Source organism: Camellia sinensis, chromosome 1 (assembly GCF_055761805.1).
Source record: "Camellia sinensis isolate YWXY chromosome 1, ASM5576180v1, whole genome shotgun sequence".
In the NCBI taxonomy this organism is placed as follows: Eukaryota; Viridiplantae; Streptophyta; class Magnoliopsida; order Ericales; family Theaceae; genus Camellia; species Camellia sinensis.
In genome coordinates this window covers 160,676,721-160,748,809 of record NC_138961.1, presented here as the reverse complement: position 1 = coordinate 160,748,809, position 72,089 = coordinate 160,676,721, and the positions used below count along the sequence as shown (strand labels likewise).

The following is a 72,089-nucleotide window of genomic DNA, read 5'->3' as shown; positions in this document are numbered from 1 at the left end:
CTTGGGACGACCCTTTTCGCCGACCGGGCGAACACCGTGCCTCTATGTCTGTTGAGCGCACTGGTGGATGTCAGGCGGATACGTTGTTATGACTGGGGTGGCGCAGGCTTGGCCACATTGTATGGTTACATGAGCTCTTCTTCCCGCCTCTGTGGACAGCTTCTTGGCGGCTACTGGCGAGCTTGAGAGGTACATCTTCTTCCCTTTTTATATTTCTGCTTCACATTTTCTGTATTCTGTACACTGCACACACCATGGTCTGCCTCTCACTGACTATATACTGCACACGCGGCACACATATACTCTGCTTTATTTTGACTGTATACTACACACACTATATACTCTGTACAATACACTGCACAACACACGGCTCTGCCATTTCTGCTTTATTCTGTATTTTGCTTTATCTAATAGTCATACTTATATCTGTTCTGCAGTTGTGGGTGTATGCCTACTTTCCCAGGCTTGCCCCAGTACCTGATGTGGAGACCCCACTCGGCGTCCCCTTTTCTCATCGCTTTGATGTGCGATGCGTGCAGAGACCACGGGAGTCTTTTATTTTCTTCCGCCGCTACTTCGACACCATCACCGCCACGGAGGTATGTTCAACTTTAGAATTTGCTTAGGCTTTGCTTAGCACTGTATGTTTGATAACAGATAGATAACAAACTGCATATTTACCCGTAGATCACCTGGCAGCCCTGGGTTCCGTTGCCGGCCGTGGTGAGGGATCACTACGAGGGCGCAGAGGAGACTGCCCGTTGCCGGATTCTGTTGGAGGGCCCGGTCTGTCGGGCTTGGTACCTGGGCGAGCGTTTCTTGCGTCAGACCCTGGGTTTACCGGAGCAGGTAGTTCCGGGTCCGCCTCCTACACATATGAGGCATACAGAGGGGTTCTCTTTTGAGCACATGAGGGACTACACCGTCGGCTGGGGTGCAGAGCGTCACAGAGGCGAGGGCGACTACGCAGAGTACGTCCGGACCTACATTATGCGACCCTTGAGCGGTGGTCGCCGAGCTGAGAGAGGGAGACCTGCGGCGCCAGTAGCTGGAGCAGGAGCTGGGGCAGGGACGTCGAGGATGGCTCGTGTTCGTGGCAAGAGCGGAGCTCAGAGGGGTCGGGGGGTTAGCTGGCCAGCGCTACCCACTGTACTGACATGCCGAGGGCAGGGTGGGGCAACGTACCAGATTCCCTTTGCTCGTCCTCCGGCTGACCATGAGTTGGTCGGGTTCTATCATTTACCTCCAGTATGTACTACTTCATCTTGCATCTTGTATTGTCATTTTATTTCAGTTTATTTTGATATTCCGCCGAATACTGATGCCTTTGATACTTTTGCAGGCGTCCTCCGAGTACACCCGACAGTCCCTGGAGTTGAATGCCTCCATGATGGGGATGCTACAGCGGACCTTTAACCTCCTGGCCCTCTATAGTATTCCGGTATGTTCTTCTGATCACGGCCTCAAACCATACTCATAAGCAGCTTAACATAATCTGGTGCACAACACAACACTTGATAAGCTGCTCACGTCATTCATACACTGTACTCATATACTGCATTCTGCACTGATAAACTGCTTACGGCATTTGCACACTGTACTCATACACTGCATTCTGCACTGATAAACTGCTCACGGCATTTGCACACTGCACTGCATACATTGCATTCTGTATTGATAAACTGCTCACGGCATTCGCACGTTGCATTGCATTCTGCACTGATAAATTGCTCACGGCATACTGATGCGTTTGCCTCTTATACTTTTCAGCCTCCTTTCCAGATTCCCACTGTGGGAGGTGTTCAGCTGGACCTTCTATTCCTACCGGAGGAGATGGCAGAGCATACCCCCGCACCAAGGCGGGGCGCGCTCACGTTGGGAGTAGCTCACGGGCACCCGTCCCTGATGATGATGATGAGGAGTCGGAGGCGGAGGCGGAGGCAGAGTCGTCGTCGGAGGAGACCGGAGATAGCTCGGACTCGGACTTAGATGACAACGCTGATGATGTTCCTGGACCTTCGTCCAGGAAGAGGACGAGGACGGACCCCTAGAGCCACGGCCTTTTGTCATTGATCCAGACTCTTGTTGGTTTTTCTTTTTCTTTTGTACTTTTTGCTGGTAGTTAGAGTACCTTGTACTGCCGTAAGAAGATTTTTATTTCCAAAACTATGTACTTGAAAAAGATGATGAAATGAAACAAACCTTTTGTCTGAAAAAAAAAAGTGTTGTATTTGTACATTCCATATATTGTATCGCATTGCATCATGTTGCACCTCAAACGAAATGAAATTGATCCGTTGTCTGAAAATTGAACACTTGCATTGTAATAATCAGATAACGAACTAGTCAATAGCAAAAACAAACCATACCAACCACTGCACATTTTGAACATTCGGCTGATACTCTACTGGGGATTAATCTACATACAGCTCATAACACAGCGCTTGGCTCATTTTGCACACAGCGGATCCTGAACAAACAGCCCAAATCTGACAAGACGGACCATGAAGGTTGAATCCACTGAAGTTGAAGCACACTCAGATGCGATCTGAAACCCAGAAGCTTCAAGGAGGCCTAGGTTTTCCTGTTCACACTTATCGGGGGTGGACCCTGCAGTTTGTATGAAAGAACCAAATCATGTTTTTGTACAAATGTGGAGAATGACACAGCATTCTGAGCACAAAACGATTAATTTTTGAAATTGAAAAAAAAAGGGTTCTTAACCGGGTATTGAGCCTACAACTGAACACAGCATACTATGACTCAACAAAAGGTACACGACCTAAACACATCGAGTAACACTTGAAAAAGACTCAAAACAAGAGTTGAGGTAAACAAAACAAAAGACACGACACATAGAGGTGTTACAAAGACAAGGGACCTCTCAGTTCGCGAGGAGCCAGTTTCTCCGGGTAGTGTTTCCCACAATTTCTTATTTGTGATCCTCACATCACTCGGCCCTTAGGCTCGTTTTTTTTTTCAAAACCCTTTTCTTACTTTTCTCTCAACTTACACCTCTCTATTCTTTATTCTCTCATTTTTCGTCCCTCCCCAAGGTGATTGATGAATGAATAGGAAGTTGCGGGTTCATGCCCAACGCCGTTAGCTCACAGTTATTTCTTCTGGCGGGTAGAGTGCCCTCCTAGCAAGTATGTTGACGACGGGGGAAAGACAGAACGCCTGACTCAACTGTGTCCCTAGTTCATCATTTTGACCATTTTTTGTTTTGGTTTCTACGAAAACAATTTTGACCAATATGAGAGTTAGATTAACATGCTTGTGTGATTTTTGGTTTGAAAATCATGCAAGTCAGGCTATGAGCACTGAAAATTTTCCTTTTTGGGTCCAAGAAAATGGTCCAGTTTTGGAAAATGAAATAATTTTCGAAAAAATGGTCAACCTTAGTAAAAATTCTCAAAAACTATTTTTGTAAACAGCCGCCGCCCAACGAGCGCGGAACTCATTCTTGAGATGCACAACCTCGGATTGGAGGCAATGAAAAATTGCCCCTTGTTTGAAGGACGCTGCACGGCAACGGAAAGTTGCCCTTGGTTTGAACGGCGACTCATGGCAACGGAAAGTTGCCCTTTGTTTGGATGATGCCGCAGCATATTGTAAACAGTCCTTACCAGTGATGATCACGACTGAACTTCCTCGGATACAGAGAAGACGAAGATGGTCAAAACCAATATATGGACACAGTCACTTTGAAGGTGTTGAGGGCTGGACTTCAGGACGAAGTTGCCTATGTATTTGGTTGTCACAACCGAACTATCGGATTCGGGGAGGGCAAGGATGATCAAAATCATTACATGGACTGAGGCGCTATGAAAGCGTTGGGGGCTGGACTTCAGAATAAAGTTGCCTACGTATCCCAAACATGGGAATCAAGCCTTACGTAGTTCCGGTTAAGGTACACTCGGGTATTTTAACCTTCACCTTTTAGGCTCTAACTTTTGCCAAGGCGCCCGATGCGGGTTTTCGACCTTGCAAGCTTTTCTTTCCTTTTTCTTTCTTCCCTTTCTTTTTTCTCTCTTCTGTATATTATTATTTTTTCTTTTTTGCATTTTTCTCTCTTTTGTATATTTTCTTTTGCTCTAACTTTTGCCTGGGTCGCCCTTCCGGGTTTTCGGCCCAGCGAGCCTCTGAAAGGGTAAAAGTGCAACAAGTCCATGCCAAATGGTTTTGAGATCCCGAAATCATCTGAATCTAGGAGAATGGCTGTTGCGTTGATTTGCAGAAAGATCCATTACGGTTGCTTCACACGCTTCTTCCGGTGAGATCTGATCTTCTTGATCTGATTTTGGTGCCTCTTGTTCGAGGGCTGCTTCTAATCTGGCCACACAGACCTCACAGGGCGGTTGACCGTTGAATTTTCTGAACGGGTTCAAGGTTCGAAAACAAACGGGTTGAATCTTGAGGCTGAGAGCCATCCTAGGCTGCACAATCTCAAGAGCGATTCCACACAAGTCTTCACAAGGCCGCGCAAAACATTTGTTTTTGAAAGTTTTTAAGAAAGCGACAATCGCTCGCGCCAAAGATAGTGTGGAACCAATCTTGATCAAGCCAGGGTCCTTCTCAGTACTCACGCTAACAAGCATGGTTTCATTCATTAAAGGCTTAGCATACCTCTCTTTTTCTCAAATTGATCAAAGTTTTGCAAAACTCGAGGAATTCCTTCCTCTTCGTTTTCACTGCAGTGTTAAAGAGGTTTTGAAAAACATAGGTCAATGCAATGATTTTCAGGGCACAAGAGAGCAGGTGGAATGCACGGCCGTTCGGTTCAAATCCTTTGGCACAACTAGCTCAAAATTAGCAATGAACATGGAAACATGATAGCCGCAGCTGCTCCATTCAAATTCCCTGATTGTAACTGGCTCCACAACAGAGACAGACTCAAAACAAAAAGGTATCTACAAAACCAAAACGGTGTTCAAGGCAACAACCCTAGAATCACCTGACATCCTATACAACGGGACTGACTCGGTACCACAAGACAGACCCAAAAACAAAAAGACTGACTCAAAGCAAAGAAGCAGACTCAAAAACAAAACAGAGAACTGACTCAAAACCCAAGCTAGAAGCTACAAAGCTGCATTTACAAATGCTCAAAAAGTGCGTTCCAGACACCACATCTGAAATACACTGAGCGCCGCCCGTAGGTGGTCCAACCCCTGATCACATACTCGCCGTATCCTCAAAGTCCAACAACTCGGTGGTAACAGACTTCGCTGAGGTAGGTGGAAGAATGACCTCATTATCGATCAGATCCTGCACTTCATGGCGAAGGCAGAAACAGTTGTCGGTGGCGTGACCGGTCTGTTGGTGGTACGCGCAGTACAAAGCAGCATCATGTGTGAGAGGGAGATTCTTCGGGAGAGGCCGAGGTTCAAGGGGTTTGAGGTGCCCCCTTTTGGCAAGAATCGGAAGTGCCTTAGACAGAGGCATGTAAAGTGCATGAAAGATCCTGCGCCCTCGGGGCAGGTACTTTGAAGTTTGAGTATTCTTACTAGACGCACTAGCAAAAGGGTCGGCAGGCACTGCCTTGGTTTTCTAATCTTTCCCAGGTGCAGGGTTCGGAATAGGAGGAACTGTTCTGGCATGACGGGGCCTATCCCGATTTTCTGATTGACTTGAACTACCCTCAGGTGGAGTGGGGAAAGCATCCTCCACAGTTTTTGCCACAACTGCGGATATCTGTTGCTTGTTCATCCTCCCGGCTTTCAAAGCCTCGACTGCCCGCAGCAGTTGTTCAATGGGATCGGCATCTGCCTTCATTTTGTTCTTGTCTCTGGCCTCAGCCTGATCAGGGGTTTGGGTTACTACATCAGAGCGAAGCCCGGTTGTTGCTGACACGTTGTTGCTGTAGCTGGAGGCAACCTCTGGTTGGCTGAGCTCTATCACAATCCACCCCAGTAGCGGGGGCTCCTGTGGTATGAAATTCCCTGCATACAGTGCCGCTGGCAGCGAAGCTGACAATCCATAGGCCAGATCGGCCACGGATCTCTGGAGGTCGCCTATCATTCCCATTAATTCAAATGTGGTGGGCTCACGAGCCTGATATAACTGGGGGGTCTAGACTGGGTGCGCGCCAGGCGACCTGGGTGGATGCGGTTCATCGACATTGGTTTCATCCCGCAGGGTGATCCCTTGATCTAGCGTAGCTGTCATAACCACAATCTCTTCTGGATTCTGCGTCATCATAAGTCTTGCCTCAGCAAGGGGGAACACTAGCTATTCTGTATCAATTCTCTGGACACTCTGAGCTAAAAGGAAAAACAAACAGCATTTTAGCCCAAACAAATCAAACACAGGTGTAGCCGAACAACTGCATTCTACTACTGATCACTGTTCCCCAGAATCACTATTCCCAAAACTGAACTTGATACCCGCAGATAACTGATTCTCATAAACTGACATTGATGCCCTCAGGTCTGATACTCAAACTTGCGAACTGATATGTGTGTTCCCCTGCATAGATACACTCTAAAACACATAGCAAGTAAAGAGAGCCAAAACACCCCTATAGAGGGGAAGGGTTTCCCTGTCCTATTTTGTCAGGAGCTAGGGTTTCACCATGCACGTAGCAGTTTTTAAACAACCTAACATCAGGTAAGCAACCTGTCCTAATTTGGAATGGTCACTATGGATTTCGATATGCACTAGGTCGAATGGTCGAAAAGGGTGCCCCGGTAAAACAAGGGTTTGTGTTCCCATACTGTCAGAGCCCACAACCGGTCAGCCTTATGGTCATGCCTTGACAAGACAGGCCTCCGGCAAACCGTTCAGGAATGGCAGATGGCAAACACGGTGTCCTAGGCGCACCAATGCACATGCAATGCAAAGAAACACATAAGTGAAATCAAAACAGGATATCACGAGTTCGAGTCAAGCTCTCTAACTCCTCAGCGGAGTCGCCAGAAACTGTAGACGTGCCCGCGTGAGGCCTTCGTGCTACAGTTCGGACTCAATTTGTCACGGTCCTTAATCTGAACCAAAGAGTCCAAATCCAGCAAATCATTTTGAGAAAACAGATTTTGAAAACGAAGTGCCAAACATGGACTGCTTTGCCAGATACAGAGTCGCCACCTAAATATTTTGTATGGGGGAATTTAGGAAACCCTGACTCGATGCAAAAGGCCACGTGTCCGTCATCACCAAAGTTGCCTCGGCTCGGGAGCTTGGGTACGATTGGGGAAGGTCAGCTATGAGCACCCCCTCTCGCCCGATTCGAAGATCGGCCTCTACTAACCGTGATATCCGTTTTTGAAAACGTTATGTGTTCTTATTCTGGTTATTAGCCTAGAATTACTATGTCATGCGCACAGCAAACAAGTATAGACCAAATCGCCTAGGTTGGAACGAAACATTGCATATCCGTTTGTTCGGAAAACAATTTGAAATTTGCTACTCGTAAGTAGGCTAAAAAACACGAATTTCAATGAGTTGTTCCAACTCAAACAATCCAACCTTCACCCATAGGCATTCAAGCAGTAATATCATGTAAACATATAGCCGCATGACAAGCATACTGTCATGTTAACATTCACACTCATGCCAGATGCTAAAGCATAAATACTTACATCGTACTCCATGCCAAAACAAAGAACTTGTTAGCAATCAATGCATGATCCAAGTCCATGTTTAAATGCCTAATGCAACGCATACGGAATGTCACTAGAGCAGGCTCGACTAGTCTATGAATGACATGTGAAAATGCACAGTTAGCATGTATTCAAGTTAGATTTGAGATACTAATGATGTTAGCATGATGCGCCGAGCCCGGTTCATGCAATACTGATGAATGATGCACGCATGCATAGCATAAGGTATGCTAAATTAAACATGACCCATTACTAACCATCAAAGCAGGTAAGTAAAAGGGAGAAAGAAGTGGGGGTTGGAAGACATGCACACACTCACCCACACTTATTACAAATTCGCCCTCGCTCGGAGGGACCGAAAGAATAATACAATTTAACTAACTCGCAAGCTAATTAATTATTACAAATTACCTAATTAATTAACAAATTAACTAAGCTAAGAAAAGCAATAAAAAAGGGGCCTCGGGAAGAGGGTCCAATGCATGCATGCTCGGGTCTTGCTCGGAAGTCCAGTGCCATGCACAAGCCGCCTCTGTTTTCCTTGCTCTGCTTCTCTGAAGACTGCCAAAGTCTCAGGATGTGCTCACTGGATGTTGGGGAATGCCACCGACTGGAGGGAATCATCATCGGCTGTGATTTGGTGTCGATCGGCCAAAAATGAGTCCATTGGCCACAGATGGATTGCCGATCGGCACTCTGTGCAGTCGATCGGCAAAAAGTTCCTGCAGAATCTGTTTGACAGCAGCAGAGGACAGAGCTTTGCATGGCAATGCAATTCAAGCAATGTATGCACCAACCATATCCCTTATCATGTTTATGACTCAAAGGGACATAGTCCTTGGTTCTCGGACCATCAATCACGCATTTCAATGCGTGATGGCCCAAGAGACCAAGTTATGCATGTTGATTTCAAATGCAATGCAAACCAACAAACAAAGGCCCAACTCTCATCACTAAATCAAGGAACAAGGCATGCATGCTAGATGGAGTGCAACCTAGGCATGTGAACTAGCATGCAACATGGGCATACAATGCATTTATGCAAGTATGCAAGCAAACATGCAAGGTGAGCATGGAAACAAGCAAAGGATAGACTTAAGCTCGCTTGGGCAGCCCTTAAGGAAGCCCAAAATAGTGGCCATCAACCAAGGAAATGAGGCCAAATGCACATGCAAGCATACATGACAACATGGACCAACATTTAAGCACATAAAGGCAACTTTTAAGCGCACTTTAAAAGAGGCATAGCATGGACAATTAACATGCAAATGAAGCTCTGAAAATCATGCTATAGGAGGTGCCAAACCAACTAAACAAAGCAAGCATATCATGCAACCAAGCCCAACGCCTAAGGCTCACCAAAGAGGCATTGGACTACACTTATCATGACCAAACATGGCATGATTTAAGCAACTAAAATCAGGGTCATGTTGTCCTTGTATGTTGGTTTTGGTACACATGCTTGCTAAGCATAAAAAACAGCCAAGGCATGGTCAACATGAGCCTAAGCTAGGTGCTCCCTCAAGAGGCAAAAAGTGCCATTTTCAAGGACAACAAGGAGAGGGGGTGGCCCTCTCATTCTTAGGACCTCAAGGCACCATCCTCACCTCTGAAATCCTTCAAGATTTCAGTGGTGAGGAGGCCCAAACACTATGGTCCCGGAGCTCACACAAAATGGCACAAAATGGAGCCTTACAAGGCTTAAGAGGGGTCAAACAACCCCAAAGCTTGAAGTAACCTTAACAAACTATTTAGAGGCCTTAAAAACAGAACTTCTACGTATTATATGCAAAGCCAAAAAATAGTTGCAAGATAGGTAAAAGTAGTGTGCAAAATGGGGGGATAAAAGGGAAAAGTGATTACCCTTGTAGACCTTCTTCAACAATGGAGCTCCAGCAGCTTCTTGAGGTTGAAATCAACCTCAAAACTCTAAAAACAACCCTCAAGGGCCTCAGCTCCAAGAAAAGGTGTGGTAGTGTGTGTTTGTGTACAAAACTAAGGCTTAAACACACACAATACAAGAGAAGGAGAGATATAGCTATAGGATAGATATAAAACCCTAAACCTAGAACCAGAGCTTCTCTAACAATTTTTTCTAACCCTAATGCCAAGAGAGGAGACCTCTTCTTATAGGCAACTCCCTCTTGTAAGGCTTCCAAAACAAGCCATCCAAGAGGGAAATCCCTCCATACACGTGTATGGAGGGGAACAGAGTGGGTGCCAGCTATCACAGTTGGCACAAAATATCTACTAAAAGTAGATGAACAGTGATTGGCCATCCAAAATTGCCACTTTGACAAAATAAATGGCCGATCGGCAACAAAGAATGCCGACCGGCAATATATATTGCCGATGACATAAAATCATTAGCCGGTGGCCTCGAGCCATGGCCGGTGATGTGTGGGGATGCCTCACAAGGCATTCCCTGCCCCTTCAAGGCAAAACACAAGTGTTTGGTGCAAAACCAGACACAAAACAGTCGAGTCGAGAGGTCCTGAGGCAAGGCGTGTAGCCGAGACCTCCGGGAACTCAAGACGAACACGAACATGGATAATCACCGAGTGTTCGAACGGTGACGTCGAAGTCTTGAGGACGGTCAAAAGTGAGGTGTCTACATCGTGTTATTATATTTATCCATACAAAGCGCTTAACATCAGCATCTCGAATGTGCGTTAATGCCTCCGCTTCAACCCATTTTGTGAAGTAATCTGTCGCGACGATCAAGTATCGCTTGTTCCTTGGGGCTCTTGGCAATGGTCCTACGATATCAAGTCCCCACTAGGCGAACGACCAGGGACTGGTAATGGAGCTTAACTCTTCAGCAGGCAGATGGGTTAACGGGGAGAACTTCTGGCACTGTTCACATTTCTTCACATAGCATTCGGCATCAGCTCTCATTGTCGGCCAGTAATACCCCTGTGTTATAGCTCGATGGGCCAAAGAGCGCCCGCCAGAATGGGCACCACAATTGTCTTCATGTATTTCAGTCAGAAACTTTTCGACTTTGTCCGGGTGTACACATTCCAGGTATGGACCAGAAAGGGATTTTTTATAAAGCTTTCCTTGCGGATCCAAGTAGTATCGCAGGGCTTTGTTTCGCAGCTTGTGCACTTCTTTTTTGTTCGCTGGGAGTTGTTCGGAAGACAGGAATACAGCAATGGGGTCCATCCAACTCGGTCCTAACTCTATGACATTAACCTGGATTTCCTCCGAAGGGCCAATGCTCGGCTCCGGGATGAAACCTACTTCAATGGTCCATTTAATCTCTAAGTTAATGGCGGAGGCTAGGCAAGCTAGGGCGTCTGCATGTGTGTTCTGATCACGTGTTATCTGATTCAACTCATGATTGTCAAATTTGGCCAGCAAGGCGCTAGCCGATTTCATGTAAGCCGCCATACGGTCATTTTTGGCTGCGTACTCCCCCTTTAGCTGATTGATCACCAATTTTGAATCGCAAAATACCAACAAACGCCGAGCACCCAGAAGGTGTGCATTCCTCAAACCGGCCAGAAGGGCTTCGTATTCGGCCTCGTTATTTGATGCTTCGAAGCCGAGTTTGACAGCCTGCTCAATTATTGCGCCGTCGGGAGCCATGATTTCTACTCTAGCTCCGCTGCCTCGTTGATTAGATGATCCATCACAGTACAACTGCCAAATGTCCCCAACATAAATTCTCCAGTTCGGCTTAGGTCAAACTTCATCAGACTTGAAGTCGGCAAGACCCCCAGTGAATTCGGCCACAAAGTCGGCAAGTACCTGTCCCTTGATTGAGGTTCTAGGTAGAAACTGAATATCGTACTAGCTGAGTTCAAGAGCCCACTTTGAAATGCGTTCTGATGCTTTTGCACTGCGTAGTACTAATCAGAGGGGGTAATCTGTTATCACCCCGATGCTATGCCCCTAGAAGTAATGTATCCGTTTTCTTGCCGCCATGACTAGGGCGAGGATGAGTTTTTCCAGCGAAAGGTAGTGTGTTTTGGCGTCGACCACTGCCTTGCTCACATAATATACTGGCCACTGCTCCCCCAGCTCTTCCTTTATCAGTACAGCGCTGACGGCCTGGTCAAAAACTGCCAGATACAAAATGAGTGGGTCACCTACCGAAGGTGTTGTCAAGAGTGGAACTGATCGCATGTAGGTTTTGAGGCCGTTGAAAGCAGCTTCGCACTCGGCGGACCATTCAAAAGCTTGCGCTGCCGTAGTGTATGAAAGAATTGTCGGCAGCGGTCCGTGGAACGACTGATGAACCTGTTAAGTGCGGCGGCCATCCCCATTAACTTCTGAACCTCCTTGACCGATCGAGGGGAGCCAAGTTCCAGGATTGCTGTGATTTGCCTTGGATTGGCTTCGATTCCTCGGTGGTTGACAATGTAACCCAAGAATTTGCCAGAGCCGATCCCAAACGCACATTTGGAAGCGTTCAGCTTCATTCCATATTTGTGTAGAATGCTGAATGTCTCCTCCAGATCGGCTATATGATTCTGCTCTTCCTTGGATTTGATCACCATGTCGTCAATGTACACCTCCATAGTGTGGCCGAGTTGCTCCTTGAACATGGTGGTGACTAGTCTCTGGTAAGTTGCCCCTGCATTCTTCAGCCCAAAAGGCATAACCTTATAGCAATAGGTTCCTCTTGGGGTGAGGAATGTAGTTTTGTCTTGGTCCTCCGGATGCATAGCAATTTGATGGTTGCCTCTGTAGGCATCGAGGAAGCTCATACGCTGATGACGTGCTGTAGCATCTACCAGTTGGTCTATCCTGGGGAGAGGAAAACAATCTTTGGGACAGGCTTTGTTTAGGTCCGTGAAATCAACGCAGACTTGCCAGGTCCCATTTTTCTTCTTCACAACCACAGTATTAGAGAGCCATGTAGGGTAAGTCACTTCCCTGATTGCCTTGGGGTCAAGCAACCGGTCAACCTCTTCAACAACAGTGGTAGTGTGCTCTGCGGCTGATCGCTGGCTTTTCTGAATGATCGGCTTACGTTTAGGGTCAACATTTAAACGGTGTTGCGAAACAAACGGATCTACACCCGACATCTCATATGGAGTCCACGCAAATATATCAAGGTTACCGAGCAGGAAGGAAATTAGCTGCTGTCTGTCGGCTTGATTGAGGGAGGCGCCGACCATGAAGAACCTGACTGGGTTGCCATTGATTTCAACTCGATCTAGGTCTTCCGTGGCCTTTTTATTTGGTAGCCGCCCAACATCGTCGAGGCTGTCCCAATCTGTTACCTCAATAGAGTTCACTTGCAACTCCTTTGGTGTCTTTTGAGCAAGGAGATAACATGCTTGTGCCGATTTTTGAGAGCCACGGATTTGCTCAATGTTGCGTTATGTCGGGAAGCGTAGCAGCTGATAATAGGTGCGTGGCATGGCCTGCATAACATGCAACCAAGATCGCCCTATGATGAGATTGTACGGCGATGGCAGTCTGATGACCAAGAATTCCACATCCACTATTCGGGAGCCCGCTCGAACGGGTAGTGTGATTTTTCCCAACGGGTACTCTGGATTGGCGTTGAAGCCGAATAGTGGATAAAGGGTCGGAGAGAGATCTGATTCGGAGAAGCCGAGTTTGGTGAATGGCTTGTAGTACATAACCTCCGATGTGCTCCCCGGATCAATGAGTACGCGCTCAACTATGAATTGGTTTATGCGTAACTCAATTACCAAGTGATCGATGCGGGGAAGTGTCACTCCGGCCAAATCTTAATCATCAAAAGCAATGTTCGCAGCTTCATGGGACCATTTAGCTGGTGTGAGTTGATTTTGAGGGTCGGGATTCGACTGAATCGTGTGCACCGCGGATGACATTGGCAGGCTGTATATCATGTGGATCATGCCGATCAGAGGGGAATCCTGCCTTAAGGCTATCGCTTTGGTTGGATTGCCTTTTCGGACGTACTGTTGTAACTGACCATCTTGTACCAATTCCTTCAAGTGATCCTTCAATGCATAACAATTCTCAGTTTCATGGCCATGGTCCTTGTGATACTCACACCGTCTATCCCGTCTTCTCGTGTCAGGAGGTCCCACCATTTTGGACAGCCATTTGAAGAATGGAAGGTGTTGGACTTTGGAGATAACCGCGTTGATCGGCTCTGTCAACTCCATATATTTCTTGTCGGTGCGCCTTGTGCACCTGCTATCAATTTGCAGTTGTTCATTTGCTCGGTGGGAGCATTGGTCGCTTGATCGGCGGGAATCCCGTCTCTTATCTCGTTTAACCCGATGCCGTGGTTTAGGGCTCTGAGGTGGTACAAAATTTATTGCCTGAGCAATTTCAGAAGGGGCCGTCTTGTTGGCCACGTTTCCAACTTTAACCCACAAGGCGTCATCCTCTACTTTGCAGTATTCCTCAACTTTATTCATCAACGACCAGACTGTTTTGGGGGGTCTTCTAGTCAAGGAACTGCAGAGAGCACTGTCAGGATGCAAACCCATTTTGAAGAAGGTGATGGCCATGGAGTCGTTGAAAGCGTCATCAACAAGATTAAAGCACTCCCAATAGCGCGCCGAATACGCTCGTAGTGTTTCTCTTGACTGGATCTGCGTTGCCTAGAGAGAGTCAGCTTGTTTCGGCTAGACCTCGTTGGTGATGAACCTGGCCCTGAAGGATTTCTGTAATTGATGGAAGCTTTTGATCGAAGCTGGCTCCAGTTTATAATACCACCTGACAGCCAACAGTCCCAAACTGTTGGGAAAGATTCAGCACATGAGGGCCTCGTCGTCTGCATGCAATGTCATGGCTTGTTTGTAGTGACGGATGTGATTGATGGGGTCTGATTTTCCATCATAGAGAGTGAATGACGAAGCTTTGAACTTTTTGGGAAGAACCGCGCTTGCAATTCGTCGCACAAAAGGATCATGTTGGTCTTCTTCATCTGAACTGTTTCTTCTGCGCTTATGCCTTATACGTGGACTCTCTTCAGAGGAACTGGAAGTTTTAGATCGTCCCTTCTTCTTGGGCTCCGGGGATAATGAGTCGGAGTCGCTATTAGTGTCTTGTTGTCGGGCTCGAGGTCGTCGACCACCTGTCCTCAGAGGTCGTTCCGGATCTTGGCGTACAGCTTGTTTGGACTTCGCCACTTCCAAGGCCAAATCCTGACGGAGACGTTCGTTCTCAGCGATCATGTTCTCCAACCTCTGTTCGTTTTGCTTTGCTTGTTCCATGATCACTTGCATTGCCTCATGCTCTGAAGTCGAGGGTGAGGTGAAGTTCAAAGCGCGTCTTGAGGGGATAGTCTCCGGTCCAAGCATGTTTGTTGGAGTGAGGTCGTCTCTCTGCATGGTTTCATCAGTGACTATCGGAGGGTCTTCCGTTATGCCCGCTATGGATGTGTTTGAGTATTCCCACAGACGGCGCCAATTGTGGAGAAGTGGTTTGGAAATACTCTTCAGATCCTGGGGGACACTCATGATCCTCAGCTAGCCACCTGAAAAAGAATTAACGCTCCGGTTGGGGGTGTCGAAATTAGCACTCCGACGGACAAGTTAGTCTCTACTCTCTCTGGATTACTTGTATTTTAAGTTAAGCATACTAGTTCTCATATACCTTCCTCTGACTGATGATCCTGTATTTATATTACTCTCTTTCTTGGGCCTCGGGACTGGGCCCACTTTCGATTTGCCGTATAACTATTTATTCGGCTTCGTTTGCAGCAAAGCGCTTCTCACTTGGCCCCTTACTCAATCGGCTATTTGGCCGAATAAGGCGGGATTTAAATTGTGGGAGGGGGTCGAATGAAATATATGTTTTGACCCAAGTCCAACCATTTGGCCTCTTTATGACTCCCAATATTCGGCCCCCACACTTCTTCATTGGCATCAAATTTTTGTGGCCACCACTCGATCTTTGGACCAAATTTCAGCCCGTCGAGTTCATACCCGATATGAAGCAGAAAACCTCATCGACGACTATGATGATTTCAAGGACAAAGACTCTACATATTGGAATGACTTGGACATGGATAAGATAGAACAAGGGTTAAAAGAAACAGAGTTTGAAATAAAGGCCGAAAACTTTTTTATCAAGTAAGAGCATATCAACTTCAGCAGCCTAGCCTGGAGAAAATAGAAGATAGAATAAAAAATGACCAGAAGTTCATTGACCATAGTTGGAACAAATTTCATGACCTGTCATTTACTCCATTCCTTATTTTTATGAACTTGAATATATAGCCAAAAAAGGTTTCTGATGTAATTGCTTTTGTCTTAATGAAGCTAAGATGTTTTCTCTTTATTTGGCATAGTCTGATTTTACTCCATTTGTCAAAAACAAACAAAATTAGGGCTTCGAATTCACCAATTTTGTCCTTCGAAACTTAAGTCGATCATACCCAATGAAATACTGGAAACCCAATTTGAATTTTCCTAATATATGGAGTGTAATTGACAACTTTAGCCTTAGGTCTCCTTTAAGAATCAGAGCTTCGAATTCAACAATTTTGTCTTTCAAAACTTGATTTGATCATATCCAATTCCCCAACATATGGTTAATACACTCAAGTAGTTTCAAATCAACTAATTTTGCTTCGAACAAATAGTCTATATTTTCCAAAATATGGAAACCTCTTTTAAGGACTGCACTGTTTTATTTCAAAAAAGTGATTCCTTCTGTATACCACTAAACCAACTATTGGTTTTAAAGCCTAGAACAAACAAACTCTAACTGTAAGGTATTTCAAATTTTGCTTCGAAAGATTTTACTCTGATCAAGAAACCTAAAAGCAGGTCTTTATTCTTTTTGAAGTAAACAAATACTTGGACATTCCTGCACCCTTAGGTGTGGAATGTGCTTCGAAGTCAACTTCCTGCTTTTGAAGCTGTTTGTCACTTGATTTTGGTGCCAAAACTTGGCTTCGAAGCCAAACATTTGATTTCGAAGCCAACATTAGTATTTGAGATAATTTTCCCTCCCAAATTACCAACATTGAGGGAAAACATTTCGTATCCGTACCTTTAGCACTTCTTCATGAATTCAACCCACTTAAAACAATTGGGTATATTTTTTTAGACTGAAAGGTTTAAAAACCCTTTTGTTTCATGCTTTCAATTCACTCGTTTGCCTAACACACAAACCCTTCATCTCTATTGACCCTCTCTTTCTTGATGCTTCTTACCAATGGAGTTTTTTTCCTTGAAAATACCAGCCGGCGAACGTATAAACCCAACAATGGCTTTGAAAATATGTATTGAGGAAGAAATTGCTAAATTTAAAGCTAGTGGACCGAGTGCCATAGACGGACGCCTTTTTATTCATTGCCACAGTGAAAAACAAGAATATGTCCTAGGTCCTATCTTTCGAGAGGTTCCCGCCCAACTTCCCGCTTCGTACCCTCATTTGGAGGACCATTTTCTTCTCTATGAAGGGGGGCTTGACTGCGGAAATTGGAGGGTGAATCGACCTCATCGTTGCAGGCCAACATTGAGGGTTGAATGGAAGGAGTGGTACGACAAGGTTGTGCCTGCAAGATAATGGGACCTACAAGAGCTCTATATTCTCGATGCCCTTCGTCTTTCCAAGTTTATCATTCTTGAAGACCCTTTTTTGATTCCTGCCGCTCTTTGTTTTTGGAATATGGCCTTTAATTTTTTTCAGTTTCAGTGTGGTATGATGGCCCCCACTATTCTTGATATCTGTCATCTCTCAGGGCTTCCACCACTTGGTACTCCCTTTACACCTAGCTACCCAGACCTTTCGATTGATTTTTCTCTTCCACCTTTGAATTCTTCCTTCAGTGACTTCGTAAAAGTTGAGAATAAAAATGAGGGCCTTGTGAGTGATCGAAAGCTCTTCTCCTTTATTTTATATTGGTTGTGTAAATTTCTTTTTTGTACATCATCTTAACGAATCATGCCTGAGTTTGCCCCATTTGCAAAGGCCCTTGTTTTAAAGAACCGAATAGCCTTGGCCCCTTACCTTTTTTCCCATGTCTATAGAGCCTGCTCCCAATTCTATGAGAAACCTCTTGATATCAACCAAGGAGGTCCCCTCTAGGTGCTTCAACTCTGGCTCTTTGCATACTTCATTGATTTACTTCCCAAGTGCTTGAAGTTCTTAGTTCAAGACCCTAGCACTTATGGAGAAAAGTATGCTAGAATTGCCCTTTATCCTGCTTCTTTTGCCTACTATCTTACTTTTTTTCACCAGCTTCCTGTTTTCCCATCTGCTACCTTCTTTTACCCCTTCGATGCCAATAAAGGACCGACTTGGCTAAGGACATACTTGGTTGATAGACAGTGTTCCAACCCATTGCACAAGGATATGTAGGCCTCTATTTTGTTACCGGGGGAACTTTTTATTAGTACTTTAAACCCTCGAGCTTATAAGTGCATATCTGAGGTATACTGCCCTTCCCAGTTTGCCAGGCAATTTGGGCTTACAAAAGGAATTCCCATTCCACTCTGCAGTCTCTCAAATATCCATCTTATAGCTAGAGACCTGAGAGTACCCAAACCTAAACTAGAGGAGGCAACATTTAAACTGTTGAAAGATTTGAGTGAGTTTAAATTTATCCCTTTCCTCCCCTCTGGCTTAGTTTTAAAAAGATTTCAAAATTGGTGAACAGTCAATATGGAAGTGCATCTAGCAATACATCGTCATGATTTACTAATAGGGCTAGGTGTGCCTTCTAAGGCTCAACCAAAAGAAATTGCGATTATCCCTTCTCCTTCTATAGCTACCAAGACTATTCTTGCAGTCTGACTCCCTCCTTCCAGAGTTATAAGAGTTGCTTCAAAGAAGGGTATGCACTTTTAGGTTTCCTTCCTTTCAGAATTTTTCTGTTTGTTTTCTTCATATTCATACTACATGGTGTAGGGTCTCCACAAGAAGAATCTTCCAAGAGAGTTGAAGCTCTAGCTATTCTCAAAGGCAAACACTAGCAGAGAAAGAAAAGAAGACTACTACTCACTCCTAAGGAGTCTGAGTCTCAGATTGCAGAGAAAGAGATAGAGAAAGAGCAGGAAATATCACTGCAGAAGAAAAAGAAAAAGAAGACAACCTTCTCTCATTTTGACTTGGCCGAAGATCCTACTCATGAGGCAGCTGCCAAAATAATGGAGAAAAAACACTCTAAAGAAATAATTGTTTTTTAGAGGGCTGAAAAAAGGGGTAGCAGTAACTGCTAAGGGATGAAGCTACTACTGTTGATACAACCTAAAGATAAACTGCGAGAAGGCAACACACTGCCGAGCATTATTCCTTTCGTAGTTCTCCCATTATTGCCACCACTTCTGAAACCAGTAATTTCCTTTCATGTCTCCACTTTCTTTTCTCAAATTCTTGATACTGAGGCTTAACATTACTTTGTATTTTTTTTTTTTTGCAGCAACAACTACTCTGCCTTCTCATTCAATAAGGACTCCTTCAGTTTCATCTGAAGTTGAAAGACCTCAAAATGTGGAGCCAATTCAAGCAATACTCCCACTCCCTGGTCCTACATTTTTCATACCTTTTTTGAGGCAAAGCATTCCTGCATCCCTATCTTTCGGCTTAACTCCATACTTTCCTCTTCTATCCTTTAACTCTACTCAATTTGTTCTCCCTTTAAGCCTTGCTGCTCCTTCCCCTCCTGAGGAAATTCCAGCTATTACTTCATCTCCAGTGATAGCTGATTCCTATAGAGAAGACACTGGTTGTTCATCGGTTCCTTGTCCACTAATCTTATCTAGCTCTAGTCCCTCTTCTCTTGACTTACTGGTAGCCAAAACTATGGAGACTGCTAGGGATGCTTCACCTTCTTCTCCTATTTCTATGTAGCTATCTCTTCATTCTACCAGAGTCCTTTCTGCACCCTCTATGTCAACGGAAGAGGTGGACATTTTCGAGGCTAGGCTAGCTAGTCTTTTTGACATGCCTTCCACCATTCCAACAGCTAGCAACGAAACGGAGCCATTAGTCTTGGCTGATTCTCTCTTAGAAATTTTTGAGAGCTCTTCCTCCACTAATAGGACTTCTTTGCCTTCATTAGATTTGGATAGTTGTTTGGAGTTGCTGACACTCTTCTCGAGGATCCCCTTCGAAGCCTTGCAAAGGCCTATTATCAAGAATGGCTTCATCCAGTGCTGCAAGGTTGTTAAGCAATCCAACACGACTATTTCAAGTCATTTATTTCAGGTGGCAATTACCATTGACTTTTACATCAACATCTGCCATGTTACCAAAGTTGCAGAAGAGAAATTGCTGAGAGACCAGAGATTTGTTTCCCGGATACATGCTGAAGTGTCAGAATTAAAAGAACAACATTCCTCTATCTCCCAATTTCGAGCTCAACTATTGGAGTGGAAAGCTCAACTCGAAGAAGAGTTATCAGCAGTCAACCTGGCTTTAGATCGAACTGCCACGAAGCCGCAGATTACTAACCAAGGATTGGCTGATCAAAAGTAGGAGATGGCTACAGCCATTCAGTTGTTCCCATCTCTTAAGAGTAGAGAGTCAATTGTAAAGGAACAACTGAAACATTGTATTGACTTTTGGACCAATCTATGGCTGCATGTATTCAACTTATTATGAAATAAAATCTTTATTTATTATTTGAGTGTTTTCATGCTCCTTTCATTTAGCACTTATTATATTCCTTGTGTTTCCCACACGGTTGGATAATAAGGCTTTAAATATCTGCCATTAATTTTCTTGGGGGTGTATATATCCATTCAAATTTCTCAAATGATATGTTCTCCAAGGCAAGACTCTATAAACATGACATGGCCCTTTCCAGTTAGGTGACCATTTGCCAAACTTGTGGCTTTTAATCCCTATTGGGAGTATTGTCTTCCATACCAAATCACCTTCATCAAAGCTAATGTGCTTGACCTTCTTATTAGAGTTTTTGGCTGCTTTCTTCTTTTGGAAAAGAATGCTATTTAATGCTAGAATTCTAGCTTCATCCACGTTCTCTAATTCCAAGCACATACTCTGCTGGTACTGCTCAAGAATTAACTGATCCTGGCCTCTCACTCTTAAGGACTTGATGTTAATTTCTACAGGTAACACTGCATCATGCCCATATACTAAGGCATAAGGAGTAGCTCCTGTACTTGATCTTGGAGAAGTCCTGTAAGCCCATAATACATCCAACAGTAAGTTATGCCAATCTCTGGGATTGTCTTCCACAACTCTCTGTATTCATTTTTTCAAGGATTTATTGGATTATTCTGCCTGACTATTTGCTTGTACATAATATGGGGTAAAATTAACAAGGCTAATTCCAAATTCTGCCACAAAAGACTTTACCATCTTCCCATCAAATATAGTTCCATTATCAACAGTTATAGTTTAAGGGATGCCAAATTTGTGGATCAGATCTTTAATGAATCCAATAACTTCAATTTGGTCTACAACCTTATATGGTTTAGTTTTGACCCACTTAGTGAAGTAGTATGTGGCTACTAAGATGAAACAATGATGCTTCGAAGAGGGTGGATATATTTTTCCCATCATATCCATAGCCCATCCTCTAAACGGCCAAGGCTTCACAACCGCATGCAGATCAGTTATGGGTATATGTCTTATAATGCCATGCTTTTGGCATGTATGGCAACCTCTAGCATATTCTATACAATCTTTAAGGATGGTTGGCCAACAGTAGGAATGTCTCAGGTGTGCTAATTCCTTATCAGCCGTCACTTCGGCTGATCCATCAGGTTTTCTCAGTATACTAAGTGGTGTCACTCCTTTCAGTATACAATTTGGCCTCTGCAATGTCTGCACAAGCTATGAAGGGTTGAGGGTCTGCATTGATCTCCTCTGTCTCTCCATTGCACAAGGCCATCATTATCTTCTGATATAGAGAGGAAGGCACACATTTGTTGGTGTGAATCCAATCCCTACCAAGTAGAGCATTATACCTAGCGTTGCTGTCGATAACGAATAATACCGTCATGCAATTCCTGGTTCCCACACTCAGGTTGATGGGCAAAATACCCTGAGCCATCTGTTTGTCTCCAGCGAAACCAGCAATGGTTGTGCTAGTTGGGATTAATCTAGTGTTCTTTTTTTCTAGTTTCTTCAAGGAAGATTTCGGAAGCAGGTTTACTGCTGCCCCATTATCCACCAATGCTCGGTTCATCTGTATCCCATCGAAGAAGGTCTTGATATACAAGGGTTTGACATGCTGTGTTATGGATGTCGTAGGATACTCAAAAGGGTATGAGACAGCATGTCGTGTCATGTATTCCATTGGTGTGGCCACTTCGGATTCGTCTTGCACCATACTAACCTGTGAGTCCTCACTAGAAACTAGAATTGGGTTAATCTCCTGACCTTTTTGGTTTTCATCCTCAACCTGAAACTCATGTGGTACTATATGCACTGTATTCACTGACACTGGAGGAAACGAGCCAAATTGGACCACTAGTTGTATCTGCTTCTTTTCTAGGCCAACTTGTTCAATTACTTCAGAAACATCGTCCTTGCTGCATTCTGGCACTTCAGTGCTAATGACCTCCTTCAAATGGTCTATTTCTGCTGGTTTTTCGACCAAAAATGTCTGTTCAGCCATGAAGGCTTTAAACATTTCCTCCTCAACCATCTCATTCCTTTGGCCTAGGCAAACTTCTCCCTCTATCTCACTATCGCTTTCTATCAAAGCTCTTTCCAATCCTGTTAAACTAGATCTTTCTTTGGCTTTCAGTTCAGAGTGAACTTTGGCCAACTACTCTTTGTTGCAACTCCTTTTGTCATGAGGAGTCGATTTTGGACTATGATCTAACTTTGGACTTTTTCTTCCCTCTGTCTGGCCCTTTGGCTGGACCAATGAAGAGCTTTCCCCACTTTCTTTCAGATCCTTCTGGTACTAAGTGTACCTTCACTGGATCTTCTTTTTTTGGGATCTAGAAATCACTAGGACCATATTTGGTTCCTTTGTTTTGGATGCTTTAGTAACAATCAATTATTTGGAGCCATCAAGAGAGGTTTAACCATCATACCCTGGTCTCCAACAACATTTCTTTGGGTAGACATTTCCTTAGGTTTGTTCTGCATGACAAACCAATCTGGAACTCCAGGTACCCATGAACCCACTAGCTCAATTGTCAAACTGTTTTTTTTGCTTCCTTCGAAACCAGTTTCAAAGCTGGCTGTGAAGGCCACTGCTTGGCCCTGACTCCCTGTTTTGGGCTTAATTCAGGCCTTCCATGAAGGTGGCCACTTTCCATTTTGTGTAAGGCTGGTCTAGGGGGCCAATCTCTAGCTTTGATCCCATAACTTGAACCCACTTCAAGTCTCCTCTCAGGATGATTGCCTTCTATTCTGTAATAGTTGGGTGGTCTGAACTCATGTAGAGGTCTCTTGTCCTTGGAGTGCATTCTAGTGGCTGTTGGCTCAGCCATGAATGGCTGCTGCCTACGACCAGTTGGATATGGCCTCTTGTTATAGGCACTGGTTAGTTTAGGATGCCTCTACACATCCTTGTAATACTGCTTCCCATCAATCGGAAGCCCTTTCAACCACTTGTAGCTTAACCTACATCTGGGACACATTCTTTGCATAATAGCTGCCTCTAAAGAGTCATCATCCAGTGCCTCCTTATCAGAGTCTTCCCTTTGGTCTGCAAAGCCTTGTCCATCAATTGGTGAACTTCTAGCATCTTTCTTGACATTAGTCTGGTTGGCAACATGCATTTGTACATTAACCTCTTCCAATTCCTTGAAGGACAAGTTCTGGAAGTCTGGCACAGTAACATTGGCTGCAACTTCTCTAATTTCTAGGAATGGATTAGTGTTAATCCCCATAGCCTTTTCTGCTTTAGCTGGGAATTTTAAACTCCCCTTTCGAATCTGCTCTTGGATCCTGTCCCGAAAAATAATATAGTTTTTAGTTGAATGGGAGCAAGAATTATGCCATTTATAATACATTTTTCCTTTAAGTTCTTGTGGGGAAAGAATTTTGACCCCCTTTGGTAGCTTTAGGAAATTTGCAGCAAGCAAATGATCAAAAATGTCATCTGCCTTTATTAAATCGAAAGAATATTTCCTATGAAGGTCTTTCTTTTTAAACTGCTGGTCTATTGTAGTGTCCTTATGAATTAATGCCTCACAGATCGCAGGCTCTTTCCCTACGATCTCTGCTGCATAAATTTCATAGTTAGGATCTCTATAATACATCTTGTATGATGCATTACTTCGATCTTGTTCTTCTTCTAGTAATGATTCATACCTAGACACCTTATAGGTTAATTCCACCAAGTCTCTAAAGTCAGTTGAGTCAAACTTCTTTCGAAGCCTAAACTCTAAGCCATTTTGAGCCAATCTCACAAATTCAAGTTCTGGAAGAATGACTCTACACTTGTTTCATGCTCTTTTAAATCTGGAAATAAATTGAACAACTTTCTCATCAGGCCTTTGACTCAACCTTGCCAAGTCTGCCATGGAAACGTCTGGCTCCGTTTGGAAGAATTGGGCATGAAATGCCTCCTCCATTTGTTGCCAAGTTTGGATAGAGCCAGATGTAAGGTTAATATATCGTACAAAAGCTGCCCCAGTTAGAGAATTTGGGAACAGTCTTAACTTCATGTAATCATTATTGGTAAATTCACCACATTGGGTAGCGAACCTAGCAATATGTTCTACCATTGACTGGTTTCCATTCCCATAAAAAAGAGCAAAGTCTGGCATTCTAAACCCTCTTGGGTATTCATGTACCCTATCTACCCATTCTGGATATGGCTTCCTATATACAGGAGTTTGAACCCCCCGAGCCATAGGTCCACACATTTCTCTCACACTATCGACAATTTGGTCCCTAGGGACCATATTTTGTGCTTGTTGAACCACCACTGGAGGAACAAACACAGGATTTGGTAGAAAACCTTGTGCTTGAGGTCATCTTGGTCTATAGGGAGGTATATTTGGGACAGGTTGTCCCTATGGTGCCGGCTGCTGTTGAGGGAATGGGTGACCCCTCTGAGCCTGTCTTGCGAAAGGACCCGCGAAAGGTGTTGGAACAGGTGTTGTGTCTCTTCCAGTCGCAGGAAACCCTTCCAACCCCCCGAGTACAAATTCGAACAAAGGATTAGTGAACCCCTTCGTGCCAGGTACGGCTTCGAACATGGTATTTGGAAACGTCCTTATGCCATTTTCTTGTGTTGGCCTAGATCCACCAATTTGTACGACTTCATTGTTAAGTAATGAGGCATTTTGATTTGTCACAGGCCTCGAAAGAGGCTCATACCAAGACTGAGGTGATGGTCTTTCATAGTTTTGATTACTAGTTTGACTATTAGTATGTCCATTATTTTGCATAGGCTGTTTATCTCTAGCCAATCTTTGCTGAGGAACATTTGAAATTTCCTCCATATGCTTTGTGTTAGTTGGTTGATGGGTATTCATTCGATCCATAAAGGATATTGCCCATTTTTCCATTGTGTTCATTAACTGCTGTCCCATGGTATCTATTATGCTTCCCCATGGATTTATTGGCTGAGTATATGGAACAATGGATGGTCCAACTCCAAGGCCTCGTCCAATATTTTGAACATGTGGTACTTGCTCCGAAGTGCTGGTTTATTCGACCATAGGTTCTGATGAGACAGGTACTTCTAGAGGATAATGATGTATTACCACATTATCTTCTGGATTAGGTATTTCTACCTCTCCTTCCATACCTTCTTCCAAGCGTTCATTTTCTTCTTATCTCCTACGTCTAGCCATGTCAATTAGTCCCACCAGGCATGCCAAAAATATATGTTGGCTTTTTTGACTTTCGAAGGTTATTATTGTAATTTTAAGCGTGCCAGCAAGGATCAATCAGTCCTTATAGAAGATTAATTGCCAACTAATTATCAAACGATTGTGTTTTAGTTCTTTCAGCCTCAATGAAGAGAACTTTTACTGGTGGCTTTGTTTGGGAGAATTGAGCAAACAACGATTAAATGAAGAACAATTGTAGCATTTCATTAAGTAAAAATGAAAGACTTACAATGATCCAATTCAGCCTCATAAAGGTTTACAACAACAAGCTACTTGAAACTACTCCTATGAACAAAGTGCAGTGCAGGAATTTGAAGTACAGAAATGTAAAGAACAAGAAATGTAAAAACTGAATGGAAAATAAAGTAGATAAAACTGGTTCTTTGGATTTGAGCCTGGGGATTCTTTCTGGGGCCTTCTCTACTATTTATATTTCTCAATGATAACCGTCAAAATGAGTTTCTAACCGTCGAATCATCCCTTTATGATCGCTGATCATGTTTCCTCACAGTTAGCTCCACTACGCCATGTCTGCAATTAGGCTTCCCTCCTGATTTTGAATTTAAATATTCGAGTAACTGTTAAAGCCACGTCATCTTGCATCTCTTTGCTGATCCAGTGCTATGTAGATCCACAATAACCAATAGTAACTGCCACGTGTGTGATTACGATTGAAGATTTGAATTGTCTTCTCGTATTGCCCTCATCCTGCCACGTGTTGAACTGTGATTGACCTGTACAAAATATGTAGCCAACAAGTGGTGAGTATTCACATGTGTAGATCACCCCGAACTCTGCTCCGCGCGCGAGGGCGCGAATCATTGTTCTTAGCTACTACAGTTCGGACTCATGTCACGGTTCTGAATCTAATCTCACAAAGTACAATGTGAGACCGATAAATCACCAAAGACTCCAAATCCGGCAAATCGTTTTGGAAAATCGATTTTAATAAAAAAGTGTCAAACATGGACTACTTTGCCAGATACAGAGTCGCCACCTAAATATTTTATTTTGAGAAATTTAGGAAACCTTGACTCGTGCCTAAGGCCACGTGTTCGTCATCACCAAAGTTGTCTCGGCTCAGGAACTTGAGTATGAGAGGGGAAGGTCATGCAATGAGCACCCCCGCTCGCCCGATCAAAGATCGGCCTTTACTAACATGATATGTTATTTTTGAAAACACATGTGTTCTTATTCCAGTTAATTAGCTAGCTTCACTATGTGATGCACACAGTATACAAGTATAGACTAGATCGCCTAAATTGAAACAAACATCTCATGTTTGTTTGCTTGAAAACGGTTTAGAGGTGCTACTCTCAAGTAGGCTAAGTCGTGGATTTTGCCACCCTCAAGTGGGCTTAGAAAATAGGGTGATTTGCCACTCCAAGTGGGCTTAAAAATCACATTTGATGAATTGCTCCAATTCAAGCAATCCAACCTTCATCCACAGACATTCATGCAGTTAATCAATTAAGCAGTTAGCCTCATGGCAAGCATGCTATCATGTTAACACTTACATACATGCAAGATGCTAAAGCATAAACACTCATAGTGTACTCTGAGCCAAAACAAAGAACTAGTTAGAAATCATGCATGATCCTAGTTCATGTTAAGATGGCTAATGCAACACATGCAAAAATGCAACTAAGATAGGCTCGGCTATTCTAAGATGCCATATGAATGCAACTTGATAACATGTATTCAAATAGGAATTGAAATATAATGCAGTTTGAATGATGCGCCGAGCCCGATGCATGCAAGACAAATGAATGAATGCAAACATGCAAGCATAAGTATGCTAATTGAAACATACGCTAAACTAACCATCGAAAGTGGAAAAATAAAAAGGAGAAAGAAATGGGGGTTGGAAGACATGCATCACACACACGCACACTTATTACAACAGTTGTGCCCTCTCGACGGAGGGTCCGAATAAATAGGCTAAGCTAAGCTAAGCTACTTAATTACAAACCGAATTGAAACTAGCTATACTAAGCTAATTAGAATATTACAAAACGAATCAAATGACTAATTTACACGAACTAATCATAAGAAATGAAATGGCCTCGCGGGCAAGGAAGTGATGCATGCTCGGTTGACTTCGCTCGAAAATCCATTACCGTGCCTCGTGTTGCCTCAGCTTGCACTCTTCTAGACTTCTGAAAATTGTGCCAACTTCCAAGAAGCTTCTGATCCACCTTAGGACCATGCTGAGGGGTAGTCGGCTAAGAGGGATGGCCATCGGCCAGAGTTTATGGCTATCGGCCAAATTTCAAGGCTATCGGCCAACTTTGATAGCCGATCGACCACTTCTTCCTGCAAACTTCTCCTTTTGCTGCAAAAGAGCACTAACAGAGGCATGACAGTGTATTTGCAAGAAAAATGTGTGCGCAACAACACTCCTTATCATGTTTAAAGTTCAAAGAAGTGTAGTGCTCGACTCTCGAGCCATCAATCACACATCTCAATGCATGATGGCCAAAGAGTCCGAGTTGCACAAATCAATGAATGCACAAGTAACACATAGGACTCGATAAGCCTATACCTCTATCATGCTTTGATCAAGAGGGTCGGCGACAAAGAAATGAGGCGCGTTTCATCACTTCAAGTATGAAACATCCCTCATTTCTCGTGTTTGGATTAACGTCCGATCCAAACACATGCAATGCAACACAAACATGTTTTCTTGGCATGTTTTACTTCAATTCAACTTGCTTACTCATTTTAGATCACCAATTAATCCTTTAACCGGTTAAGTCCAAAAGTGAGAAGTCCTCTAAATGGAAAGATAGACTAAGCCACAAGCATCTTGAGCATGAAAGAAGCATCATGCTGTTGGTTAGTAGAAACCCTCAAGAGAAGGCCAAAACCATTAGGCATGAACGTCTTGATTTCGTGCTCAAACCAACGAAGGGCTTAAAACCTCTTTCAAAGTGATATAACAAATGAAGAATGGGATGCAATGACATATATTCCAACACTGAAATAGTATGCTAAATGACATCAAAACACGAAAATGATGCATGCAAGGCATGTTTAGAGCTAAGAACGCCAAAGTTAGTGAAGTGCATTACACTAGAAGTATGCCATACAATGCTCAAATGATTAAACCAGCCCAAAACGGTCCTCATGCATGCCAAAACAGTGGCTAAAATGGACTGAAATGATAGCATGATAAGCAAGAAAAAGCATGCTCAAATGATGGCTCGCAAGGAAGGCACAAAGCTCAACTCTCAAACACATTGATGGAGTGGAAAATGTGAGAGTATGGAAATGAAATAAGCTCTGAAATTACATTCCAAATGATGCCAAACCATGCACATATGACAAACAAGGCTTGCTAGTAGGCTCAAAGCTTAAGGCTAGCAAAGGTACTTGCACTATAGCTATGCAAAGCAAACCCCAAAAGGCCAAGAACACCCAAAAAAGTCCTAAAGCATGTCAAAATAATGCTAAAACATGTATGGAGTATAGCCAAAATGAGCTAGAATCATAGGCTAAAGAGACAAGCATGCAAGGCTAGCTAGCAAGGATTACACTACAAGTGTATAGAGCATGCAAGAGGTGAGTCCACCAATCAAAATCAGAGTTATAACATGCCCAAATAACACCAAAAACATGCTTAAACTAAGCTAATTCAAACCACAAGAGCATGCTACTTTGTAACGCTGACAAGGCTAGCAAAGAGGATTTACACTACAAGTGTATGAAGCATGCAAGAGGAGACCAAGACAGCCAAAAACAGACTTATGTTAGGTCTGAAAAGTCACAAAAATGAGCCTAAACAAAGCCACAAAGAAGGAAAAACACATGCTCATTTGGTTGGCCATCAACATATGTTAACAAGACAAGAGGAGAGGGGACCACCCTCTCCTATTTGGAGCCTCAAAATAAGTTTTCTACCACTAAAATTCCTCTGGAATTCAGTGGTTTTAAGGCCAAAAAGAAGTTGTTTGAAAAGTTTGAAAGATAACTCAAAAGGCCTTACAAGCCAAGGAGCAAAAGGGAGGAAACACCCCCTAGCCAAACAAGGCTCAAATCAATACTTTTAGGACTAAAAAATAGAGGAAAAACAGAGGTTTTTGTAGTTCAACACCACCCCAAAAACAGCCCCAAAGTAGTGTGAAAAGATGGCCAAGCAAGTGTGGAAAACAAGCTTAAAGGGAGAGATCTTAACCTTGACGCACGGCTGCAAAATCAGCCCAAAATCTGAGCCAAAACACCTTTTGGAGCTCAAACAAAGTCCCAAGTAAGCTTCAAGCAACCTCCTCCCAAAGATAGGCAACTTTGATCAAGGATGCATAGGCAAACTAGGCATGTTTCTCTATTTCTATACACAAGAGGGTAAGAGACAGAGCAAACTAGAGAGAGAGGCAGAGATTTAGCTCTGAAAATTGTAGAGAGAGAGAGAGAGATTTTAGTGTGAGAAGCTCTCAAACTTGCCAAAATGATCTAACCCCTTGAATATGAGATATTTGGCTTCATATATAGCAATTCAAAAGCTTTTGGTCGAAAATATCTGAGCTAGGACAGGTGGCACAAGCTGGAAACAGCTGGAGGAGAAAATATCTTCAAAAAGTTTGAGTTTGGGTCAATCTTGGCCGGTCGGCCATCTTTGGTGCCGATCTGCTACTTGTGATGGCCAATCTGCTGCTTTTTTGGCCGATCGGCCACAAAAGTCTGTTTTTTTGGGCCCGACTTCAAATGGGCATAACTCCTTCATATGGACTCCTTGTCAGGTCATTCTTGTATCCAAATTGAAGCCCCAGAAGTAAGCTTTCCAATGGTGTTAGCCTCGCATCAAAATTCTAACTGTGCTAAGAGATATCCCTCTTTTAGTGAAGGCAGCTCAGTTTCTGTCCAATCAGAATGATGCCCAACATCAACCAATCATATCTCCCCCATCCGGACTCAGATTTAGGATATTCTTGAGTGAAAAATGAAGCCCCGGAAGTCCTCTTTCCAATGGTGGTATCCTCATAGCTTAAATCCAAGTGCATAGATAGATATGCCTAATTTAGCGAGGACCGCTCGACTCTCTCTTAGCGATTCATACCCAACTTCTTCCTCAACTAGGTTTCTTCCCTCCACTCCTCTTTTCTTCAACTCCAAACCCCTAAACAAGGTGTTTTGAAAGATTTTTCAAAGATTTCATCTCTCTTTCATTCATTTCCACTTTGTCCTCGCTCGGTTTACCGAAAAACGTAACATTTGACAAAATGCGAGCCTCAGAACATTGTAGGAACTTTATTTCAAAAATATTTTGAAAGAGAGGGTTTTAAGGTCTAAAAACCATTCAAAATAGCTTTGGTCCAAAATGGGGTGTAAGGTTGGGATTTGATTCTCCTGTTGCCAAAGAAATCGAACCTTTGCACTGCACAACTTTCAACACCAAGTAAACCATCAATAGCGTCAAAGTCTTAAGGGCAGTCAAAAATGGGGTGTCTATAATTGCCCCTCTTTGACAGAACTCGGAAGTCATAAAATGACGTGAGTGAATGTCAAAGCCCAAAGACGACTCATTTTTGACAAGGCCGAAGACTTGGACAAACACACAAAATACAGATAAATAGATGGTTGCGCCCGCAGGCTGCGTACGTATCCCTTTGCAAGGAATCAAACTAGTGTAGTTCAGGGGCAGGATGCAAAATGACATGCAATAAAACAATGTAATAATATACATTGTATTTGAATCATCAAACCACAAGTAGTGTAAAACCACACAAATATCATAAAGGGGTGGAGATGCAACATCAACCTACGTTTAACATAGAAAAGGTGCCGAAAACCTCAAACCACAACTCTTTTAGTGGGATAGGTGTATGCACAGACAGAACTATATGTTTTGCAGAGAGAAACAAAGTACAAGTAATTGGGTGGCATGATATAAGTGAAGAATGATCTGCTGAGGAAAGATCATGATCCTACATGTTAAATACAACAAAACAATGTACGATGCAATGGATGCAATGAATAAGGCGCGCGGTCAAACCACATTTTGCCTAACAAAGGTAGGGACATAAAACAGACCACGTCTAACACAGAAATGGTGCCAACACCCTCAGACCACAATTTCCTTAGTGGAATAGGAGCGTACATATAATCACAGAACCATGCTTCAATGAAAGACAGTATGGGCACATGCCAGACTAAGTTTAACATAGAAAGGATGCAGGCGATACAATGGATAATGCAGTAGATGCATGTGATAGATGTTATGCAACACTTATGATAGATACGATGATGCGGCTAGAAAGCGATGCTATCAAAAGTACCTTACAGGGGCAATCGGCGATGACTCACCTTATGCTGCTGGGGATCTTCCTCTTCTGCATCTTGCATTTCCGAACCACAGGTACTACTTTTTTCCCTGACTATGGTCACAGTTTTCCCTATTCTCCAACAGGGTGACATACTAGGTTGGTTCAGTATCCAGAATTGAGGCGCATACCCGCTACCTCAACCTATGGGGCTTCCATACAGATTTCAAGCTGGGGATACACCGCTGGGTATTTGAACCAGACTTTAGTCTCGGAAATCCCGAACCTTTGTGTTCTAGGCATGAGCCATTTGAACTCTAGTTTCCATCATCTCAGTTGATCTCCTAGGAACTCACTGCAAACACGGGTAGGTGGTTATACCAGACCACCGGAAGTCGTTCAGGCACGACAAACACCAAAGGAATTGCACCTTCAGAGGATTTAAGGTCTCCTAGACCAAAAAAAGTGCACAAGACAGTGCGATACAGAGTGAATGCACAAAACAGTGCTATGCAGGGTGAATGCACAAAACAGTGCGATGCAAGTGTGTGCACGAAAGCGCGAACAATGCAATGCACTAACAAGTGCAAGTAAGATGCGCACGAAAGCGCGAACAATGCAATGCACTAACAAGTGCAGGTAAGATGCGTAAGAAAGCGCAAACAATGCAATACACTAACAAGTGCAGGTAAGGTGCGCCAGAAAGCGCGAACAATGCAATGCAAGAAGAAAGCATGTAATGAAATGCACAGGATAGTGTGATGCGCAAGAAAGCGCGAGTGTAAACTGCACAAAACAGTGCGATGCGCAAGAAAGCGTGAGTGATTTGAAATGCACTAGACAGTGCGATGCGCTAAACAGTGCGAGTGATTTGAAATGCACTAAACAGTGCGATGCGCTAAACAGTGCGAGTGATAAAAGAAAGATTTTAAGATTTCCTAGACCAGAGAATGCAAGTGAGACACAAAGTGTAAGTGCACAAGACAGTGCGAGTGAGATACAAAGTGTAAGTGTACAAGATAGTGCGAGTGAGATACAAAGTGTAAGTGGACAAGACAGTACAAGTAAATGCATGTTCTATGCAAGTAAGGTGCATTAAAGTGCGATAAAATGCATTTTCTATGCAAGTATGGGGGCATTTTCTATGCAACATGGAAAGCATATTCTATGCAAGGATGGGTGCATTTTCTATGCAAAGGATTCGAGCATTTTCTATGCAAGCATGGAAGAGTGCATTTTCTATGCAACATGGAAAGCATATTCTATGCAATATTGAAGGCATATTCCGTGCATGAGATATGCATATTCTATGCAACATTGAAAGCAAAACATATTCTATGCGAAATCGAAAGCAAGCATATTCTATGCATGAATCATAACGATGCGCGACACCAATGCAACAAAAGTGTATATGAAAGTGCACATTCTATGCAATAGAGGGGCATCAAACATGTACTCTGGTGCCTCCGCTTTACCTCTCAAAGGACTTAGAAACACGCTCAACTCAAAAGAGGACACCCTGTCTATATTGGCGAGAGATAACATCTGCATGTGAAAACCACAGGTGCTGCTTGTACTGCCATTCTGACTTGAAACAGGCTTAAGCTTGGGGTCGAGATACACTCATACTCCAGAGAAATGGTGAGACCTGAGAAGGTGCACCTGGAATGCAGTCTCGAAATTTGCTGAAGTTGAAACATGCTAAGATACTCCACATTTTCCTCATTTCTTTTGCTTTACAGTCCGGAACCTAAATAGCTTCAAATAGGTCCTGGTTCTACTGTTCACACATGACCTGGGTTGAACCATGCAGTTTTATGAAAGAACAAATCCTATTTTGCACACATGTGGAGAATGGCACAGCACTCTGAGCACAAAATTATTTGAAATTGAAATTGAGAAATGAGTTCTTAACAGGGTATTGAGCCTACGACTGACCACAGTAAAAATGACTTAACAAAGGAAAAACAAAGGTAAAACAACCTAAACACATCTATTGACACTCGAAACGACTCAAAACAAGAATCGAGACAAACAAAAACACACACAACACTCAGATGTGTTGCAAAGGCGAGAGACCTCTCAGTTTAGGGGGAGCCCACAGCTTCTCCGGGTATTGTTTCCTACCATTTCTCATTTGTGATTCTCACATCACTCTGACACTCAATCTCTTTTTCTCTGAAAAGCCCTTTCCTCACTTTTGTCTCATCGCACATCTCTCTATTCTTCAATCTCTCTGATTTTTTTATTCCTCCCCTGGGTGGTTGATGGATAAACAGGAAGTTGTGGGCTCTTGCCCTTAGTATTCAACTAGATTCTCCTTTTTCCACTCACAATAGTGAGCTTCCCCACAGAGGGGTTGTGATGCGACAAAATGTACAACGGATCTACAACTGACATCGGTTGACAACGCCCCAGGCTTAACTTGATCGAGATAAGCTACAACATGTCCCATCGGCCAGGTATACAATTGATTAGTCTCACAGACATTGCATTTTCTACGTCCCCATTCCGGGTCAGACGCCAATTTTTGATTTGATCATCCAGATGAGGGAATCGAATATCCCGCTCCAGTTCGTGCTTCGCACTTAGCTTGGTACCTCGCTGTTTGAAGGATGTGAGAGCTTTCAGCCCTTTATTGTTAACTTCAATTGTGCCCTTTCCGGCAAGTATGGTGCTTTTCTCTGGCAAGTATGCTGACAATGGGGGAACATACAGGAAACCTGACTCAACTGTGCCCCTAGTTCATCATTTTGACCATTTTTTGTTTTGGCTTTCTACAAAAACAATTTTGACCAATTTCAGAGTTAGATTAACATGCTTGTTCAATTTTCTGATTTGAAATCATGTAAGTCAGGTTATGAGCACTGAACATTTTCTTTTTTTGGGTCCAAGAAATGGTCCAGCTTTGAAAAAAATGGAATAATTTTTGACAAAATTAGTCAACTTTAGTAAAAATTCTCAAAACTTGTTTTTGCAAATGGCCACCGCTCAACCAACGCGGAATTTACTCTCGAGATGTACAACCTCAGATCCAAAACAATGAAAAATTGCACCTTGTCTAAATGGTACTGCATGGCAATGGAAAGTTGCCCCTTGTCTGAATGGCACCACAGCGCACTGTAATCAGTCCTCAAAGTGACGATCACAACCGAACTCTCGGATACTGAGAAGACAAAGATGATCAGAACTATTACATGGGCGCAGTCACTTTGGAAGTGTTTATGGCTGGACTTCAGAATGAAGTTGCCTACGTATCCCAAAGATGGGAATCAAGCCTAACGTAGTTTCGGGTTAAGGTACACTCGGGTATGAACCTCTCCTTTTACGCTCTAACTTTTGCCAAGGTCGCCCTTTCTGGGTTCTCAACCTTGCGAGCTATGTTTTTCTTTTCTTTTCTTCTTTCATTTTTTCTTGTCATTTTTTTTTTATTCTTTTCTTTTCTTTTTCTTGCTCTAACTTTTGCCTGGGTCGCCCTTCTAGGTTTTCAGCCCAGCAAGCCTCTCAAGGGTAAAAGTGTAGCTTTGTCCATGTTGAATGGTTTTGAGATCTTGAAGCCATCTGAATCCAGAATAATGGCTGTTGTTCGCTGATGATGTAAGAGTCCATCCAACCAGGTCTGAATTGCCCTCAGTGTTGTGGATAGGAACTCAATTGTTCTTCAACAAAACTTTCTTCTTTCCTCCCTTCTGGGATTTGGCATTCTTGCCAATCTTCGTTAGCTTGAGAAATGTCCCAATTTTTGACTCTTCAAGCACATCTGACATTTTTGCCCCTAATTCAAGGGCTGCTTCTGATCTAGCTTTGCAAGCTTCCTTTGATCACATCTGACCTTTTTGATTTGACATTTTTGCCCCTAGTTCATGGGCTGCTTCAAATCTAGCTGTACAAGCCTCACATTGTGGTTGACCGTTGAACATTCTGAATCCAAGTTCAAGGTCTAAAAGCAAAAGGGGTTGAGTCTCGAGGCTGAGAGCGATCCTATGCTGCACAATCTCAAAAGTGATTCCACACAGGTCTTCGTAGAACCACGCAAAACATTTTTTTTGAAATCTTTTAAGAAAGTGACAAATCGCTTGCGCTGAAGACAGTGTAGAACCAATCTAGATCAAGCAAGGATCCTTCTCAGTACTCACATTAACAAACATGATCTCATTCATTAAGGGCGTAGTATGCCTCTCTGCCTCTCAATTGATCAAATTTTGCAAATCTAGAGGAATTCCTCCCTCTTTGTTTTCATCACAATGTTCAAAAAGTTTTGAAAAACTTAGGTCAATGCAATGATTTCAAGGCACAAAAAAGTAGGTGAAAAGAACTGTCGTTTCATTCAAAACTTCTGGCATAACTGGCTTAAGGCAGAAACAAACTGAAGAGTGTGAAAATCACTACTGTTTCATTCAAATCTTCTGGTGCAACTGGCCCCATGGCAGAAACAGACTCAAAGGAAAGCAAAAAGACAAACACAAAACAAGTAAGTGAATGTCTGAGGTAACACCCCCAAAATCACCTGACTACAACGCAACAGGCCTGACTCGATACAACAAGACAAACCCCAAACAAAAAGACTGACTCAAAACAACGAGACAGACTTAAAACAACACAACAGAATTGACTCAATACCCAAGTCAAAAAGTAAAATAACCAGCATTCGCAAAATGCTCAAAACAGTGCTTGCCATCCCCATATCTGGAGTAAACTAAGTGCCATCCTCAGGTGGTTCATCCCCCGATCACATAATCACATTATCGCCAAAGTTCACTAGCCCGGTGCCGATAGACTTTGCAGGACCTAGCGTGACAATGACCTCGTTGTCAATCAGATCTTGTATTTCATGACGAAGACGAAAACAAAGGTCAGTGCCATGACCGGTTTGTTGATGGAAGGCACAGTACTGGGCAGCATCATGATTGGTTGGAAGATGACCCGGGAAAGGCCGAGGCTCAAGGGGTTTGAGATGGCCTTGTCCAACGAGGATTTGGAAAACTTTGGACAAAGGCATATAGAGGGCATGGAAGACCCTCTGGCCTCGGGGTGGGTACTTCGAGGTTTGTGTTTTTTTACTGGATGCACCAGCAAAGGGATTGATAGGCGCCGACTGGGTTTGCTGATCTTTTCTAAGTGCAGGATTAGAGCTAAAAGGAACGTTTCTGGTACAATGACCCTTCTCCTGGCTTGCCCCTTGATTCGAACTGCTCTCATTATGAGTGGCGAAAGTGTCATCCACAGTTTTTGCAACAACTGCGAGTACTTGCTGTTTGTTCAGCCCTTTGGCTTTCAAAGCCTCAATAGCCCACTGAAGGTGTTCATGGGGACCAATGCCTGCCCCTACCTTGTTCTTACCACTTGCCTCCACTTTGCCAAGGGATTGGCCTTCTTCCAATACAACCTGTCCCAAGGTTGGGGAGCCTTTAGACATGAACTCCCTGGTATGTGATGTGGTTGATGATGGGGCCAAAACCCCAAAGGCCAGATCTGCCACAGTTCTCTGAAGGTCTTCAATCATTTTCATGAGCTCAGAAGTAGTGGGTTCACGGCTTTGAGATGATTGGGGTTCGACTACATTCATCATGCATAAGTCTATGCTTTCTACGATAAACACCTCAAGCTTGGGTAGATGGACCGAGGTGATGTATATGCTCAGGTTGTAGGCAGATGGCAATATATGGATAAGGTTGAGGTAGGCAGGAGATATTTGGTCATTGGGGTCTAGAGGCGGCGCTATCGTCCGGTTGTCGATGAGATTCTGGACCTCATGACGAAGGTGGTAGCAACGATCAGTGCCATGACCGCGCTGTTGATGATACACACAGTATTTGGAGGGGTTATGCCTGGCAGGGAGTGGGTCAGACAGAGGTTGAGGATCAAGGGGTTTGAGATACCCTCTTTCCATCAGAACTTTTAGTGCACTGGTTAGGCTCATATAGAGGGAAATGAAAGTTCTACCCTGAGCTCGGGTCAGGCCGGCTGTTTGTAGGCTTGGTTTGGCAAAAGGGTCAGCTGTGGTGACTATATTGATTTTGGTGGGTTCGGGAATAGTGCTACTACCAGCATTGGTACTCCCTGCAAAAACCCTCCTTATCGGTTCACTTGTTCTGGGAATGATCCCACTGTTGAACGCATTCTCGACCTGAACCCCCAGTTCATGCAAACTTTTGAAAGTGGATAGTGGAGCGACTATCAACTTTTGCAACATATCATGCTCGAGGTTTCGCACCACTATCTGCACTTTTTCCCTTTCAGAAGGGCGATCTGTCATCTGTGCTGCCTTTGCTCTCCACCTCGCAACAAATTCCACAAAAGGCTCTGTAGGATTCTGGTGGGTAGTGTAGACACCCCATTTTTGACCGTCCTCAAGACTTGGACGTCACCGTTTGAATGCTCGGTGATCATCCATGTTCATGTTCATTTTGAGTTCCCGGAGGCATCGGCCGCGCGCCTTGTCTCGGGATCTCTTAACTTGCCTGTTCTATGCTTGGTTTTGCACCAAGGACTTGTGTTTTGTGCTTTTGAGGGTAGGAAAAGGCTTGTTAGCCATCCCTGAAACCCACCGGCCGTGGCATGATGCCACCAGCCTTGTTTTTTTTTCTACCGACCAAATGTTTGGTCAGTCAGTATTCCCTTAGGTGTATCGGCCTTTTTGTGTGGTCGGCCGACCATTCATTTGGCCGATTGACTCCTTTTCTGCCGATACCTCCTTTTCACCTTTTTTAGGCATGGTGCATGCCAGCTGTGCCAGCTGGAGTGCACGGACTTGTCTTCCATACACGTTTTGCCCCTTTTGCACCCTTTTGTTCAAAGCTTCTTGGAGAAGCTTGCATCCTTTGCTCAAGCTTCTTGGAAGCTTGACCCTTTGCCTTAGCTTCCTCAAGAAGCTTAGACCCTTTGTCTTAGCTTCTCTTAAAAGCTTGACCTCTTTGACCCTTTTGCCTTAGCTTCTTTAAGAAGCTTAGGCCTTTGTCTTCCTTTATATAAGGAGACCTCTCTTTTCCTTTGAAAAGGTTTAGCAAAATAAGAGTTATATAGCATATATACACCACTCTCTCTCTATATCTCCCTCTCTCTCTTCATTTGTATGTGTTAGAGGGCCTAAAAGGGTGTTTTGTTCTTAGTTTTGCACTAAGACACCTAGTATTACACCATACTTCAGTTTTGGAGGTGTTGAGAGTTTGTTCTTGGAGTTTTGAGTTGGTTTTGATCAGAAAAAGGGGGCTGGACTTGCTGTTCTTGAAGTGTTCTTCAAGGGTAAACATTATTGCTTTATATTCTCCAATCTTGCACTAGCTTTTAACCTATTTTGCATGCTGTTTTGAGCTTTGTGTATAACTCATAAAAACTCTGATTTTTCATGCTTAAGATGTTTCATTCAGGTCTCTTTTGTGTTTGGGGTCAACCTCCTCCTCTTAGGCCTTGTTTGATCCCTTTTGTGCCTTCTTTGGTTGAGCTTTGAATACTTTTGTGCATTGGCCTTCTCACCACTGAAATGCAGAGGATTTTCAGTGGTGAAGAAGAGGTTTTGAAGTCTTGCATAGGGGAGGGACACCCCTCTCCCTTTGTGTCTCATTTGTTCATGTTTTTGGCTTATAAAGGTAGCATACATGCTTAGCTTTGTTTGGTCTTGTTTCAGAGGTTATTTGGAGTTTATATAGCATGTTTTGCCTCTGTTCTATGTTGGTTCATTGACCCCTTGCATGTAGGGGTGTGCATAATACTGCCGAAACCGCCGAAATCGCTAAAATCGCATCGAATTGCACCGCTAAGGCAAATTCGTTATTATTTGCCAATCGAACCGCCGATTTTTGGTAAGAAAAATGGCAAATTCTAGTGACACTTTTATCAATCCGCCGGTTTCTATTTTTCTTCCAAACCGCACCGACCCACACCGCTATTAAATCATGTTTTATAAGATTCTAAAAATTCTTTTTTACTTAAGTTTGCTTGTTGTTCTATACCTTAGAATATAGTATTACATTACTACTCGAGGGGAATTCAAGATGTCAGTAATCCAAAATAAAGTTGGATTCCAATTCACTTTTCAATCTTTTTTTTTTTTTTTGGCCATGTTGCAAACTTGCATCAGCTCACTTTTCAATCTAAATACTTTTCAACAGTAAACATTTTCAATATATTATAAACCTCGAATGATATTAATTTTATGTATTGTATTTGATCATTGTAGCTTCCACAAATGCTTGTAATGAACTGATGGCATAGTCGTTGATATTATCATGTTGTTGCTACACTTGCTGCATCAGAAGAAAGCTTCGCAAGATGCTTAACATCACGGTATCTCTTGTCCTTTTTTTACTCTTTGATTTAAGTTTTGTAATTTGAATTATATTTTTTATAAACCGCCAATCCGCCCGAACCGCCAAGGCAAATCCGCCATTATTTGCCAACCGAACCGCCAGTTTTTGATAAGGAAAATAGCAAATTCTAGTGACACTTTTATCAATTCGCCACCCGCCATACAGTTTCTATTTTTCTCGCAAACCGCACCGACCCACACCGTGCACACCCCTACTTGCATGCATAATGCACTTGCCTTGTATTTCTCCATTTTGCCTAGAAATGCATCTTGCCTTTAGACCTCCATGCTGGCATCTTCTAGCTTGACTTCATGAAGCTTTTGGTCATATTTCATCATTTTTAAGGTCTGTTGGGTGCTGATTTGATCATGTTTGCCATGTTTGGTATAGCCTCTTTGCATTTTGACTCGTGAGCCTTGAGTGTGTGAGTCATTAGCTTGCATTACCTAGGCTATTTCAGTGATTTGGAATCACTTATTATGCCATTTCAGTCCATGTTTTGTTCTTACATGCTTGCATTTGCTACCCTTTCAATGCCTTGAAGAGATGTGACCTTTTGCTCCATGTTAGGGCCTTGGTGTATGCCTATGTGTTTGAGGCTTTGGGCTACCATATCAGTGGGTTTGGGGGTGCATTTTGATGTATTAAAACTCTGTTTTTGGTTGTCTAGTCCATGCCAGGTTTGGTTGGGGTGGGTGTAGAGAAATGCTCCCTTTTGTGGCTTTGGAATGCCCATTGTTTTGGGCCCATTTCTTGGCATGTTTTAACCATGTTCCATGCATGTTCTAGTCTTATTTTGGAATGCCCTAGGACTGTTTTTGGTCATTTTTGTCCTTTGGGGTTTGGTTGTCATTGCTATGGTTTGAACTCCCTTGTTGGCCTCAAGTTTGGGGCCCCATTGCATGCCTTACTTGCATGTTTTGTTTGAGTTGGCATCACTCCTCATGAGATTTCAGAGTTTATTATAATGTCATATCCTCATATTCATCGCATTTCACTCATGCTTGAAGGTTGTGCATCGTGGTCTAAGTAATGGGCCAATTAGTAAGCTTGTTTGCTTTGCATTTTTGTTGCCTTCATCCACCATTTCGGCCACTGTTTTGGGATGGGCTGAGGTCTCCCAATTGCAGTTTAAGTCCACCATTGCATGTTTTGATATGTTGCATTACTTTGGTTTCATGCTTGCATTGTCTCACCTTTGTGCGTTTGCATGTTGTTTAGTTAGTTGCATTCCATATCCTAGTTTACATGATAGGTTGCATTGCATTGTATCTTACATGTTTGGCACATTGCACTTGGCATGTTTATTACCTTAGCCCCATATTGCATGCTTGAGACATGTTGCATACTTGAGTCACATTGCATACTTGCATTACATTTTGCTTGGTTTGGGGTGTCAAACCAAGCATGAGGAACGAGGGGCGTTCGTACTCAAAGTGACGTAACGCGCCTCAATCCTCGGTCGCCGATGTCCTTGATCTCAACATGATAGGGCGTGTAGCACTCATGTGTTTTGTTGCATTCATTCACATCGAAATGCACACTTGACTTCTTGGACTATCACGCATCGAAATGCACGATTGGTGGTCCGAGAGTCGAGTACCAAACTCCCTTGAGCCCATAGCATGATAGGGAGAGTGGCCATGCACACATTGCTTTGAAAATTCCATACCATGCACTGTCTGTCCTCTGCTGCTGTCAAAATAGGGCTCTGCAAGAAGAAATGGCCGGCCAACCACTCTTGGTGCCGACTGACCATCAGTGTCCAGCCGGTGGTTCAATATTTGGTCGATAAGTCTACTCCCATGGCCGGTGGATTTGAATTGTGGCCGGTGATATTCCACAACACTCAAGGAGTGATTTAGAAGGATTGTGGAAACTTTCATAAATTTTAGAGGAGCAGGGCAGTGTAAACAGAGGCATCAGTGGCATGGTACTGGGTTTCCAGCCGAGGCGAACCGAGCATGCATCATCCCATCATTTCGAGGCGGGGCTGCGGCCACTTTCCTTTTGTATCTAATTTGTTAATTAATTAAAAACTTTGTAATATTTAATTAGCTAGAGTAGTTAATTATTTGTTTAATTTGTATTATTCTTTTGGTCCCACCGGGCGAGGGCAATTCTGTAATAAGTGTGTGTATGTCTTCCAACCCCCGCTTCTTTCTCCCTTTTACTTACCTGCTTTCAATGGTTAGTATTAGGGCATATTTAAATTAGCATACCTTATGCTACGCATGCGTGCATCCATACATTTGTCTTACATGCACCGGGCTCGGCGCATCATACTAACTGCATTGTATTTCAATTCCAAGTTGAATATGTGTTAGTTGTAGCATCATCATATGCCATCTTAGAATAGCCGAACCTATTGCAGTTGCATCTTGCATGTATTGCATTAGCCATCTTAACATGAACTAGGATCATGCACATGATTATTAACTAGTTTCTGTTTTGGCTTGGAGTACTCGGTAAGCATTTATGTTTTAGCATCCTTGCATGAGTGTAAGTGTTGCCATGATAACATGCTTACCATGAGGCTATGTGTTTATGTGATATTACTGCCTGAATGCCTGTGAGTGAAGGTTAGATTTCTTGAGTTTGAACAACTCATTGAAATCCGTGTTTTTAGCCTACTTGCGAGTAGCAAATTTAAAAACATTTTCCGAACAAATGGATATGCAATGCTTTGTTCCAAATTAGGCGATCTAGTCTATACTTTTGTGTTGTGCGCATCACATAGTAAGATTAGTTAATTAATCGAATAAGAACACATAACGTTTTCAAAACTAGATATCATGGTTAGTAGAGGCCGATCTTCGGATCGGGCGAGCGGGGGTGCTCATAGCTGACCTTCCCCAATCGTACCCAAGTTCCCGAGCTGAGGCAACTTTGGTGATGACGGACACGTGGCCTTAGGCAAACGACTCAGGGTTTCCTAAATTCCCCCATAAAAAATATTTAGGTGGGGACTCTGTATCTGTCAAAGCAGTCCATGTTTGGCACTTCTTTACAAAAAAATCTGTTTTCAAAAACGATTTTTCGGATTTGGACTCTTTGGTTCAGATTTAGAACCGTGACAATTTGAGTCCTGAACTGTAGTGAGCCCAAAACAAACAAAACGGGATTCATTCCTCCTGGGGCATTCGCGGGGACGTCTGCAGTTTCTGGCGACTCTGTTGGGGAGTTTAGAGAGCTTGACTCGAACTCATGATACCTTGTTTTGATTACACTTATGTATTTCTTTGCATTGCATGTGCATTGGTGCGCCTAGGACACCGTGTTTGCCATCTGCTATTCGTGAGCAGTTAGCCTGAGGCCGCGTGCCATAAGGTTGGCCGGTTACGGGCTCTGCCAGTATGGGAACACAAACCCCGGTTTTACCGGGGCACCCTTTTTGACCATTCGACCTAGTGCATATTCGGAATCCATAGTGACCATTCCAAACTAGGACAGGTTGCTTACCCGATGTTAGGTTGTTTGAAACCGCTGCGTGCGTAGTGAAACCCTAGCTCCTAACAAAATAGGACAGGGAAACCCTACCCCCAACATAGGGGTGTTTTGGCTCTCACTTATCTGCTATGTGCTTTAGAGTTGGCCTCTACAGGAATGCATGTATCAGCTTAGAAGTTTGGGTATCAGACCTGCGGGCACCAGTTCAGTATTTTGGGAATTGGTTATCTGCAGGTATCAGATTCAGTTTTTGGGGGGGCAGTGATTTGGGGATCAATGATCAGTGTTGAGGAACAGTGTAATCAGCTTATCAACTGCGAGTTGTTATACCCAACTGTGTGTTGTGTTTATTTAAGCCGTTATGCCGTCCATTTGTTTGGTTGTTTATTTCCTTATTATTGCTTTAATTATCTTTTTGCTAGGTAGTTTAGCACGATTGCTTCTGACCCAGCAGATATTCCCCAAGCACTCTGGACTAGAGGTCACTGACTTAATTGATTTGAGGATCTGGTCGACGGACAACCAGTGTTTTATTCTCTACCCCCGGTTATCAGACGAAGGTCGAGAAGACGCAGTGCATCCGAGTAAAGATTAACAGAGCAATGGTCAACCCTACCAGTGGACAGTCAGGCTGAGGCCTCAATTTTCACTACAGAAAGGGAACATATACTGGTAGTTCAAATGGATCAACAGAATACGTCAGGGATGGAGGCAATGATGCGTCAACTCCAAGAAAGTATGAAACTCATGCAGCGAGACGCTGCCCGCCAAATGGAATTTGCCAAACTGCAGGCCGTGATCATGGCCCAACAGGCAGAGCTAATCACCCGGCTACAGCAGCAAGCCGGAGCAACAGCCTCACATCAAACTCCTCCCCCACCTGGGGTCCCAACACTCAAAGAGACAGCTAATGTCCAGGAAGATACAGACATTCCTACGGGGCCACCTCCGCCCCCGATCCTACCCCAGATCCTACCCCAGTTATCTAAAACGCCAATCAACTTGCCGGATTCACCTTTTGAGTGCGAGGTGGACCCTACCGTGTTGAAGTTGAGCAAGCTTGAAAAGCTGTTCAAGAAATCCCAAGGAGTCAAGACCATTCCGAACATCGAGGATGGGTATACCGACGCAACCGTGACGTTGCCGGACCGATTCAAGATGCCACACATTGATCGTTTCGATGGATCCGGGGATCCCATGGTACATCTACGATTGTTTTCGGATATCTTAAGGCCAATGGGCCTCACCAGATTACAGAAGCTGTCTCTGTAACAACCCAGAACCGTATACGATGATTACCAGTAATTAATTATGTGTTAGTATGATTTAATTGAAGATTATCTGTTGAACTTAGAAAATACCTATTGAGATTACGACTTCGGGACTGAAATTGATGACCGTAATGGGTTCAGAAAACGAAATTGAGCACGCCTATGTGATACTGGGAATTTTTAGAGCCATTTGGGAAAATAAATTGCGAACTGAATTTCGTCTGATTCGTTAGGCCATGTTTGGCTCAAAGTTTGGCACAATTGTTTATAAATGATATATAGATAAGTATAAGGGCCTTTATTGACTCTTTGACTCAAAAACAAAAGAGAAGAAAAAAATCTGGAAAGGAGAGAGAGAGAGAATTCGTGAGAAAGGGGAAGAAGAGGAGGAAAGAGAGAGTCAAGCTAAATCTTCTACAATTAAGTGATTAAGGTAAGGATTCCTCTCTAATTTCCTGAAATAAGGTTGATACATCAATGATCTCGTGTTAAATAAGAGGATTGAAAAGGGAAATATGTTTAATTTGAGCATACATGGCATGAATAGATGATTTATGGTTATATTTGTCATATTTTGAGGAAGAACCTCCATGGATTTAAGAATGAAGCTTTTATGCTCAAGTTTATGATTTTCTATTTTACTCCAAGATTTGAACTTCTATTGTTCCATATGGGTTTTGATTTGAAGTTTTGATGTTGATTTAAGATGGGTTTTAAGTGTTTTGGGTCTTGGATTTCATAAATGTGGAAAGTGATTTTGTAAAGAGGAGAATGAAGCTTAGAAGAAGAACTAGAAATTCGGATTTTTGCTCTGTATGCTCGAGCGGAGGGAAGCCCGCTCGAGCAGTGAAAACAGCCTCCCAGCAGTTTTGGGACTTTTTACAGTACGCTCGAGCGGCCAAAGTGGCGCTCGAGCGGGAAGGCCTTTTTCAAGAAAATTTTGGGGAAGTTGCAGACTTGATTTTAACATGTTAATTGCATCATTTATCATATTATGAACATGAAATGAGTATGAATCAAAGTAAAGAAAGATTAGAATGAACATGAAATGAAGTAAAGGAAAGAATGAAGTGCATGAATTACAGGATTTAATGATAATGTGTATTGAGAAATGTGTGATATGTTGATATTTGCAGGTCAAGATTTGAAGACCGTGCATTCGGTTTCGGAAACCCTCTGTGAGTAACATTTTTGTAAAGATATGTTATTATGAACTATGTTTTAAATGTATTACGTTATGCTATGCTTTGAAATGAGAATGTTTTCCGTGAATGAATGTCCTGATTTGCGAATCTAGTATGGCATCCATAGATAGTTGGGTCATGGGGGCGGGAACATGCAGGCCCATGCGTCATGAGTCATGGGGAACGGCATGGAAGGACAAGCCCATGACTAGTTACGAGATCTCGTAGACTGTTGACTGATAGACTGTTATGAAAGGTTCTGTGGAGTATGCCATTACGTATGTTCTTATGATGACTGATGACTGATATATGTTTATGATTGATTTATTGTGGATTTATGAAAATGTCGGACTTCGTTCACTAACCTCTTTACTGTTATGTTACTTGCTGAGCTCTAGCTCATTGTTTGTAATTATGTATTATAGGTGAGCATTCTGGAAGTCAAGCCTAGGCGGAGTCCGAGCCGAGCCGCCGTTTTGAAGCCTACCCGGTGTTTTGGTGCCTCCGAGTTGGGGCTAGGCCTAGGAAGGCCGTTAGGAAGCTTAGTTTTGGTTGTGCATATGGCGTGAGCCTATGTTTTGTACATGAATTTTGATTATATGTGATGTAATGTAGTGGGTAAATTAACATTTTTGGCATGTAATGTATGTTCATATAAATGCACAGCTCTTTGGACTATTAGTGGTTATTGTTTTCGCTTCCGCGAGCCCCTTTTATTTATGTTTTGTATAGCAAGGCCTGTGGTAATCTAGGATTACTGGCCGGTCTCGTTGCCAAACTTCTAGGGGCGAGTTTGGGGTGTGATAGTCTCTGTTCAGCCGGACCCTGTCGGGTGTGGTGGCCATCTAGTACGCAAAATTGAAAGATGACGTTAAGAGGAACTGGGATGAGATGGCCGAGGCGTTCATTGCATAGTACTCATATAACACACAAATCGAGATTACAACCCCTGACCTCGAGACGACAAGGCAGGAGCCCAAGGAGAGCTTTTCTGAGTTCGTAACTAGATGGAGGGCCAAGGCCTCAATGATGACCCTAAGGCCCACTGATAAAGATCAAATTCGGATGATTGTGCGCAATCTCCAGCCTAAGCTGATGCAGAAAATGATCGTGCTCCCCTTCCTTACCTTTTTAGATCTGCATGAGATGGGAGTACAGATTGAGGATGCCTTGAAGCAGGGCTTGATTGATAATGATAGGGAGCAACCCAAGAGGACCTTCAACCAAAACACCAATGCAGGCCTGAGCGGCGTTGCAACTGCAAGAGCCTCAGAAGTGAGCATGGTGACCACCAACCCCCCTCCAAGAACCATGGCAGCTACGCCATTCTCTGGTGCGTCCGGAAGTAACACACAAACAACCAAATACCAACCCAAAAACCAAAGAACCTTCGCCCCACTATATATGCCCCTGTCCAAAGCTCTGGGGGTTTTAATCAGAAAAGGGCACTTGAAGCCCCTAGAGCCGCGGCCATTACCGGAAAAACTTCCCCCTACCCACAACCCAACCAAATATTGCGCATTTCACCAGCAGCACGGTCATGACACCGACCAGTGCTTCCGATTACGTCATGAAATTGAAGATCTCATTGATAATGGGGTGATTGTGCCTCTAGAAAAGCCCAACATCACAACCAACCCTCTCCCACCACACAACCAAGCTCCACCTCCCAAACGAATCAACTTTATCCAAACCGGGGTCACGTCATATGACCCCAACATCTATATCACCCCGTCTCACCTACCCAAGCCGGAGGTGATCCTTCCTGACTGCACTGACCTGTGCATGTTGGACATCTCCAGAACCCGACCCAAGCCAATGGTGGTGACTGTCGAAAACAGAACAAGGGAGATTTCAGAGGAGAGTGGGATTGTTGAGTCGGAATCCGAGGAATCTGGGAGTTTTGCTAAGGAGGTATACAGTCCGAGTGACTACATTTTGTCAATAGGCCAGGTTGAGCCAAGTGTGGAATTGCCAGAAAGGGCAGAGCTTTGTATGGTACAGGGGGATGGATTTGATCCGGAGTCAGATGACTTGACGGCTGTGGAGGGGGACTTTGCTAACCTCCATTTTTTCAATGAACAAGACCCAGAGGGCATGGCAGTTAACTGGTCTGATTTTGAAGAATCAGCAGAGGTTGCCGGGTGGCTTGATGACCTACTAGATGTTGTTGAAGAATTCCAACAAGAACGGGGCTCGGTAGGGGCAAGAATATCAATTGTGACCGGAAGGGTTAGAGATCAGAATACATCGCCGGAGAGCGCCGGCTCTAAGAATTTCGCTCGAGATTTGGGCATTATTGAACAGACAGCTGTACTGACGCAGTTGGAACAGGAAAGGTTTGAGGATTCTGAGAGAATCAGGAAAGCTAAAGCCCACGAGGGGATTGAAAGTGCTGTGTACACGAGAACAGGGAGTGTTGCAAGCATGTGGACGGGAGGTACCGCGAGTACGAGAACAGTCATACCGGAGCTGGGCAGGTGTCTGTCAGCTGCTGACGGAATGTGGTGGGAGGACGATGATTTATGTCTTGCCCACACGGATGAGGATTGGGGGAGCAATCAACCAGACAATACCTAGTACATCGGCGAAGTCGATCATATGACTAGGAGTGAACGGTATTTCAAGCCTCCTCACCTAGATCAGCCAGAGGCATCTGGGAAAGACAAGGAGGCAGAGAAACAGAAAAAGAAACAACTCGAAGAAGAGGCTGTACTGAAGCAGCTGAAAAAGATACAAGCAGACATCTCCATCTGGGGATTGCTTATGGCTTCACGTGTTCACAGACAGGCTGTCTTATCGGCTATGGACAAGGCCAAGCTCGCAATAGACACCACGCCCGAACAGTTGGTGGGCTTAGTTTTTCCGGGAGGAGCTACCCCGATATTGACTTTCTCTGACAAAGAACTGCCACCTGAGGGTGCGAGCCATAACAAGCCACTCTACGTCTCTGTGGAGTGTAGAAACAAATGGATACCCATGGTACTTGTCGACACAGGATCCGCCATCAATGTGTTCCTGGCAAGGACTACATATGCAATCGGTTTAAAGACCGCGGATTTTGTGTCCACAGCCCAGGTGATAAGGGCGTATGATAACACATGCAGAGAAGTAATGGGGACTGTAAAAATTCAGACCAAGGTTAGGCCGGGACAGCATGAGGTAGACTTTCACGTCTTAGAAGTTCCTGCGACCTTCAATCTACTGTTGGGGCGGCCGTGGTTGCACTAAGTAAAGGCAGTTTCGTCCACCTTGCATCAGATGGTGAAATACCTCTGTGGGAAGTGAGTAGCCATTATCTTTGGAAACGCATCGATCCATCCACCGCCAGAAGTATCCACTCTAGTTTTAGAAATTGAGCACGATATGGAGGATGTGTTCATGTCGGGTTTTACCTTGGCTGAGGCCCAGGTTGTGCAGAACATTATGGCTGTTAATGAGGGATTGTACGTCAGTGCTCAATAAGTATACCTCATGAACAAGCTCCAACACATCCCCGGGATGGGATTGGGAAAGAGTGGTCGGATGGGCGTTGCAGCATTGGCCGAAGTGCCACACAACCCGCATACCTTTGGTTTGGGTTATCTGCCCACCAAAGATGATTGGGTAAGGAAAGGCAAGGAGATGGCTGGGAGAGCCAGAGAAAAACAGACAGGAAAGCCTTTTGAGTTAATGCACCGGCCCATTCAGGGTATCTTAAACGGACGTTTCGTCCGGGAGGGGGAGGATTTTCCATTCTGCGGCTTCCCAGAGCCATGGTTGAATGCGGAGAGGAAATGCGTGCCAAGTTTCGAGATTTTCTTCGACCTGCAGTTATTCGGGGATGATGTTGCCGAGGAGCAGACAGATCCATTGGCTGAGGTTGAGCAAAGTAAGAAAATGGAGTCTGAGGACGCTGAAATTGAAATGGGGGTAGCGCTGGCTTGTCTACTTTCAGATCCTCTGATCGAACAGAGGTGCTTGGGGGATAACTTCTCGGTATGCATGATCGAGAATGAAACGGCTGCGAGCTTACCGTTAACCATTTTGGATGCACCCATCGCACCCTCCCTCATTTGGCAGTACGAGGAGGGATTTTTGTCAAGCAGCACCGGGTCAGGTAGTGAGTCGGAATCTGATTCCACCGAGTCTTGTGAGTCAGAATCAGGTTCCAGCTCGACTGAGTCTGAGTCCGGTGTTCCAGGGGGTGATAACCCGGATACCACAGTCCTGTCCAGGTCGTCCTTTTCTTTTTCTTTTGAGTCTGTTGTAACAGAAGAATCGGACGGTTTGGATGTGCTTAATGAGAATGATGTGGATGTGGTTTCTGAGTACTTTCCTGTGCCCTTGATTTATTGCTTAAATCAGGACTTTCAAAATTTTGATAAAAATGACGAGGAAGAAATTCCTCCGATTTTGCAACGCTTAATTGAACAAGAGCAGGAGAGATTTGTTAAACCCTTAGTGGATGAAATCACTACTGTGAATATTGGTACTGAGAAGGACTCGCGGCTGGTCCTACGAAGACATGCCTGGAATCGATCTTGAGATTGTACAACATCGGATCCCTCTTGACCCCGAGGCCCGACCCATCAAGCAAAAACTCAGAAGAATCCACCCGGACTGGGCCCTCAAGATTAAAGAGGAGGTCACCAAACAAATCAACGCAGGGTTCCTGCTGGTATCCGAATACCCGACTTGGTTGGACAACATAGTTCCAGTGCCGAAGAAGGATGGCAGGATCCGGGTGTGCGTGGATTTCAGGGATTTGAACAAAGCTAGTCCGAAGGACGACTTTCCCTTGCCGCATATCGATGAGTTAGTGGACTTCACAGCGGGCATGCTTTGCTTTCATTCATGGATGGCTTTTCGGGCTACAATCAGATAGTGGTGGCACCCAAGGACCGGGAGAAGACTGCTTTCACCACCCCGTGGGGGACATATTGCTACAGAGTGATGCCATTTAGGTTGAAGAATGCTGGAGCTACATATCAACGGGCCGCGACCACGATATTACATGACATGATCCACAAAGAGGTCGAGGTGTATGTGGACGACATGATTGTCAAGTCCAAAGAAAGAGAGGGCCACTACACCGCCTTGCACAAGTTCTTTCAAAGGATCAGAGAATTCCGGTTGCGGCTGAATCCTCAGAAGTGTACATTTGGTGTTATAGCAGGGAAAATGTTGGGGTTTCTGATTACACAGAGAGGTATCGAGGTCGATCCTTCCAAAATCAAGGCCATCTTAGAAATGCCACCACCTAAGACTGAAAAGGAAGTGCAAGGCTTTCTGGGTAAAGTGTAATTCATAAGATGGTTTATCTCAAAATTAACCTTGACTTGTGAAGCACTTTTTGGTCTCCTGAAGAAAGGAACGAAGTTCCAGTGGGACGGCCGATGCCAAGCTGCTTTTGAACAGATCAAGGAATACTTACAGAACTCATCCGTGTTGTCACCGCCTGAGCCGGGAAAGCCGTTGATTTTATATTTGTCAGTAACTGAGACTACAATGGGCTGCATGCTCGTGCAAGGTTCTGAGGACAAGGTGGAGAGAGCCATCTATTACCTGAGCAAGAAGATGCTAGTGTATGAGACCCGCTACACACTATTGGAGAAGGCTTGCTTAGCCTTGGTATAGGTTACCAGGAAGCTGCGGCACTACCTGTTAGCTCACTCCGTAATGTTGGTTTCACGACTGGATCCCATCAAATATCTTTTCAAGAAACCAGCACTTACAGGTAGGCTGGCTCGTTGGTTGCTGTTACTTTTCGAGTTCGATCTAAAATATGTGACGCGCAAGTCAGTTAAAGGAAGAGTAGTAGTAGAATTCTTAGCCGATCATTCGGTGGAAGGGGGTGAAGCAGTTGAGTACTTATTCCCAGATGAGGCCATTTTGCATATCGACAATGAAACTTGGACGATGTACTTTGACGGAGCGTCAAACCAGTACGGGTGGGGGATAGGAGTGTTGCTGATAGCACCCGACAATTCTCATATCCCTCTAGCATTCAAAGTCTGATTCAAAGTCTCGAACAACGAAGCAGAATATGAAGCATGCATTGCTGGTTTAGAAGCAGCCTTGGAACTAGGGGCAAAACGGTTGGACGTCATTGGGGACTCGAACCTTGTTGTATCCCAAGCAAAAGGAGACTGGAAAGTCAAAGAAGAAAAGATGATAATGTATCACCAGACCTTGGACTTGTTAATTCCTCGGTTTGAGAAGCTAAACTTCACTCATCTACTAAGAGAAAACAACAGGTTCGCAGATTCACTAGCAACTCTATCTTCCATGACAGACATCCCATTTGGAGTCCAGATGCGTCCAGTCATTATCGACCAGAAATTCATGCCGGCTTACGAGTCAATTGCTGCTATAGATGAGGTCTAAGATGAGAACCCCTGGTATTATGATATTTGGAATTTCTTGGAGAAGGAAGCATATCCGCCAGGGGTAAATGCCAAGGATAAAAGGGCAATCAGAAGAATGGCCGTTCAGTTCATCATCTGCGGAGGTAAATTGTATAAAAGAGGCCATTTGGGAATGCATAAGCTATGCGTTGAAGCTGAAGAATCAAAGCGCCTAATGGAGGCCATCCATGGGGAAGAATGTGAAGCGCATATGAATGGGGTAATGCTGGCCCGAAAGATCCTCAGATAGGGTTACTACTGGTCCACCATGGAGGAGGATTGTATCGGCTTTGTTCGGCGATGCCACAAATGTCAAATCCATGCAAACTGCATGAACATCCCGTCGTCGAAGTTGTACAACATGACTTCGCCATGGCCATTTTTAGTTTGGGGAATTGGAGCTGTTACTCAGAAGGGGTCAAATGGACATGAGTTCATCCTGGTCGCGATAGACTACTTTACAAAGTTTATGCGGTGTTGAAGGCGTCGCACGTTGCAAAGTTTATCAGAAACAACATCATCTGTCGTTATGGGGTCCCAAACGAGGTTATTTCAGATAACGGTTCCCACTTCAAGAAGGAAGTGATTGACTTGTTGAAGAAATACAACATGGCTTTTCATAAGTCATCCACATACCGGCCGCAAACCAATGGAGCAGTTGAGGCCGCCAATAAGAATATCAAACACATACAGCAGAAGATGGTGGAAACCTATCGGGATTGGCCAGATAAGCTTCCATTTGCTCCGTGGGGCTACCGGACTTCAATTAGAACTTCTACTGATGCGACTCCGTATTCGTTGGTTTATGGGATAGAGGCCGTTCTACCTATTGAAATTGAGGTTCCGTCATTGAGAGTACTGGCTGAGTGTCAGATAGCCGAAGCAGATTGGCAGCAGAGCAAGTTTGAGGAACTCATGCTCTTTGACGAGCGCAGACTGAAAGCATTGTACCATGTTCAAGGTTATCAGCGCAGAATTGTCAGGGCTTTCAACAAGAAAGTTAAGTCCAGGAATTTGAAGAAAGGAGATTTGGTACTCAAGGACAACCGAGCTCCCATCCACGACCCAAGGGGCAAGTTCAGACCCAATTGGACTGGTCCCTACATCATCAAATCTATATGGTTAGGTGGAGCTGTGGTTCTGATGGACCTAGATGGCCTAGAGTTCTCCCAGCCGATCAATATGGACAAGTTGAAGAAATATTACCCCTGAGAGGCTCACTAGGCCAAAAACCCGAAAGGGACCTAGGCAAAAGTTAGAGCATAGAGAATTTGAAATTATAAAAACTGAGCTCGCAAAGTTGAAAGCCCGCAAAGGGCGGCCATGGCAAAAGTTAGAGCGCAAAAGGAGAGTGAAAATACTCGAGTGAACCCAAGCCTGAACTACGTAAGGCTTGATTCCCATCTTTGGGATACGTAGGCAACTTCATCCTGAAGTTCAGCCATAAACTTTTTTCCCCGATCAACTTTGTCCATTTGATCACCTCGGTCATCTTTGTCTATTCAGCATTCAAGAGCTTCGGTAGTGATCTACGATACAGTGCTATTCAGACTAGGGGCAAATTTCCAGTTACTGGGATCCGGGGTTGTGCATCTCAGTGACAGATCTCAGGTGTGTCCAGTTCTTATCCATATCGAAAATGGTTTTGAAAAGTTTTAATAAAAGTTGACTTTGTTCAAATTAATCTTTTTACAACTTAGACCATTTGTGGACCAAAGCGAAAAATTTTCAGTACCCACAACCTTCAATTTCATTGATTTCAATACAGAGTTCTCCTGCTCTTGCATACAAATTGAAGTTGCTTTTGTTATTGCATTCATAAAGAAAACTTGATAGTACTAATAAAGCAATAAATCTGGGGCATAGATAAGTCAGGTGTTCCTGCGCCCCCTCCCAGAGCTGGTCGAAGCCTCTGATGCCAAGCTGGGCCCAATCTGTGCCTCTTTATTGAGCCAATCTATGCACTCATCAGACAAAGTGCAACTGAAAGTTGGAGCGGGGGCCGGGAGCTCTCTAGTCCTTCACGATGTGGCGTACCGAGCAAGCTGCGCACCTCAGACTGGGAATGCAGTTGGGTACTCTATTCCCTCTGGCGGGCAAATCTGATCATGACTGAACTGGCGCTGGAACCAAAAAGGAAAGTAGAACACGCAGTACGCCAAGCCAATCAACTGAATCCCGGTCTGTCGGGACATGTTGTAACTCCTTGCCGATAGGTTGAGCCAAGGGCACCGCCAAACGATGCGATCTGCAGACAAGCTGCGCATCCAATCCTACCACCATCCCTCATCAAGGGCATCAACCAGGCATTGCCGGAAGAAGTAGCCGCGAGCTGAGTATGCTGGGCAAGAGTCCACAACCTGTAACTTATCCATCAACCACACCTGGAAAGGGATGAAAATGAGATAATAAAGAATAGAGAGATGTACGATGAGAGAAAAGTGAGAAAAGGGTTTTATGAGAAAAACTGAGCCTGAGGGCCAAGTGATGTGAGCAATACATATGTGAGATTGGGTGGGAAACATTACCTGCAGCAGTAGTGGACTCCCCGCAAATCTGGTCGTTTCTCGGTCAATATCATCGCAATGCAGCTCTTGCCCTCCTTCAAACCTTGGGCAACCTCGATCAACCAGACACTAGATCCTCCGGAGCCCGAGACAAACAAGAAATAAGATAGCATGCACAAACAAAGGGCATGTCGTCGAAAGCCTTGCCAATGATGGTCACCGTGGTCACCGGCATCAGAAAATCGACAAATCAAACTCGGAACATCCAGTATTCCGTCACAAATCAAGGGGCGAGCATCGTGCATTGTGAGCCCACACATTCGCCCTAAGGCTTAGGCATGGCCAAAAAGAAGCTGAGGCAAGACTTCTTCGTTGCGCTCAGATTCCATCAACGCTTGGAAATCTTCGAAGGTAGGGCACGCCTCTTGCTTGCTAAAGCTAAGACATGTGTTACCGGATTCCAAAACCTTGTCGCGGCATGGAGAAACGGAAAGTGCAGCAGAGTACGACTCAGAGTGAATAGTGCGTTTAAATCAAAGCCCCGGAAATTCAGCTTTTCCGAGCCATCCAAGTTGACAATCCGAGCTGTGAGATTCTGGGCAAGAAACTCTTCCATTTGGAGCAAATTAGTGTTGGATTGAGAAAAACTATGAAGCTGAGGCTTTTTGTAGGGGATAAGATGTGAGTGGTGGACAAGTGTCAGCATTCTGGTGGTTCTTGCCATTCATGGCTGGCCGGCCAAAAGTAGTGCCGACCGACCACAATTTTTGGTCGATTTGTCAAAGTTGTTGGCCGATGGCCATTTCTTGAGGCGATGGCTTTCCCCCGTGGCCGGTGGTCTTCTTCTTGTTCCCTGAGCTGTTTGTGTGTTGAACATGCTGGGAATTTGGGACTGGCACCACTTCCAATGCCCTCCGATGTTAATTTTTATGGAGTCGCGCCCATTTGCTTATCGAGTTGTATGTCACATTTCTTTAAGTTTTTGCTTTGCGTATCGAGTTGTACTCGCACTTGGTTAGCTTATCGAGTTTTTGTTTTGCTTATCGAGTTGTACTCGCGCTTGGTTAGCTCATCGGGTTTCTTTGTTTTGCTTATCGAGTTGTTAGTCGGTTCATTACCTGATTTTTACGAGGCAAATGCTTGATTTTCAAACAAAGTTCAATTTCATTCACATTGTTATGTGATGCCATGCGATGCGATGCATGAAAAGTACAAGTGTAACACCTTTTTGAACGAAATAGCTGTTTCATTTCCATCATGTCTTTTGCAAAAACATACAGCTTTGAAAACCTGCCTAAGGCAGTGCATTGTGCTTAAAACTAACTGTAAAAAAGGGAAAGTAAAGCAAAAGGAGAGCATGGCTGCAGAGTATCGGGGTTGATACGGGTAACCTCCCCTTGCGGACGATGCACATCCCACGCCCTGGTTCGGGTCAATTATGTGGTTTGGCACCTTCATTACTCAAGACAGTGCAAGGAAGTGCACTTTTTGGAACATTAGTAGAACTTCGAGTTGACCTTAAGCCGTGTTTTCTATGAGCGATGCTCGGTGCGTGCGAGGATCATCCCTTCCCATATCCTTTTTTTATCTTGCAAATTCCACAAATCGCTTCAATTATGTTGTATTGCATTGATTTGTTCTGATTGTAATTGTCGCGCACATTACGCGTCCTTTTATACACATTGCATGCGTTGTCGCGTATTGCTTTACTTACATGTGTTCAAGTCCCTTTTATACACATTGCATGCATTGTCGCATTATGCTTTACTTACATATGTTCAAGTTCCCTTTTATACACATTGCATGCGTTGTCGCGTTATACTTTACTTACATGTGTTCAAGTCCCTTTTATACACATTGCATGCGTTGTTGCGTTATGCTTTACTTACATGTGTTTCGATTCCCTTTTATACACATTGCATGCGTTGTCGCGTTATGCTTTACTTACATATGTTTCAGTTCCCTTTTATACACATTGCATGCGTTGTCGCGTTATGCTTTACTTACATGTGTTTAAGTTCCCTTTTATACACATTGCATGCGTTATCGTGTTATGCTTTACTTATATGTGTTTCAGTTTCCTTTTATACACATTGCATGCGTTGTCGCGTTATGCTTTACTTACATGTGTTCAAGTTCCTTTTATACACATTGCATGCGTTGTCGCGTTATGCTTTACTTACATGTGTTCAAGTTCCCTTTTATACACATTGCATGCGTTGTCGTGTTATGCTTTACTTACATGTGTTCAGGTTCCCTTTTATACACATTGCATGCGTTGTCGCGTTATGCTTTACTTACATGTGTTCAAGTTCCATCTTCACGCTTTGTGCACGTTGTCACGTGTTCTTTACTTACATGTGTTTGCGCCTTCATAGCATTGTTATGCTTGCCCCGAGTCGCATTGTTACGCTTCCCACTCGGTTTACGTTGTCACGCACTTTCAATTGCGTTGTCATGCATGTTGCTAATGATATCGTACCTGTTAAGTTTTCTTTCTCTTTCAGGCACGATATTGTATGTACGGTTCATTTGAAGCTGGTGCAACCAAACGAGCCGCACAGGTATTGTATTCTCTGTGTGAGACGTATCGAGAATTGAATAATTCTCTTACATCCTTTCTGCATTGTAATGTAGCTTGGTTCTTGCTTAAAACTGTTGCATGTTATGCTTCGTTATAGCTTTTTTTGCATGATCATGAATTATGTTCGGCTTCTTGGATTGTCAATTGCATTTTGCCCCCGCCTTCGGATGCATATCTTTATTGTCTTGCATGTTTGTCTAAGTCTTCGGCCTTGTCAAAAATGGGTCGTCTCTGGGCTTTGACATTCACTCTCGTCATTGTTATGACTTTCGAGTTCTGTCAAAGAGGGGCAACTGTAGACACCCCATTTTTGACCGTCCTCAAGACTTGGACGTCACCGTTTGAACGCTCGGTGATCATCCATGTTCGTGTTCATTTTGAGTTCCCGGAGGCCTCGGCTGCGCGCCTTGTCTCGAGATCTCTTAACTTGCCTGTTCTGTGCTTGGTTTTGCACCAAGGACTTGTGTTTTGTGCTTCTGAGGGTGGAAAGAGGCTTGTTAGCCATCCCTGAAACCTACCGGTCGTGGCATGATGCCACCAGCCTTGTTTTTTTTTTTTTTTTAAACCGACCAAATGTTTGGTCGGTCGGTATTCCCTTAGGTGTATCGGCCTTTTTGTGTGGTCGGCCGACCATTCATTTGGCCGATTGACTCCTTTTCTGGCCAATACCTCCTTTTTACCTTTTTAGGCATGGTGCATGCCAGCTGTGCCAGCTGGAGTGCACAGACTTGTCCTCCATACATGTGTATGGAGGATTTGCCCCTTTTGCACCCTTTTGTTCAAAGCTTCTTGGAGAAGCTTGCACCCTTTGCTCAAGCTTCTTGGGGAAGCTTGACCCTTTGCCTTAGCTTCCTCAAGAAGCTTAGACCCTTTGCCTTAGCTTCTCTTAGAAGCTTGACCTCTTTGACCCTTTTGTCTTAGCTTCTTTAAGAAGCTTAGGCCTTTGTCTTCCTCTATATAAGGAGACCTCTCTTCTCCTTTGAAGAGGTTCAGCAAAATTAGAGTTATATAGCATATATACACCACTCTTTCTCTATATCTCCCTCTCTCTCTTCATTTGTATGTGTTAGAGGGCCTAAAAGGGTGTTTTGTTCTTAACTTTGCACTAAGACACCTAGTATTACACCATACTTCGGTTTTGGAGTTGTTGAGAGTTTGTTCTTGGAGTTTTGAGTTGGTTTTGATCAGAAAAAAGGGGCTGGACTTGCTGTTCTTGAAGTGTTCTTCAAGGGTAAACACTATTGCTTTATATTCCCCAATCTTGCACTAGCTTTTAACCTACTTTGCATGGTGTTTTGAGATTTGTGTATAACTGATAAAAACTCTAATTTTTCATGCTTAAGATGTTTCAATAAGGTCGCTTTTGTGTTTGGGGTCGACCTCCTCCTCTTAGGCCTTGTTTGGCCCCTTTTGTGCCTTCTTTGGTTGAGCTTTGAATACTTTTGTGCATTGGCCTTCTCACCGCTAAAATCCAAAGGATTTTCAATGGTGAAGAAGAGGTTTTGAAGTCTTGCATAGTGGAGGGACACCCCTCTCCCTTTGTGTCTCATTTGTTCATGTTTTTGGCTCATAAAGGTAGCATGCATACTTAGTTTTGTTTGGTCTTGTTTCAGAGGTTATTTGGAGTTTATTTAGCATGTTTTACCTCTATTCTATGTTGGTTCATTGACCCCTTGCATGCATAATGTACTTGCCTTGTATTTCTCTATTTTGCCTAGAAATGCATCTTGCTTTTAGACCTCCATGCTTGCATGTTCTAGCTTGACTTCAGGAAGCTTTTGGTCATATTTCATCATGCTTAAGGTCTGTTGGGTGCTGATTTGATCATGTTTTCCATGTTTGGTATAGCCTCTTTGCATTTTGGCTCGTGAGCCTTGAGTGTGTGAGTCATTAGCTTGCATTACCTAGGCTATTTCAGTGATTTGGAATCACTTATTATGCCATTTCTGTTCATGTTTTGTGCTTACATGCTTGCATTTGCTACCCTTTCAATGCCTTGAAGAGATGTGACCTTTTGCTCCATGTTAGGGCCTTGGTGTATGCCTATGTGTTTGAGGCTTTGGGCTGCCATATCAGTGGGTTTTGGGGTGCATTTTGATGTATTTAAACTCTGTTTTTGGTTGTCTAGTCCATGCCATGTTTGGTTGGGGTGGGTGTAGAGAAATGCTCCCTTTTGTGGCTTTGGAATGCCCATTGTTTTGGGCCCATATCTTGGCATGTTTTGACCATGTTCCATGCATGTTCTAGTCTTATTTTGGAATGCCCTAGGACTGTTTTTGGTCATTTTTGTCCTTTGGGGTTTGGTTGTCATAGCTATGGTTTGAACTCCCTTGTTGGCCTCAAGTTTGGGGCCCCATTGCATGCCTTACTTACATGTTTTGTTTGAGTTGGCATCACTCCTCATGAGATTTCAGAGTTTATTATAATGCCATATCCTCATATTCATCGCATTTCACTCATGCTTGAAGGTTGTGCATCGTGGTCTAAGTAATGGGCCAATTAGTAAGCTTGTTTGCTTTGCATTTTTGTTGCCTTCATCCATCATTTCGGCCACTGTTTTGGGATGGGCTGAGGTCTCCCAATTGCGGTTTAAGTCCACCATTGCATTTTTTGATATGTTGCATTACTTTGGTTTCATGCTTGCATTGTCTCACCTTTGCACGTTTGCATGCTGTTTAGCTAGTTGCATTCCATATCGTAGTTTGCATGATAGGTTGCATTACATTGTATCTTACATGTTTGGCACATTGCACTTGGCATGTTTGTTACCTTAGCCCCATATTGCATGCTTGAGACATGTTGCATACTTGAGTCACATTGCATACTTGCATTACATTTTGCTTGGTTTGGGGTGTCAAACCAAGCATAAGGAATGAAAGGCGTTCGTACTCAAAGTGACGTAACGCGCCTCAATCCTCGGTCGCCGATGTCCTTGATCTCAACATGATAGGGCATGTAGCACTCATGTGTTTTATTACATTCATTCACATTGAAATGCACACTTGACTTCTTGGACCATCACGCATCGAAATGCACGATTGGTGGTCCGAGAGTCGAGTACCAAACTCCCTTAAGCCCATAGAATGATAGAGAGAGTGGCCATGCACACATTGCTTTGAAAATTCCATACCATGCACTGTCTGTCCTTTGCTGCTGTCAAAACAGGGCTCTGCAGGAAGAAATGGCCGGCCAACCACTCTTGGTGCCGACTGACCATCAGTGTCCAGCCGGTGGTTCAATATTTGGTCGATAAGTCTACTCCCATGGCCGGTGGATTTGAATTGTGGCCGGTGATATTCCAAAACACTCAGGGAGTGATTCAGAAGGATTTTGGAAACTTTCATAAATTTCAGAGGAGCAGGGCAGTGTAAACAGAGGCAACAGTGGCATGGTACTGGGTTTCCAGCCGAGGCGAACCGAGCATGCATCATCTCATCATTTCGAGGCGGGGCTGCGGCCACTTTCCATTTGTATCTAATTTGTTAATTAATTAGAAGCTTTGTAATATTTAATTAGCTAGAGTAGTTAATTATTTGTTTAATTTGTATTATTCTTTTGGTCCCTCCGGGCGAGGGCAATTCTGTAATAAGTGCGTGTGAGTGTGTGTATGTCTTCCAACCCCCACTTCTTTCTCCCTTTTACTTACTTTCTTTCAATGGTTAGTATTAGGACATATTTAAATTAGCATACCTTATACTACGCATGCGTGCATCCATACATTTGTCTTGTATACACCGGGCTCGGCGCATCATACTAACTCCATTGTATTTCAATTCCAAGTTGAATATGTGTTAGTCGTAGCATCATCATATGCCATCTTGGAATAGCCGAGCCTATTACAGTTGCATCTTGCATGTGTCGCATTAGCCATCTCAACATGAACTAGGATCATGCACATGATTATTAACTAGTTTCTGTTTTGGCTTGGAGTACTCGGTAGGCATTTATGTTTTAGCATCCTTGCATGAGTGTAAGTGTTGCCATGATAGCATGCTTACCATGATGCTATGTGTTTATGTGATATTACTTCCTGAATGCCTATGGGTGAAGGTTGGATTGCTTGAGTTGGAACAACTCGTTGAAATCCGTGTTTTTAGCCTACTTGCGAGTAACAAATTTAAAAAAAAATTCCGAACAAACGGATATGCAATGCTTTGTTCCAAATTAGGCGATTTAGTCTATACTTTTGTGTTGTGCGCATCACATAGTAAGATTAGCTAATTAATCGAATAAGAACACATAACATTTTCAAAACTAGATATCATGGTTAGTAAAGGCCGATCTTCGAATCGGGCGAGCGGGGGTGCTCATAGCTGACCTTCCCCAATCGTACCCAAGTTCCCAAGCCGAGGCAACTTTGGTGATGACGGACACGTGGCCTTAGGCAAACGAGTTAGGGTTTCCTAAATTCTCCCATAAAAAATATTTAGGTGGCGACTCTGTATCTGGCAAAGCAGTTCATGTTTGGCATTTCTTTACAAAAAAATCTATTTTCAAAACGATTTGCCGGATTTGGACTCTTTGGTTCAGATTTAGAACCGTGACAATTTGAGTCCTGAACTGTAGTGAGCCCAAAATGAACGAAACGAGAGTTTCTGTGCTTAGTCAAACCCATCGGCTTCAGGACATCCAAGAAAAGCTGGATATGTACCATAGGATCTCAAGACCTGTTGAAACGGTCAAGGTGTGACATTTTGAATCTGTCTGGGAGCCGTACGGCAGCCTCGATGTACCCGTCCTTAATGTCGGGAATGGAGTTAAGGCCCTGTGCCTTTTTGAATTGCTTCTCAAGGTTAGCAATTTTCACTGCGGTCGAATCGACCCCATTAACATCAAGGGGATAAAGCCTCTCATTAGGCTGCACCAGGGGTCTGACAACTCGGGTTTGAGCCAACCCTTCTTGGGGATTCGGACCCTGCAAATCTTCAGCTGGCGGAAGTGGGTCAAAGTTCGGTTGGGGTCCCGAAGCTGGATGTGTGGCAGATGTCCTAGATGGGCGTTGCGTTTCAGTATTGGTCTCATCCTGCATAACAATTCCCTGATTTAATCCCGCTGTCATGGTCACAACTTCTTCCGGACTCTGTGCCATCACGGGTCTGCTGATGATGTGACTGGTGACTGTCGAATCAGTTTGAACCAGTGAGCCCTGACTGGCCTTTCTTTGCCTTACCGCTGGCGAAGGAAACACTGGTTGCCTTTGAGCTGAATCTCTGACTTGAAAAAGTGTATCAGCATAAGTCCAATGTACCTGGGGGATATTGGAGCCTTCTGAAGCTGTGGTTTCAAGACTACCCTAGCAAAAGAGAAAACAGGCAGCATCTCAACCCAATTTCACCATAACAGATATGAGCATAGCTTGAATGACTGTGCTCTCTACTGAATTCTGCCCAAAATTCTGCCCTGTAAATTGATACCCTCAGGCCGATACTCAGACTTGCAACCGATACATACAATTTGTAGAGACACACTCTGACAGCACATATCAAGCAAGTAAGAGCCAAAACACCCCTATAGAGGGGTAGGGTTTCCCTATCCTATCTTATCAGGAGCTAGGGTTTCACTACGTACACGGTGGTTTCAAACAACCTACAATCGGGTAAGCAACCTGTCCTAGTTTGGAATGGTCACTACAGTTTCCGATATGCAACTAGGTCGAATGGTCAAAAAGGGTGCCTCGGTAAAAATCAAGGTTTGTGTTCCCATCGTGGCAGAGCCCGCAACCAGTTAGCCTTATGACACGCTTTTCCAAGCAAGCCTCCGATAAATCGTTCAGGAATAGCATACGGCAAACACGATGTCCTACGCACACCAATGCAAATGCAATACAATGCAAAGAAACACATAAGTGCAGATAAAACAACATATCATGAGTTCGAGTCAAGTTCTCTAAATCCCCAGCAGAGTCGCCAGAAACTGTAGACCGCCCCGAACTACGCTCCGTGTGTGAGGGCGCGAATCGTTGTTCTTAGCTACTATAGTTCGGACTCATCTCACGGTTCTGAATCTAATCTCACAAAGTGCAATGTGAGACCGATAAATCACCAAAGACTCCAAATCTGGCAAATCGTTTTGGAAAATCGATTTTAATAAAGAAGTGCCAAACATGGACTGCTTTGCCAGATACAGAGTCGCCACCTAAATATTTTATTTTGAAAAATTTAGGAAACCCTGACTCGTGCCTAAGGCGCCGTGTCCGTCATCACCAAAGTTGCCTTGGCTCGGGAACTTGGGTACAAGAGGGGAAGGTCATGCAATGAGCACCCCTGCTCGCCCGATCAAAGATTGGCCTTTACTAACATGATATGTTGTTTTTGAAAACACGTGTGTTTTTATTCCAGTTAATTAGCTAGCTTTACTATTGTATAGACTAGATCGCCTAAATTAGAACAAAACATCTCATGTTTGTTTGCTTGAAAACGGTTTAGAGTTGCTACTCGCAAGTAGGCTAAGTTGTGGATTTTGCCACCCTCAAGTGGGCTTAGAAAACAGGGTGATTTGCCACTCCAAGTGGGCTTAAAACTCGCATTTGATGAATTGTTCCAATTCAAGCAATTCAACCTTCATCCACAGGCATTCATGCAGTTAATCAATTAAGCAGTTAGCCTCATGGCAAGCATGCTATCATGTTAACACTTACATACATGCAAGATGCTAAAGCATAAACACTCACAGTATACTCTGAGCCAAAACAGAGAACTAGTTAGAAATCATGCATGAGCCTAGTTCATGTTAAGATGGCTAATGCAACACATGCAAAAATGCAACTAAGATAGGCTCATCTATTCTAAGATGTCATGTGAATGCAACTTGATAACATGTATTCAAATAGGAATTGAAATATAACGCAGTTTGAATGATGCGTTGAGCCCGGTGCATACAAGACAAATGAATGAATGCAAACATGCAAGCATAAGTATGCTAATTGAAACATGCCCTAAACTAACCATCGAAAGCGGTTAAGTAAAAGGGAGAAAGAAATGGGGATTGGAAGATATGCATCACACACACGCACACTTATTACAACAGTTGTGCCCTCTCGATGGAGGGTCCGAATAAAGAGGCTAAGCTAAGCTAAGCTAAGCTACTTAATTACAAACCGAATTGAAACAAGCTATACTAAGCTAATTAGAATATTACAATACGAATCAAATGACTAATTTACACGAACTAATCATAAGCAATGAAATGGCCTCGCGGGCAAGGAAGTGATGCATGCTCGGTCAGATTTGCTCGAAAATCCACTACCATGCCTCGTGTTGCCTCTATTTGCACTCTTCTAGACTTCTGAAAATTGTGCCAACTTCCAAGACGCTTCTGATCCACCTTAGGACCATGTTGAGAGGTAGTCGGCCAAGAGGGATGGCCATCGGCCAGAGTTTATGGCTATCGGCCAAATTTCAAGGTATCGGCCAACTTTGATAGCCGATCGGCACACTAGATAGCCGATCGGCCACTTCTTCCTGCAAACTTCTCCTTTTGCTGCAACAGAGCAGTAACAGAGACATGGCAGTGTATTTGCAAGAAAATATGTGTGCAACCACACTCCTTATCATGTTTAAAGCTCAAAGAAGTGTAGTGCTTGACTCTCGAGCCATCAATCACGCATCTCAATGCATGATGGCCAAAGAGGCCGAGTTGCACAAATCAATGAATGCACAAGTAACACATAGGACTCGATGAGCCTATATCTCTATCATGCTTTGATCAAGAGGGTTGACGACAAAGAAATAAGGCGCATTTCACCACTTCAAGTATGAAATGCCCCTCGTTTCTCATGTTTGGATTAACGTCCAATCCAAACACATGCGATGCAACACAAACATGTTATCTTGGCATGTTTTACTTCAATTCAATTTGTTTACTCATTTTAGATCACCAATTAATCCTTTAACCGGTTAAGTCCAAATGTGAGAAGTCCTCTAAATGGAAAGATGGACTAAGCCACAAGCATCTTAAGCATGAAAGAAGCATCATGCCGTTGGTTAATAGAAACCCTGAAGAGAAGGCTAAAACCATTAGGCATGAACGTCTCGATTTCGTGCTCAAACCAACAAAGGGCTTAAAACCTCTTTCAAAGTGATATAACAAATGAAGAATGGGATGCAATGACATATATTCCAGCACTGAAATAGTATGCTAAATGACATCAAAACACGAAAATGATGCATGCAAGGCATGTTTAGAGCTAAGAACGCCAAAGCTAGTGAAGTGCATTACACTAGAAGTATGCCATACAATGCTCAAATGATTAAACCAGCCCAAAACAGTCCTCATGCATGCCAAAACAGTGGCTAAAATGGACTGAAATGATAGCATGATAAGCAAGAAAAAGCATGCTCAAATGATGGCTCGCAAGGAAGGCACAAAGCTCAACTCAAAAACGCATTGATGGAGTGGAAAATGTGAGAGTATGGCAATGAAATAAGCTCTGAAATTACATCCCAAATGATGCCAAACCATGCACATATGACAAACAAGGCATGCTAGTAAGCTCAAAGCTTAAGGCTAGCAAAGGTACTTGCACTATAGCTATGCAAAGCAAACCCCAAAAGGACAAGAACACCCAAAAAAGTCCTAAAGCACGTCAAAATAATGCTAAAACATGTATGGAGTATAGCCAAAATGAGCTAGAATAATGGGCTAAAGAGACAAGCATGCAAGGCTAGCTAGCAAGGATTACACTACAAGTGTATAGAGCATGCAAGAGGTGAGTCCACCAATCAAAATCAGAGTTATAACATGCCCAAATAACACCGAAAACATGCTTGAACTAAGCTAATTCAAACCACAAGAGCATGCTACTTTGTAAGGCTGACAAGGCTAGCAAAGAGGATTTACACTACAAGTGCATGAAGCATGCAAGAGAAGACCAAGACAGCCAAAAATAGAGTTATGTCAGGTCTGAAAAGGTACAAAAATGAGCCTAAACAAAGCCACAAAGAAGGAAAAACACATGCTCATTTGGTTGGCCATCAACACATGCTAACAAGACAAGAGGAGAGGGGACCACCCTCTCCTATTTGGAGCCTCAAAACAAGTTTTCTACCACTAAAATTTCTCTGGAATTCAATGGTTTTAAGGCCAAAAAGAAGTTGTTTGAAAAGCTTGAAAGATAACTCAAAAGGCCTTACAAGCCAAGGAGAAAAAGGGAGGAAACACCTGTAGCCACCCCATTTTTGACCGACCTTAAGGCTCAGACGTCACCAGTTGAGCGCTCGGTGATATTGCATATAGTGCTCGTTCAGAAGTTTCAGAGTCTCGGCTGTGAGCCTTGCCTCCGGACTTTCGGACTCTTTCGTGCCTTACCTCGGTTTGCGAACCAAGCTCTGTTTTCTCTTCCCGAGGGAAGGGAGAGGTCTCGTAGATCATCTCTCTGTGGCCATAGGATACGTTTCGTGGTCGTAGGCCATTTTTCCCGTTTGGAGCCCGGTTTTTAGTTTTTCGGAGCCGTCGGCCGTGTGCCTCGGTTCGGGATCGCCTAACCATCTCTGTTTGCTCCGATTTTTGGTATACACCTTAATTCCTCCCTTTTAAGGGACACTGGGGTCCGAGAGACCAACTTCGTGGTCAAACGCCACCTCTGGTGCATAACAGTCAGTTTTCGGGCCCCCAGACCGCGTGTTTTAGCCCCCGAACCTTTGTTTTGCATCGGTTTTGGTTCATTTTTGGTGGAGACCTTATTTTCATAGTTAGGAAGCTTGTAGGAGGGTGGGAGGCCAGTAATTGTTCCAAAAAGCCAGTTTTATTTCTTCATCGCTCTCCGACGCCTGTTTTCCTCGCTTGAAAGCCAATGTTGACCACCCCGGGGCCACTTTCTTGAACCCTAGACCCCATATTTGTGATGTACACACCTGGGAGGCCACCAATATTTGGTGGCCGACCAGCAATTGTTCCTGACCCTTTTGACCCCCTCTAAAAAATGGTCTTTTCTCTCTCCTGATTCACTTTTTTTGGGTTTCAATCACATAGTTGTGTTGTGCACACATGGGAGACCACCAATAAGAGGTGGCCGACCAGTAATTTTGCTTGGCCCTTTTGACCCTTGGTTGGCCGGCCATGGGAGGTGGTCGGCCGACCACCTGAACCCCCAAAAACTGGCCGGCCATGACCCCCTCACCTGGTTCCTTACAAATCTGACCTTTTTTTCCCCCCAAACCTGTATCCGAGGGGGACTCTTTTGGGGAGGAAATTTGAATTCATTTTCCCCCCTTTTTCCTCCATTCTTTGGCCTATATAACCAGCCCCTCAACTGCATTTTGAGGGGTTACAAAATTGGTTAAAGGCCATTGCATACAACTCTCCCTCTCCCTCTCTTCCAAGCCTCAAAACACCCTTAGCCCTACACCATTTACCCTACACCTCATAGCACAAGGCCTCCATCCTCTATTGCAGAAACTTGAGGCTATTTTCCAGAGGTGAAGAACTCCCAAACTTGGCTCAAAAGTTGTTGAAGCATTGGTCTACAAGGGTGAGTCACTTTCTTCCCTTTTCTAGTCTTTTTTTGCTTTGTATATAAGCCTTAGTTGCTTGCATTTTTGGGCTCCGACACTAACTGTAAATAGCCATATTTTGAGCCCCTTTCATGTTTGATTAAGGGTCTTTCTCTGTTTGAGGCCTCCTGCTATAACTTGCTTCTTTAACTCTCTTTTAGGCCTTATTTTTGCATATTATTTTTGGCCTGTTTGTGAGTTGTTTTGGACTTTTCCATAAACTATAAAATAGCTTTTCTTGACCCCCTCTTCAACATTGTTGAAGGGCACTTCTCTGTTTGATGCCTCCTTCTATCACTTGCTTCTTTAACTCTCTTTTAGGCCTTATTTTTGCATAGTATTTTTGGCCTATTTTTGAGCTGTTTTGGACTTTTTCATAAACTGTAAAATATCTTTTTTTGAGCCCCTCTTCAATATTGTTGAAGGGCTCTTCTCTGTTTGAGGCCGGCAGCTATCACTTGCTTCTTTAACTCTCTTTTAGGCCTTATTTTTGCATAGTATTTTAGGCCTATTTTCGAGTTGTTTTGGACTTTACCATAAACTTCAAAATAGCTTGTTTTGATCCCCTATTCAACATTGTTGAAGGGCTCTCCTCTGTTTGAGGCCTCCTGCTATCACTTGCTTCTCTATCTCTCTTTTAGGCCAATTTTTGCATAGTATTTTAGGCCTATTTGTGAGCCGTTTTGGATCTTGCCATAAACTGTAAAATATCTTTTCTTGAGCCCCTCTTCAACTTTGTTGTAGGGATCTTTTCCATTTTGGGCCAGCTTCTGTCCCTTTGTGTTTAATCTCTCTTTTGGGGCCATTTTTGTATGATAGATTAGCCCTATTTGCATTCATTTTTGGGACTTGTTATAAACTAGAAATATGCATGTTTTGGGACTGTCTTGAATCTGTCTTCATGCTTCATGATCAAATAATGCATGTTTTGTATAGCTATAGGCCAATGCATATGCCTAGTTTTGTCTTTCGGGGCCATTCCATGCATCGGGTGCCATGTTTCCATGTTTCAGGATCATTTTGCATCACATTTCAGTGCTGAAACTTGCATGTTTGTATGCCATATTCCATGCCTTGCCATGTCTTGTTAGAGTGGCATTTGTGCCTTAGGATCGGTCCTCGGTTTGCGTGCATGTGTGCACGCATTTCGAGTGTCTCATTTTCACCCCATGGCTACTGATGTGGGTGTGGCTGAGGTCCACTCATGTTGGCGTAAGTCCATTGTGCATTGTGTATGCCATTTCATTTCATAGCATTGCGTATGCTAGGTTGTATGTTAGCGCATCGTGCATGCCATGTTATCTCGTGCATCGTGTATGCCATTTCATAGCGTTGTGCATGTTAGGTTGTATATTAGTTGCATCCATGCATGTCATGCATATTGCATTGTGTTTGGGATAGGAGTTAGCCTGAGCACAGAAAACGAGGGACGTTTTGTACTCCGAGTGACGGAACGTGTCTCAACTCCCAGTCACCGACACTCCGGATTATCCATGATGGAGTTTAGGTCTTGTTGTGTCCATATGTGCATTCATTTCATATTGAGTCATGCAATTCGACTCCTCAGCCATCATGCATCGATATGCGTGATTGGTGGCACGAGGATCGAAGACTACACTCCCTGAAGAGTAGTCATGCATACATATGTGAAAATACTTTGCTATGCCCCTTTGTTGCTCTCTGTTGCAGCAAATCAAAAATCAACAACCTTCCGGAGCTTGGCACGCATCCCAAGAACAATTGCAAACAGAGGCAAACCGGGGCATCCCAAGGGATTTTTCGACAAAGGCAACCCGAGCATGCATCATTCATCATCCGGAGCAGATTTGAGGCAGTCCCTGGCTTGCACGCCAATTTATTGCTTTCCTAATTTAATTTGTTAATTAATTAGGGTTTTGTACATATTTGGACTGTAATTATTTATTTGGGACTGTATTATTTATTCGGACCCTCCGAGCGAGGGCAATGTTGTAATAAGTGTGCGTGTGTGTGATGTATGTCTTCCAACCCTACATCTTTCTCCTTTTTATTTACCCGCTTATGATGGTTAGATTAGGGCATATTTCAATTAGCCTACAGTATGATAGCATGTTTGCATTCATTCATCTGTCTTACATGCACCGGGCTCGGCGCATCATACTAACTGCATTGTATTTTCAATTCCAAGTTGAATATATGTTAGCTGTAGCATTTCATATGCCATGTTTAGAATAGCCGAGCCTACTATAGTTGCATTTTTGCATGTGTTGCATTAGGCATTTCTGTATAGTTAGGATCATGCATGGATTTCTAATTAGCTTCTGTTTTGGCTTGGAGTACTCGGTAAGTTTTATGCTTTAGCATCCTTGCATGTGTGTGAGTGACTGCCACGATAGCATGCTTACCATGAGGCTAATTGCTTATGTGATATAACTGCCTGAATGCCTGTGGGTGGAGGTTGGGTTATTTGGATTGGAACAATTCATCAAATGTGTGTTTTAAGCCCACTAGATAGTGGCAAAATCATGTTTTCTAAGCCCACCCGAGGGTGGCAAATCCACGTCTTAGCCTACTTGCGGGTAGCACCATCAAACCATGTTCAAATAAACAAACATGAAACGTTTTGTTCCAATTCAGGCGATCCAGTCTATACTTGTATGCTGTGCGCATCACATAGTAATCTAGGCAAATAACCGGAATAAGAACACATAATGTTTTCAAAAATAGATATCATGGTTAGTAGAGGCCGATCTTTGATCGGGCGAGCGGGGGTGCTCACGAAGTGACCTTCCCCAATCGTACCCAAGTTCCCGAGCCGAGGCAACTTTGGTGATGACGGACACGTGGCCTTAGGCAAACGAGTCAGGGTTTCCTAAATTTCTCCAAAATAAAACATTTAGGTGGCGACTCTGTATCTGGCAAAGCAGTCCATGTTTGGCACTTCTTTCAATATCTGTTTTCTCAAAATGATTTGCTGGATTTGGACTCTTTGGTTCAGATTAAGAACCGTGACAATTTGAGAGTCCTGAACTGTAGTGAACCCCAAATGAACAGAACGGGACCTTATCCGCCCGGGGCGTTCGGGGACGTCTACAGTTTCTGGCGACTCTACTGGGGAGTTAGAGAACTTGACTCGAACTCATGATATCTTGTTTTGACTACACTTGTGTGTTTCTTTGCATTGCATGTGCATTGGTGTGCCTAGGACACCGTGTTTGCCATCTGCTATTCCTGAACGGTTTGCCGGAGGCTTATCTTGTCAAGGCATGACCATAAGGCTGACCGGTTATGGGCTCTGCCAGTATGGGAACACAAACCAATTTTGACCAATCGACCTAGTGCATATTCGGATCCATAGTGACCATTCCAAACTAGGACAGGTTGCTTACCCGTTTATAGGTTGTTTGAAACCGCTGCGTGCGTAGTGAAACCCTAGCTCCTGACAAAATAAGACAGGGAAACCCTCCCCCAACATAGGGGTGTTTTGGCTCTCAATTATCGGTTATGTGCTGTCAGAGTGTGTCTCTACAGAGGTTGCATGTATCAGTTTGCAAGTTTGGGCATCAGGCCTGCGGGCACCAGTTCAGTGTTTCTGGGTATCAAGGGCATACGGGCACCAGTTCAGCATTTTCGGAATCAGTTATCTGCGGGTAGCAAATTCAATTTTGGGCAGTGATTTGAGAATAATGATTAGTGGTCGAATACAGTTATTCAGCTTTGTTTACATCTTTTCTGGTAAAATTGGGCTGAGCTGCTGCCTGTTTTCTCTTTAGGGGGGGATCAGAGATTCAGTTCAGAGCAACCAGTGTTCTCCTTCGCTAAGGTAGGGCAGAAAGAGGCCAGTCGAGGCCCACCAGGCCATCAGATCCGTCATTTACCTATCCAGTCCATCAGATCCATCAGTCACCAGTCCAGTCCATCTGATCCGTCAGTCACCAGTCACATAACCTCTGTTCAATTCAACAAAACTCGTGATGACGCAAAATTCGGAAGAAATTGTGGTTATGGCAGCCGCATCAGACCGAGGAATCACATTCCAGGGTGATACCGATGTTGAAGTGCCACACCTACCCAGGTCACCTGCCGCACATCCGATCTGGGAACCCTAGTTATTTCAAACCTGTGAGCCCACCACATTCGAGTTGATGGGAATGATTGGTGACCTTCAAAGATCTGTGGCGGATCTAGCCTGCAGAATGTCGGTTCCGCCACCAAATGCATCGTATGCTGGGAATTTCATACCGCAGGAGCCCCCGCTACTGGGGCGAATTGTAATTGAGCTTAGCCAACCTGAAGCTGTCTCAAGCTCTGGCAATGGCATGTCGACAACAACGGGGCTCCACTCTAATGTAGCAACTCAAACCTTCTA

General features: G+C 43.8%; 1 long non-coding RNA gene across 1 annotated transcript; it reads left to right on the top strand.

Moving 5' to 3' along the window:
- Nucleotides 1-45,706: 45,706 nt before the first annotated feature.
- On the top strand, nucleotides 45,707-46,459 carry LOC145790169 (uncharacterized). Its single transcript, XR_014328821.1, has 2 exons — nucleotides 45,707-45,765; nucleotides 46,197-46,459. It is a non-coding gene; the product is annotated as an uncharacterized LOC145790169 (long non-coding RNA).
- Nucleotides 46,460-72,089: the final 25,630 nt, after the last annotated feature.